This window comes from Chrysoperla carnea, chromosome 3 (genome assembly GCF_905475395.1).
Source record: "Chrysoperla carnea chromosome 3, inChrCarn1.1, whole genome shotgun sequence".
In the NCBI taxonomy this organism is placed as follows: Eukaryota; Metazoa; Arthropoda; class Insecta; order Neuroptera; family Chrysopidae; genus Chrysoperla; species Chrysoperla carnea.
The window spans coordinates 93,708,143-93,777,868 of NC_058339.1; the positions used below are offsets into that span (position 1 = coordinate 93,708,143).

At 27.1% G+C, this 69,726-nt stretch overlaps 3 protein-coding genes across 3 annotated transcripts in view; all 3 read left to right on the forward strand.

Moving 5' to 3' along the window:
- Positions 1 to 381: 381 nt before the first annotated feature.
- On the forward strand, positions 382 to 9,694 carry LOC123296371 (the record flags this gene model as incomplete). Its single annotated transcript, XM_044877833.1, is given in 12 exon segments — positions 382 to 1,130; positions 1,356 to 2,147; positions 2,499 to 2,786; positions 2,904 to 2,937; positions 4,615 to 5,396; positions 5,786 to 6,015; positions 6,159 to 6,502; positions 6,573 to 6,869; positions 7,044 to 7,286; positions 8,121 to 8,400; positions 8,489 to 8,577; positions 8,653 to 9,694. Coding segments are annotated over 12 exon segments (4,923 nt in total), but the record flags the coding sequence as incomplete, so codon positions are not given.
- An 8,225-nt stretch (positions 9,695 to 17,919) lies between these two features.
- Positions 17,920 to 36,130, forward strand: LOC123296372. Its single transcript, XM_044877834.1, has 6 exons — positions 17,920 to 18,277; positions 20,568 to 20,731; positions 20,777 to 20,900; positions 22,909 to 23,135; positions 24,195 to 24,221; positions 34,778 to 36,130. Exons 1-6 carry the CDS (start codon positions 18,088 to 18,090, stop codon positions 35,978 to 35,980), a joined length of 1,935 nt encoding a protein of 644 aa, XP_044733769.1. The 5' UTR covers positions 17,920 to 18,087; the 3' UTR covers positions 35,981 to 36,130.
- Positions 36,131 to 63,155: 27,025 nt separating this feature from the next.
- LOC123296373 (facilitated trehalose transporter Tret1-2 homolog) overlaps positions 63,156 to 69,726 on the forward strand; it is a 14,261-nt gene continuing 7,690 nt past the window's right edge. The window contains exons 1-2 of the mRNA XM_044877835.1: positions 63,156 to 63,341; positions 64,970 to 65,340. Coding sequence (XP_044733770.1) covers positions 63,340 to 63,341; positions 64,970 to 65,340 — 373 coding nt within the window. The 5' untranslated portion in view covers positions 63,156 to 63,339. The remainder of the gene's footprint in view (positions 63,342 to 64,969; positions 65,341 to 69,726) is intronic.

Below are 69,726 nucleotides of genomic sequence, written 5' to 3' on the forward strand. Positions count from 1 at the left end.
GCAATCAGATGATAACTACACGCAAAGAAGATTACTTCAACAATACCATCAACAACAACAATCATTATCATCATCAAATCATAATAAAAATGCAACAATACAACAACAACAACAACAATTATTATCAACATTATCATCTCAAGTACCTGCACCATCATCTTTTGTTGATAATAATATTAGTATTCCTAGTACCAATGAGGTTGTTGATCGATCAAATAATACTAGCCATGATAATAATACAAAAATTACATCAATGGTTAATTTGTATAAACAACAACAACAACAAAATAATGATTATCATCGATATTATTATTTATCAAATCATCATCGTTATACAACAACAACAACAACAACAACCACAACAACACCACCATTATCATTATCATCATCGCAAACAACCACAAATATTACAAATATTATTACAAATAGTACTACTACGATTACAACAACAGCCACCACTAATCAACCACAACAACCGTATTATCAACAAAATAAAACACCATCAACATTATCACTATCTTTATCATTATCAACGACCAGCGTTACAACAACAACAACAGCAACAGCATCATCTTCATTATCATCAACAAATAATGATAAAGTTACATTATCAACAAAAACAAATAACATGTATCTTGTTGGATGTATATCATCATCAAAACAACAACAACAACAACAAGATGGTGGTGGTACAATAGCACCACCATCACCAGCACCATGTGATGATAGATTTATACCACCACCACCATTATCACCAACATTATTATTAGATGATCAACAATTATCATCTAAACATGTTGAATCATCATTTACACGCCATCATCACAATCATCATAATCATCATCAACATCATCAGTTCGATGATTGTTATTCAACAAATGCTTTTCCATCACCATCACCTAAATCAGAACATTGTTGTTATACAACAACATTATCAGGTGATAATGATGATCATCAACAAGTTGAACAAGAACAATTTATACCACCACCACCATTATTATTATCATTATCACCAACATTAGAACAACAACAACAACATGAACAAAATCAATTGCATTATCATCAATGTAACAGTCCTAAGAAATATAATAAATATGTGAATAGTAGTAATAATGTTGATAATCATTATCGTAATATGTTATCATCATCATCAAAACAACAACAACAACAACAACAACAACAACAACAACATTATCATCATCTTAATAATCATGAAAGGGTTTATCAATTTAATGATCGTAAATCATTATCTATACATAATTATAATTCACAAACATTACCACATAATAACAGATATTCAAATAAATATCATAATTATCAACAACAACAACAACAACAACAACAACAACAACAAGATAGATATTTAAATATTGATCATCGATCATATAATCAACAACAACAGCAACAACAACAACATTATCATACATTAGATAGATACAATAACAGTACAAGTGGTACAACTAAAACAATTGAACAACAACAACAACAATTGAGTAATTATTATCAACGTTTATCATTATCATCTGTTGATTCAACAGCATCGAGTAATAATCATCATAGATCATCATCGTATTATTATTCAACTTTACCAAATCCAAATAATACGATTATAATCAATGAACAACAACAACAACAACGTAATCATCATCATCGTGATCGTGATCGTGATCGTGATCGATATAATACAATTGTACCATCAAGTGCACACATACCTGTTGAACGTTATGTACCACAACCTTCACAACTGATAAATGATAGTGATAATCAACAACAACAACAACAACTATTACAACATTATCAACAATATCATCAGCATTATCATCATGATAATAATCGATTGTATAATTGTACAGTTGGTATATCACCATCTGAACAACAACAACAACAACGTTTTAATAATATATTATCAACTGGAAATACAACAGTTAATAATGGTGGGGATCCATATATGAGACGTGATTTAGGTTATCATCATCATTATCGACCACAACAACAACAACAACAACAACAACAATATTATCATCATCAACGTGGTGTATTATCAACAGCAACATCAGTAACATCAAGATATCCAAGGCATACATCATCATCATCATCATCATCATCAACATCGTCATCACGATGTTGTAATGTAACATCATCACCAAGTCCAAATCATCATCATTATTATCAACAACAACAACCACAACAACAACAACATAATTATCATGATAATTATTCAAGTCCTGGTGGTGGTTCAACAAGTTCATCAAATTCAAATAATTGTGGTGTATTAATGATAACATCATCATCATCAATTATCAATAATGATAATAATACTTTATCATCATCATCATCATTATTAAATAATGGTGATTTATCAATAAAATCATCATCAAAATGTATTAAACATCATCATCATCATCATCATCACCCACATCAATGTAATTCAACAACAACAACAACAACAATTGTAACACCTGAATATGTGGGTGCTTCGGGTGGTCGATTAATATCAGCAACATCAGTGACTTTATCATCAATACAACAACAACAACAACAACAACATGATACTAGTGATAATGCATTGTTAATAAGTGATAATGCAGTAGTGACTACTATACCAACAACAACATTTATTGATAAATGTTTATTAAATCATTGTGATATTATTGAATGTGGTGGTGGTGGGGGTAGACAACAACAACAAACAAGTACTGCTTTATTTAATAAAAGTATAATGTGTTGTAATAATAGTGGTAGTACGGTTGTAAATAGTGCAATAAGTGCTGTCAATAATATAACAAGTGCAACTAAAAGAACACAACAACAAACTAAATTAAATAAATTACAAAATACTGTTCATATAAAATGTAATAATAATGTTAATAATACAACATTATCATCATCAATACAACAACAACAACAACAACAACAACAACACAATACTAATTCATGGTAAGTAATTAATAATTACCTTTTTTCAAACAAATGAACGGTTAAAGTGGTTTGGTTGTTTAAGTTAATTATAAATTTTTTTTACATTTACGTCATACAAATTGCCTAATTTACTAGTTTTTTAGTCACATGACAGCCGAACCACTTTAAGAAGTACATCATAATATGTTACTCTTAGTAGCTATTGAATATTAAAGTCTGTGCTTGCCATATTATAACTATTACACTGTCTATATTACTTAATAATAGTCAGTGATAGTTTGTGTTTTTAAGTTTTTATCTACTAAGTACAAGTGTCACAACTGTCATAACTCACTGTACAACTATTTTTAATTTATGGATATATTTTACATTAAATCAATTTTATTTGATTTTTATTCAATTTTATTATTATTTATTTGTTAATTTTATTCATTATTAGAAAGTAGGTTTTAATTATTTAACAGGGCGGGCGTTAGATACATGATAGGTATGTTAAGTAGATATCTATTTATAATGTAATGCTTTTTGTGATTATTTTATTCTATTTTAATTAAAAATCCGCCAGATGTCGGATGCTAAGGCGCTTATCTACCGGCCTTTGCTAATGCCTTGATTTACTTCAAATTTTCAGAGAATATTTCATACCTAACCCCTTTATAATCATAAAATTTAATACAGTATAGCTTCACTTACGCTATCCCGATGTATGGGTAACGGGTAACAGGTATCACGTACCCATATTTGTTTATGTATATCAATAAATTGATAAGATTAAATATAAAAAAGTTATTTATTATTTATTTGGTTTAGATATCATATTTTTATCTGTTTGCTGAACTTACTTGAATCAATCAATTAAATTTAATAGTTTAATTTTATAAATTAATCAGCATTACAATTAGTTGTTAGTGGTTAGTAGTTGGTACATTTAAAATCAGTTCTTATTTATTAATTAAAGGTACCTTTAACCATTAAATTAACTATTATCTATTGAAAATGATATTTTTAACCTGCACTATCAATTAATTTATAGCGATCTGAGTAAACAGCCATATTAGTGGAACCTTAAACCATTAAATACCTTGACTGAGCGTCGCCTATCTTTTCGTACACTGAGAGGTGTCCCAACAACTGAGGTAATTGCTTAAGTCAGCTAGGGACATTTATTAAAAAAATACATTATCAAAAGAATAAAGTGACATTTATCAAATAAACATACATTGAATTCTTAAAAATCTGCAATGACAAGTATGACAACAAAACTTTGTTTTGACATTTCCACACCGCCGCCATGATGGATTTGACCTAAGCAATTACCTCAAATGTTGGCATACTTTAAATCGTTTGACGCTCAGATCATCATCAATTTAATGGTCTAAGAGTGGAGCAAATGTATATTTAGTGTTGCCTAATTCAAAAATGATTTTCTAATGCCCGTTTATATGATTTTCTAATGTCCGCATAAATAACTTTTATTTTTCAAATAATAGGTATATGTGCTTGAAATTCTCCATCTTCATATAATTTTATATATTTTCGAATTATGAAATTTTCAGGACAAAATAAAGTATATTAGCGGAACATTCACGTCGGTGTAAATGTAGAGACATTTTAAATGGTTCTTGTCTCATAGTTCTTTAAATGGCTCGGGCATCCAGATACTATTGTTTAACTGATTCCTTTTTTATATTTTAGGAAAGCAACTGGACGACGTAGTTTAACAACAACAACAACATTATCATTAACAACAATAACAACAACAACATCATCATCATTATTAACAACAACAACATCATCATCATCATTATCATCATCAATACAACAACATCAGCATCAACAACAACAACAACAAGATAATGATGAATCAACAATGTCATCATTAACAACTAATATTGTTGATTCATTATCACAACAACAACAACAGCAACAACAACAACAAGCATTGCTAGCGCCATCATCAGTGTATTTAGCACAAGATGCATCATCACAAACCATCAATGTTCTACAACCTCATCATCAAACAACTCCATCAACAGTTCAACATCGTACCAACATCATTGGTGCAACAACATCATCAATACCATTATCAGCAGAAGCATCATCATCACTTGTACAGGATACTGCAAGGGCTGATGTCTCATTACGACGTTTAGATTATTTACAACATCACCATCAACATCGTGCACTGAGTAGTGATGCTGTTGTTGTAAGTGATGAACAAAGACAACAACAACAGCAACAGCAACAACATAGACCACGATTTACACGATCACAATCAACGAAGGAGGTGATCAAGAATTATATAAAAAAAGAGACTGCAAATTTTTTTGGTGTTAGTTTAGAAACCGAAGAAGAACAAGCACAAGTATGGCGTGAACGTAGATTACGTTTAGCATCACGTGCATATGGTGAATTAAAAGATGAATATACTGTACCATATGGTAGACAAACACGACGACCACGAACCTTTGGTGGAGGTACTTAAAATCAATCAATTCATTTTAAATTTAAAGGGTGTTCAAAATGATTCCTTCAAGGTTGCAGAAGTGAGATCGCCATCACCTGGCAAGATCTATCTATCTATTATAACTTTGCGCAGGGCATGCGACAGGCCCAACTGTGTATAATTACAGCTAGGTCATTCATTTGTGGCACCCCTCTTTGTTTTATTATTATTATTACACGGGAGGGAGGGAAATTGACCATTTACATTGAGCGTTGAACTGGCGCGATATCTAGATTTGCGTAAAAATAGTGACATTACTTGGAATTCTTGAATTTGGTTTTTTTTTTGAGCACCCTGTATATTATATTTTGTAGGTTAGAATTAAATTGAAGACTTATTCCGTTCTGTTCTGTTTGGTAGGTTATTCTGCATCTGGTGCTGTCCCTAGAGAACCAAGAGAACAACATCGTCCTGACGTGTTGCCTGATGTGAATGTTGTAGATCATGTTGACAACTTTAATGTTGTAGATCAAGATCAAGATGTGAGTGGCGCAGATGATGCCACCACTGTACTGGGTACTGATCGAGCATTAAGAAGAAAGGATTCAGTTGCACGATTAACTTGGACTGGTTTATCATATGTAATAACGGTAAGTGAAATATAAGGTTAAGTTAGAGTGGCTGTCCTGGGGTGGGAATAGAAAGAGGGTTATTCCATTGGGTTGGAAGCAGCAGACTCATTGACATGTATGATTATTTGAATGTAATTGAGTCACTTGATTTTTTTGTATAGACATTAGCCAGACATAGATCACATGTGGGTGACGGTGGCAGCGGTAGAACGCCTAGTTCACGGTCATTCCCACCAGAACAAGTTGAACTAGCACCAAATGAAATACAACCACAACAATTGTTAGCTGACGAAGTGTTCTTTGAACAACCAAGTACACCTGGTACAGCAGCAGCAACAGCATCAACCCCATCAGCGTCATCATCATCAATACCATCCACACCAGTACCAGTGCCAGTGATAGCTGCAGCTGCATCTGTTGATCATACTGACACTGCTACAGATCTACCAGATCATGGCTCATCAAACAACTTACAAAAACAGCATGACGATGCTACAATTAGGAGGTAAAAATCAATACACAAACCTCGGGGTATTTTTGAGGTTTTTAATAATTATGAATTACTTATTAAATAGATATTCACAACATTTATCACCATTACGACAAAGACAAACACACCAACAACAACAACATTATCGACAGGCGAGATCAGCATCAACACCAGGTCCAGCATCAGCACCAGGTCAAGCACCAGCTGCATGGAGACGACGTCATGATTCACAAATACATGATGATAGTACGAACGACGACAGTCATAATAGTGGACCAACACCTGTGGGAGGTTCAAGAGTTTGGAATCATTTATTGGATGGTGCTCTAGATAACTCAGACAGACGACAATATGGAATGGGATGGATTGGACGTATGTTTGGGTAAGTCAATCCAAATATCACTGACAATCAGAAAAGTGTCAACCTCAGGATCTAACGGAATTCCTTGCGCGTCCTTAGGTATTCAAAGTTATTCCGTTAGATTCGGAAGTGAAACTCTAAGATGATTGGAATATGTTGTAAATAATTAAATAATGAATGTTTATGTTGATTTAGACGTACGATACGTAAATCAGTGGCACATGAAGAACATATTCGTAAACAATTAGATGATCTAGAGGATCATCGACCATTCTTCACGTGGTGGGTGACCACCGTTCAAATATTAATATTAATAATATCATTGGTGTGTTATGGTGTTGGTCCTTTTGGTTTTGATTTGGCTAATCGTTCTGGTCAAGTGTTAGTCACGTCATTATCATTACAACAAGTTGATTATCAAGAACCAGCTAACTTTTGGTAAGTATCACTACTTCTTTAACTCTTTCAAGTGATTCGGCTGTCACAGCGACTAGTCAACTAGTTTACTAGTTTAAAAATCTCGAAAAAGCGTCAAAAACCAAAGCTTTTTTATGTTTTCTTTTTGGAAAGCGCTGTAAGGTAAGTTCAAGAAATCACTTTCGAGATATGTAGAAGTGTATTTAAAGAATTTTGTAAAAGAACAATTACTTGTATCGAACACAAAAATGGATACTTTGAGGCAAAAACAAACTGATAAACTACATTTATTAAATATCGAGTTTGTAGGGGCAAAGCCCGAACAAAAATGAGACGGACGAACTTAATAGACTGTAAAAAAGAAATGAAATGAAATTTGTACTCACGTGTTTTTGATGGCTAAATGATTTAGTACGATGAGGTTTGGTTAGGAAAATAAGTTGGACAAAGGGAGAAATTTAGGGTGAATCAAAGATCATGCTTCGTGCAACGTCATACACGGCACCACGTTCATAACTTCGACCATACAAAAAAGCATGCAATCAAAATTTGTCAATAAAATCCAAAAGCACATTACATTAATATTGTTACATTGATTATTTTAAATTGAGTTTACATGTGCCTCAAGTCAGAGCGAAAACAGAACAGAAAAGAATGATTGATGAACTAGTAGCACGTACTTTTTTACAGTTATAAATTGTAATAATTTTAAATTGTAGGCGCTACCAACTGTCAATCATTTAATTGTCAAATGGCAAAACTTTAGGGAGCGTTCAACAGGTTCATGGTTGAACGGCATAAAAATAATTGATGTATTTGAATCGATAAAAATTAATAAAATTTAATTTTAAACAGGCTTGGACCTAGAGCAGCTGATTTAATACATTTAGGTGCTAAGTTTGCACCATGCATGAGACGTGACGCGAAAATACAAAAACAAATCGATCAAGTGCGAGAGAAGGAGCGTGAAACTGCTTGTTGCATTCGAAATGATGATTCTGGGTGTGTTCAATCGTCAAGAGCGGATTGTTCTGTAAGTATTAATTAATTAATTGATTTATTTATATTAATTATTTATATTTAATTAATTTTAATTATTAATGCAATGCATAAGATACGTGGATTACGAGCAACGGTAAATTATTTAAACAATAATTTATTTTTAATAATTATATTATTAATTTTAATTAATTAAAATTATATGTTTTTTAATTGATTTATAGAGAATCATTTCAACTTGGAAGAAATGGTCAGCAGGAGATTCAGGACCTGGTGGTCGTATATCTGGTTCTGTGTGTGGTTTAGATCCAAAGTAAGTTTTTCATCCTGGGAATGCCAGAAAAAAATATAAATTGGGCTAAAATATAAAAGACTGTTTTCATTACAGATACTGTGATGCGCCAGCTTCCGTTGCACCGTACGAATGGCCCGATGACATCACAAAATGGCCAATCTGTCGTAAAACATCAAATGGTTTAATGGAACAAATGACCAGCAACAGTGGTACCAACAACGGTGGTAAAAATATGATTGTAAGCAAAACAAAAGACAAAATGGCTGAACATATGATCTGTGAAGTGATCGGTCATCCATGTTGTATCGGGATCCACGGGGATTGTAGGATCACAACACGTGAATATTGTGATTTTGTACGTGGCTACTTCCATGAAGAAGCCTCGCTCTGTTCACAAGTTACGTGCATGGATGACGTGTGCGGTATGATCCCGTTCTATTTTAACGATACACCCGATCAAGTGTATCGTTTATGGACCTCTTTATTTTTGCATGCCGGTTGCATACAATTATTAATAACAATTATCATACAATATACGTTAATGCGTGACCTCGAGAAGTTAACGGGTTCGTTACGTATTGCGATCATTTATTTGGGCAGTGGTATTGGTGGGAACTTAGCTAGTAGTATTTTTGTACCTTATCGAGCAGAAGTAGGTCCTGCAGGATCACAATTTGGTCTGTTGGCTTGTTTATTTGTTGAAATCATAAATATTTGGCCAATGTTAAAGAAACCCATTCATGCATTTATAAAATTAACAACAATCACGTTATTATTATTTATAATTGGTCTTTTACCATGGATCGATAATTACGCTCATTTATTTGGTTTCTTATTTGGTTTTCTATTATCATATGCTTTAATGCCATTCTTATCATTTAATAATAATGCAGTTAATCCAAATAATAGAAGATTTGATCGTGATAAAAAGATAATATTAATATGGATATGTTTGTTATCATCAATATTTTTATTAATATTATTAATTATTTTATTTTATATAATACCTATTTATGATTGTGAATTATGTACATTATTTAATTGTATACCATTAACAAATAATTTTTGTGCATCACAAAATATTAATTTTAAATCACATCATCAATTGAATAATGAATTCAATGAATTTAATTCAATTATTAATTTTAATTATAATAAAATTAATAATAATAATAATCATTATAATAATAATTATCAATATTATTTTAATAATATTAATAATAATATTAATAATCATGTATGACATCTATTGTTACGGTTATTATTTATATTTAAAAGAATGATGACCGTTATTATTTATTATTATTATTATTATTATTATTATTTATTTATTTTTATTTTTATTATTCAATGTGATATATTATTATTCTATTATTCTTATTCTTCTTTTATTATTAATAATAATATAAAAAAAATTTGCCAAATTAATAATCAAATAATTAAATACATAAAAATTACATAAATTATATTTAATTCATATTTTGTACATAAAATTATTAATTTTTTTTTTTTAATATAATTACATTTAATTCAATTTAAACATAATTTAACATAACAACATACCTAAATGGATTTGGACACCCCAAAAAAACCCCTGCTTACTAATTTTCATGAAAATTGTTGAAGCCGTTTCCGAGATATACAAAAATTGCTTCTTAAGGAAGTAATGGTGTTTTTTTTAACGGAAAAAAAAATTTATGATAAAAATAAACATTTTTGTAATGCACTCGTGAATTTTAACACATTCGCGACTACAGTTATCGCTAAAAATAATTTTCGCAGTTAGTACCGACTGACATTTTCAAAAAGGTTTGTTTCCATAATGCCCCACAAGTCACAAGTGCACTTGTTGAAAGTGAACTAGTTGGTTTTATATTTGTGGGTAGACACTTTTAAAAAAAAAGCTATTGAGACATTCAGGCTTCCGTAATAAACAGTAGCAGTGGTACCAACTTGACATTTGCCGTGGTTTTATATTACAGTGTTGCAATCATAAAAAGGACTTCAAGAAAATCAAATAAAATAAATATAAATCAATTATTATCACACAATATATTAATTAACTTTTACTCGATGAAATTTTTTTTCTTAAAGATGGTAATGGCAAAGAAGTTCCATACATTTAGCATTGAATGTTTCCCCTCGACCCACCTTCCTCAAGTGCATAATCTTACTTCCTTAAATAAGATTGTTATGTTAACTTATGTTATGTAATTAAACAAAACAACAATTCTTGATAATGAATTGATAATGCATTGATGATGATGACGATTTATGTTAGATAAAAATATATATTTATTATCAAATGATAATACTAATATGATATGATGATGATTTAATTATTGTAAAAAATTAAAAAAAAATGTTTAAAATTAATTAAAAAAAATATAAAAAATTATTTATGTATTTTAATAAAAAACAAAAATAAATAAAAAATGATGTTAATGGTGATTGGTGATCGATGGTGATTGATTTGTTTGTTTATTGTGAACATAAAAATAAAACATAATTAAAATAAATATTTAAACAATTATATTTATTTATTATATTTAAAAAAAAAATAATAAAAGACATTGAACAAATTAAATTAAATAAAAAAATAAAAAATAAAACAGTGTACATAATAAATATATTATATTATTATATGACTTTATTAAAAACAACAAAACAATATTATTAATAATTAATTATAATAAATAAATAAATAAACTTATATTTTACATTTATTAATCAAATTAAATCAAATCAAATCCAACATATAACAACATAAACAATTATTAATTAATTAATTATTAATTTTTATTTATATGACATGTTTAAATTAATTATTATTTAATTAATTAATTAAATTCTAGGCTGGAAAGTGCTTCTCTCTGAGTTCTGGTAACTTTCAGACGAGCACAGTCGAATATCCTAGCTGTGGTTATACACAGTTTGGCATGTCACATGCCTTGCGCAAAGTCCCAGTAATCAAGATGGGCTTGTCGTAATCAGTCTATGATTCGGTAAATTACAAAGCATCTTGCTATAGACTCAGGTGTTGAAAAAGGTTTACTCACCGGTGGTTAGGTAATCAATTCGTTCATCAGTCTATGCGACGTCTAAATGTCTGTTTGTCTTTTGAGCTGGGGATAAGTTTGTCTGGCCAGGATGTAGTTGTGGTCTTGTGGTACTTGTTGTAGGAGCAGTTCCTCTTTCCACACTATGAAGAATTCGATGTCGTTGAATGTTATGCTACCATTAATTAATTAATTAAGTAATTTATTAATTATTTTTATTATTTAATTCAAAATCGAAAAACAAAAGAATTGTTGTATAATTATATATAAATAAATATATATATATACAGGATGTTCTATAATTGACTGCAGAACTCTTCACTTCCTAAATAAGCTTATAAAGACAAACGAAAAAGTTATTTACCAAATTTCGATCTGAAGCGTAAATTACGAGTAAATTAACCAAATCACTTAGAAATAGAAGGATGTCTTTTTTTCAAATTGTAAAAAGTGAAATAGATAATATAATAAATAAATGCAACGATAGAGACATCCTTATATTTTTAAGTGCTCTGTTATTATATAACTTTATTAATTGATTTGGTTAATTATCTCAGAAATTAGGCTTCAGATTCGAAATTAGTTTATTCAAGAAATGAAGAGTTCTACAGTCAATTATAGAACACCCTTTATATATATATAATATAGGTAGAGATGATCTATATGAAACCACAATCATTATTCAATAAATCACTCTCTTTATTTACAACCTATGTTCCATTTTGAATTTGCTACCATTTTGGTGTTTTGTATTAGAATGTCTTGTATGTATTTAAAACATATGGATGACAAGTAGAACGTTCTGGTTAACACAGAACATCCTTTTATTTACACAGGTTCATCACAGGAATATTTCATCATTTAGTGATTAGTAAACTGGAATATTTTCACTTCACACTAAAATGGCGATTTAAGAGTAACATTCAAAATGGAACTAATTATTTATTTTAATAGAGAAGTTGTTTAAAAAAAAAATTTCTCGCTTTCATAACGCCATCGCATGGAGAAATTATAAATTGTTTGTCTTTTAGATGGCTTTTAATATATTAAACCGCAAATTTCCATAGATACCGATTGGGTCACAGCCTCAACGGAGGTTAATACGTCACTACCGTTTTATTTATTCAAAAATATAATATGAATAGTTAATAAAAAAATTATTAATTAAAAAAAAAAAAAAATTACTTAAATATACTTTAAATGAATTATTCTTTCATGAATTTGTGGCAAAACAAAATTAAAGCAACTTCTCTATTGAATATTACTTTTTATTTTTATAATATTTTGTATTTATTTCATTTTATTAATTTATATTACATTATTATTAACATTAATAAGGCCTAAATTATAATGATTATCATAATTAAAATTAAATTAATTAAATTTTAATTAATTAATTTAATTTAAATTAAAAGAGAATGATTTATATTAATATGTAATTGTAGGTGTATGAAGACCTGAAGTTTTTTTCTTTTTTTTTAACAAAAATTGAAAATTGTTTTTATTTTTTCATGATAATTTTAAAGTTACAGACAGTTTTAAAAGAACTTTTCAAAAAAGAAACGAAAACACCCCACAAAAAAAATGTTCATAAAAGATAATATAACGTCATAATGTTAATTAATTATTGTATACAGTGTATACTATTCAATTAACATTATGACGTCACAACGATGTTTTACGAACATTCTTTTGTCGGGCATTTTCGTTTCTCTTTTGAACAGTTCATTTAAAACTGTCTGTAACTTATAAAAATAAAAACAAATGTTTCCATTTTTGTCAAAAAAAGAAATCTAAATCCCAATTGATTGATTGATTGATTGAATTCATTATAAATAGACATTAAACATGCCACAAACAACCAAACAGAGCAACACTTTATTAACAATTAAAAGTAAATAAATACATGACAGACATATGCAAATGTAAGTACGTGACGTGACCTATGATGTATGTATTGATAAGTTGATTGATAAGTACTAAAAACTTAAGTATAATGTATAATTAATTAAGTATTACATATTAAGATTTAATAAAATTAACAAATAAAATAATATAATATAAATATAAAAAGATATAATTTCCATATAATAATTATTAATTATTATTATTGTATAATTATAATTAATTATGTGACCTGACTTTGTGAGATCTGTAAAACGTAAAGATCAGGCATCATAACCATTAAGACCAAGCCTTAAAAATCATTATATTAATTATTAATATTAATATATTTAAAACAATATATTATATATTATATTCATTAATAAATCCTGCATTCATGCAGGTCTAAATTAATTATTTATTCATTTCTCTTGTACTTTATTTATTTATTTACCTACCGCAGTCATTCATTCATTCATCCAATCATCCATTCATCTATTGACGTTTGATCTTTATATCCTTCCTTTTAATTAACCACAAATTTTCAGCTTCCTATCTTTTTACCCGACTGAGAAACGCAAAAGAGTAGTTATGTGGCATACTAGAGACCAAACGCGTGGACCGATTTTGATGACTTTGACGTCAATCGATTTGTCTTAACCTTGCAAGTGCTACTGAAGATATGGCATTAATGCAAATTCAACATGGTGACCACCAGACGCCATATTGTGGAAAAGAATGTATGTGTGCAAAATTTGAAAGACGTAATTGTTTATTTATTTTAATTTATATAAAAAATTGTTTCCCCTACAACCACTGAAATAGGTAAATTTTGAAATTTTCAAATAGGTACCTGGAGTAAGGTACCTTAGAACTAAAAATAGTAAGAATTTGTCAGGGAGTTGCACATCTGTTTTAAATTTAAAATTATAATCTATGAAATAAACTAAAAGTGATTTGTTTAAAATGACTTGAATTATTTTAACTTGTTTATGATAATGTAGAAATCTACTATTATTAAATGTAGGCAATCTTGTACCAACACACAGATGGCGTTTACTAAATAAAACTAACTGGTACTAATGCTAGTGATTTTCATTTTTTAGTTCAATATTATTTTAAAAGATTACTTTTTAAAGCCGTGACTAGGGAAATCTATTTTTCATTAGCGACACCTACATACATTTATATAAAGATAAATAAAATAAAATAATTAGCTGACTAAATAGAATCCATGGCGAATCATAGAGGACGCTCAAATTTAAAATTTAAGCTCATCGATAGAACATCCAATTATCCAAAGTTTTACACCAATTTGTCTATGCCCAACTAAAAATTTGTTTGAGTTTTTAGCTGAACAACTTTTTAAAAATTGAACTATGAGATGGCTCGAAGGTCGATGCCAAAAATGTTTTACTAGCGCACATGAGAAGGGCTTGGAAAGTTTTCTTTTTCTAGAGCTGGAGAGTTCTCTTTTTCTAGAGATTAGGAAATTGCAATTTTCCTTTAAGTGTTGGATAAAATTATTAAAATTGAAAATCGGTGCCTGTCCTATCGCGTTGTTTAGAAACTTGAAAATTTCAACTTTGAGAAGGCTTTGGGTAATGGATATTTCGTTGTTTGTTCGAGTGTCAATTATCTTCTGAGAAGTCCAACAAAATTTCAGCCGTGCAATTAAACAATTTCCAACTCCCTTCGACAGAAAGAAACTTGCTAACCATGAAAATTGTCGCATTTTAAAACAGGCGTTAGGCTGGCTTTTAGCTACAAATACTACAATTGGCTCTAGACTATATTTATACGTTAAATTATACTAACGTCGCGTCGGTATTGTATATAACGTGTATAACGTTCAAACTGCTAGTACTCTGTAGGTACTACGTTCTACGTATTCGGTTTTCGGTTTACAGTTGTCGGTTGTCGGTTGTTTAACATGCACGTCTTTACTCCATCACTCAAGTTATTACGTTCAAATATTAATATAAATGTTTTTAATATTATAAACAACAATAATTATTATTTTAAATTTATTTGTTATAAATAAATAAATTTAATAATTTTAACATTTCAATTAATTAATTATTATTTAATTAAACAAATACAATGTGAATAATATAAACAAATTAAATTAAATTAAATAATATTAAATTTAATAAAGTGAATAAAATCTTTTATAAATTTGTTTAATTAAATTTAACTATATTTAATTAATTACTTAATTGTTTTTTTAGTGTTTTTAGTTTGTACGTAAATGATGCTAAATGTTTTGTGTATCTAATTAAGCACGTTTAAATAATTTATTTGAAATTTAAATTTAAGGGTAAATATTTAATTATTAATTTATTTTATATTAAAATTTAATTCATTTAATTTTCCGTGTTTTCAACGGGATTTTCTTTATTCGGATGCAAGAAATGACCTAAAAAAAGTTCATTGTAAAATCATGTGCGCAAAAAATTCAAAGTCAAAGGTCACGAAAATAGGTTTTTTTTTTTAAATACCTCGTAAACGATTAAATTCATCGCAGTTTTAGTTATTATAAAATTTGTTTGTGAGTTAATTTTACATAAAAAAGGATCTGCGCAAAATATCCATAGAAGCAATAGTTTTCAAGATATTAGGCTGAAAAAAATATCTAGAAAATATTTTAAAAAAAGAATTAAAAAAAAAATATTTAAAAAAAATATTTATAATATTTAAAAGAATTAAAAAAAATTATTTTTAATATTTTGACTTTATAAAATATTTTTATGTAAAGCATGCGACTTATTCTTACGTTTCTCAGTTAAATATTTCCAAAAATATTGTTTCTACGGAAATTCGTACAAAACCTTTTGTATGTAAAATTAACTTGCAAACATATTTTGTATTTGCTAAAAATTGTTATTAACTTAATAGTTTACGAGATATTTGAAAAAAATTTTTTATTAAGTAATTAATTCTGTTTATCCACTTACTAGTCACTCTGTACTGTAGGTGCAAAATGTCAATGATTTTAGGGATTTTTAATTTTTATTTGTTTATTTTTTTAAATAATTTTAATTCACAATATTATATAATAAATAATTTTATACCTTATAGGGTAAACTGTCCCAATGGAGTATTTGTACCAAATTTCCGGACAAAATATAATGAAGAGATTTTAATTCTAAAAATTGATTCAAAAGACTTTTTAGGTGCAAAAGTATCATATTCGTCTTCAAGCCCAATTATTTCATTTTCTTTTTCAATTCTTTTAATTGTTTTTTTCTTCTGAGCCACATTTTGTCTTGTCTATGTTTGCTTATATTTCCACGTAAGGTGATTTTGGAATTATAAGTTACAAATTTTCATTGGAAAACTGCTTGCTCTTTTTTTAGTTTTGACTTAATCTATCTTAATCTCTATCCTTATCTTAGTCTTAAAAGAAAAGGCGTAAGCTCGTGCAAGTTTTTTTTCATAAATGTATTATAGAATACTTGAGTTTGATAAATTTAATAAAAAAAGTTAACTTTTTTAACAGCAAATAGGAATCATAAATATTTAATTATATTAATAGAAACATTAACATTAAATACTAGTAAATAAAGCACAAATCTTCGTCTTCAATATTTAAAAAATCCTTAATTAATAGCGCTAATAAGAACAGTGAACGTAAAATGAATGACACGGTAAATCGACAGCAACACAATAACATTCATTCGTAAGAGTCGGTAGATTGCGGCTTACAAAACACACAGGGGCGAGGTTAAGGTAACTCAAGTGACGGGTTTGTGATGAAGTGGTTATCCTACTACACCGAAAAACTATTTTAATGCAAAAGAAAAGAGTTGAGTTTTCTGACTTTTGTCCGGAAATTTGTTATAAATACTCCAGTGTGATACGATTTAGCCTGCAATAAATACGTTCTACGTGTATACTTGTTATTAATTCATTGTGTTTAGATGTATTATTGTACAGTTTACCCTACTAATATAAAATACATAAACCAAAAATACATATTTTTATTAATCATTAAACAAAACTAAACTAAAGTTATAAAAGTTAAATAGTTTATAAATATATAAATTATTATCTAATAAATATATATTAATATTAAATTATTTAACATTATTTAATTGTATATAATTAAACTATAAATTAATTAATTAAATTTAATTTTATATTTTTATAGTTGATACGTGGATATTTATTCATCAATCATACAACAAGATTGTTTATTTGATTGATTGATTTAAACAAATGTACATTTTTAAATTAATTGATTGATTAATTGATTTAAAATAATATCAAACTGGAGCGAATATTAGCTGTTTTATCAACACCTGTTGCACGCCGTGGACGTTCTAAACATCATTTTATATTAAATAATAATAATAATAATTATGGATCTAAATCAATTATTGATAATAAATCATCATCATCAACAACAATTGATAATACAACAACAATATATAATACAACAACAATTATTTATAACAAGAACAATAGTGAAAGTGATGATAAAAAGATAACACATCATACAAGAAGTGTTAATGATAATGATAATGATAATGAGAATAGTGATAATTATACATTTATCACTGGTACACCACCATCATCACAGATGATTGATAATAGATCATCAATTATTATCAATGATAATGATAATGATAATATAATAACAACAACAACAACAAGAACAAGTATACTTGAACAACAAGAGTCATATCCATCACATACATATGATGATACTGGAAGTGCAACTGGAATTGTAACTGGTACAAGTCATACACAGTATAATGGAGTTTATGTTGGTGAGTTTATTAAACAATCTATAATACTATTATTATAAACGTTGAACAGTTTGTTTGTTTGTTTGAACACGTTAATCTATGCAATATTACTAATTGGATTCGAAAAATTCTTTTTGTATATGAAAGCTTCATTAAAAAATGAAAAGGGACCCATTTTATGAAACGTAAGAGATAGAACAAAAGTTTAAATATAAAAGAATTTCCAATAGCTTTTGTTTGAAACATTTTTTCGTAAATATCACTGTTTACCTGTGAGAACGCCCAGAAAATATTCTTCGAAAATTCCTCTCCTCTGAGGTAATTTGCTTAGTTAACGCAGCTCCTACGCTACGAATTTTGTTTCTAATTTCTGTGAAAGTCTTTATGGTCAGTAATCAATTTAGTTTTTTTGTAAACGAAACTACATACATATTTTTTTGTCCAGATTCTTGATCTTTGACGCAAAAGAAAAACTTTTGAATGAAGATATTTTCAATTTTAGAAAACTGAATTTAGATTTTCAATCTAATAACTTTTCTTATCTAAAAATTTTCGGACAAAAATGCAAATGTAGATTTCAATAGTACCTACCTATAATACTTATGGTTTCTACCATAAAATACAATAAATATAAATATAATAATAATACCTACAATAATATAAATATAATAATAATATAATGTCTTTTGTATTATATATTGTATTGTATTGTGTTGTATTTGATATATATTTAAAAGTTAGTTTGTACAACTTCCTTCCTTCTCCATGTTTGTTTTTATACATTTAGTTTATACAGAGTTGTTCAAATATATATTACCACTTTAACATGACTTCACCATGTATTGAAAAGGCATAAAATAAGAGTAATAATTTCGTAAAATGCCAGTTGATTTAGTGCTAACAAATTTTGGGATAACATGTTTGTTGTCGTATTTACATGGTAACATCTGATTGTACAACCCTGTATTATAATATTTAGATATATTATGAAAGTACTTTATTATTATTACACTATAGGGGAGAGTTGGCATGAAACAGCTAACCATGTCTTGACGGCATTTAATTTTTACGTACTGGGTTTTCTTAGAGGACTGTAAACATCGCTTGTCATTAGGTTTCTATTAAAAAATTATGAGAGAAATGTTCATAAAAAGTGATATGTTCTTTTTAAAATATTAGATTCTTTCATGACCACTCTCCCTTACAATCATGACAGTGATGACAGTCATGACTGTGTACGTATAAGTGTACTCTTGCTGCACTAATATTTTATATCAAAACTAAAATAAAACTTATTACTTTAATAATAAATTTTACAGCAATGCAATGCCATATGTTATATATACTTTACAATGGCAGGCAAGTAGAGTCACAATGATCCAAGTATCAGTTTCTTTAAAGTCAAAATTTAATCAAACTTTTACTTCATAAACAATTTACTTTTTTTTAATACAAACAATTAAAGGGATATTTCGCTATCGTTATTTGTTTGTGATAAATGATAGTTGAAAGTCCCTTGATCACAATAAACACAGCACAAAACAAAAAAATATTACCTTACGTCGCTTTCCAAACAGAAAACATAAAAAAATTTTGGTTTTTGATGCTTTTTCGATATTTTTAGAGCATTATTTTACATTAACGTCATACAAATTGCCTAGTTTACGATATATTAGTAGACTAGTCACATGACAGTCGAACCACTTTAACTTGGATCACTATAGTTCTACCGTCTCTAATTATTTATTATTAAAATAAATATAACATATGAGTTTTGATGGCATTGTTGTGTAGTCTTGTTTCTGTTTGTTTATTGTTTACTGTTGTTTAATGATTGTTATTGTTGTCATTATTGGTTTGTTTGTATTTATAATAATAAAATATTTATATACAGAATGTCCTACAAATTCTTAGCAAACCTTTAATGGGATCTTTTTTTCAAAATAATTAAATACAGAAGAATGTTTAAACCATTTCAAATAATTCAAAAAATGTATTTTTAACCCCCGAACTAAAAAAGGGATGTTATAAGTTTGAACGTTATGTGGCTGTCTGTCTGTGGCATCGTAACACCTAAACGGATGAACCGATTTAAATTTTTTTGGTTTCGTTTGATAGGCTCCAACGATTTTCATGACATTTAGTATGCAAGGGATTTCTTAGGTGAAAAACCCATCTAGCCAGGTTTCATTTAAAATTAATAACGACCAAAGCTCGATCATCCAGGTACTATTAAATAAAATAATGACTTGAATTAATTTTAGCATTCCGTAGCATATAATTTATTGAATTTTGATTTTATTTGTTATAGAATGGGAACAAACATCAAACAACCACAATTTAAATGATTTTGGAGGGACCAACAATAATAATAATAATAATAATAATATGAAAACAGAAGTGATTCTTCGTGAAGATTTAACTGGTCATAATAGTGTGGGGGGTGTAAGTGTAGGTGGCAGTGGAAGTGGAAGTGTTAGTGGTGGTGGTGGTGGTGCTATTGTGAATATAAATAATGTTAATAATGGTGGTGTATTTGTGCCTTCATCGTCAGCAGCTAAAACTTCATTATCAACATTAATTACAACTAATAATAATAATAATAATAATAATACAATAACACCAGTATTTACAACATTACAAGGTATGTTAAGTTTAGTTTTAATATCTATTAAGTACAATTACTTCAATCAACGACCAGAAAAAATGATGAAATCTCTAAATAATTCGATGAAAATTATGTATTAAGTTTTTGTTAAATCTGTAGATCAAACGTTATATGGTGCCTAGTGGTGCTTTTTGTCCAGGGGGTAGTAACCATAAATACTTGATTATAATCATCACTACATATTATAAAACAAAGTAGCTTTTTCTGTCCCTATGTTCCTATGTCCCTATGTACGCTTAAATCTTTGAAACTACGCAACGGATTTTGATGCGGTTTTTTTAATAGATAGAGTGATTCAAGAGGAAGGTTTTTATGTATAATACATCCATATTATAGTAGAGTAAGGGGTTGAAATAGGGGTTGAAAGGGATATGCTTCAAAAACTAAAAAAGGTGTGCATCGATTAAGCTAAAATATTGACACGATATACAACCAGCTTCAAAGATCTATTGTTTTTATCTACTTTTAACCTTCGGAGGGTAGAAAGGGGTAGCGAGAAAGTGGGAAGGAATTATTGAATATTTACAAATATACCTAAGTGGGGTATCAAATAAAAGAGCATGACGTGTACATTACAAAACTGTTATCCCACGCAAGGAAATGTGGAGGGAGGGGTACAAGTGGGAATGTTGCCCAGCAAAGCGGGTAGTTCACAGCTAGTAATATAAATAGTAATACTTACATCTATAAAAATAAGTTACATTTTATTAAATTTATATAGTTCTCTGTGTTCATGATTCAATCAATCAGTCATGCCAATCAAAATAAATAGTTGATAAACATGCAACACGCGTATGAAGCTACATAAGTTTATAATAAAACTATATGCACATGTAGGTTAATATAATAATAAATATAAAAATATGTATTTATTGATTTTTTTTAATAGTTTGTAATAAATTCTTTTTAAATATATGTACAAACATTATAATAGATACATACTTATATAATATTTTGGCAACAATTACTTGATATTAACAATATTATTACTATTATTATTATTATTATTTATGATTAGGTTATTGTTGTAAAATAAGTCCAAAATAAACAATAATATATCAATTTTAAAATCATATTTAATTTTTTGGCTACAGTTGAAAAATAAAATGTAAATGGAACAAAACAATTCAAGTTTAAATTATAAAACTCTTTTTTCCATTGAGTAAAATCACTCTTTACAGTCGTTGTCAAGCATTTTAAAATTCTAGTTAGAAAGACATCTTTTGATCATTTAACATCTCCAATAGCCTCAATCTGTATAATAAAAAATTTTATCAATCAAAATTTGTGTTTTCTATCAAAATTACATCATACGTTTTAATTTTCAAACATCTGGTAGAAATTGATATCTAAACATAGAGGTCATGTGAGAGCTTCAGATAATTTTTTGTTCATGATTTGAAAATATTGTTACGATTATTAAAATTTTAATAAATTATTAATATTTAAAAATGAATTTTTTCTGAATTATAAATATGCATATTGTTTTATTATTATATGGTATTTATACAATTAGTTCTTGTAACTAATATTGATATTTAATTCTTTATTTTATTAAATAATTTGAATAGTTTTGGCACCTTTGTGAAGATGTAAAATTTTATTTATTTTGATAAAAATATGAATTACATAATTATTAAAATTAGTTTTTACAAGTTCAAATTATTTTGATATCAAAATTATTTACATTCAAACAAAAATATCAATTTTAAGGAAATAAAAATTTGAAGGTCATTTATTTAAAATAATATATTTTATTTTATAAATTAAAATAACAACTAACTGAATTAAATGTCTAAATATTCTTGTGTATGTTTTAATTATTTATTATAAAATGAATTACTTTTTTTATATTTTAAAAGCACAAATTAAAATAATGAACACAGTTTGACATAAGAACTTCATATTAAATTCTATTTTGTTAGAAACATTAATCAACTAATCAACTTATCAAATAAGTAATCTTAGTGTTAATTATTTGTAGAACACCCTGTAATCATAGTACGTGCTGAAGAAGTATTATTAGTGGTATTGGTGTTAATGATATGGGTGGCTGCTATTGCATTGTTCTTTAATCGTTGGGGTAAAATACGAATGTTAGAACCATATCAACCAAAGTTTGAACAACAAGCGGCTGCTGGTGGACCTGGAGGTGCTGGTCATCGTTCTAGTTGTCCAATTGGAACAGGCATTGATTCAGCTGTTAATACGGTAAGTATTTTAACCATCATAATTGTTAAATTGTTGCACACTTTTTTGGTTTTACCTTCTATGATCAGCGGTTTAGAGTGTGCGTTGATCTGTACGTCAGTCAGTCAGTCATTCAAGACAAAGCATTTTATATGTATAGATATAGATAGTAAGATGGTATAAAACTCAATGTGTATGTATGTTTGATCCCAACCATTTATTAATTCTATTCTAGAATGTTCTAAATCTGTTCTATTTGATTCTATTCAATTGAATTCTATGTAAATAATGATTGTTGTGGTTTATAATTTGATCCAATTTCGGTACAACAATACAAAACCCAAACTAAACTAAATTATAAATCATTTATTTTACTTAGTTATCTTCTATCTTGTGTGCTATCATCTCAACTAAATAGACTTAGTTTAGTAGTTATCTATAATTTAATGTTGACTTTGTAGTTTTAGTAAATTCCTATACAGGCTGTCAACTTAAGTTGGCTACATATGGAAATCTTTTTTATTATAAGGTTTATGGGAAAAAGTTATTTTTTATAAAAAGCTTTCGAAAATATTAACATTCAGCTATTCATTTTTGACATCAAATGTTCACAAATTGAGAAAATTTGATAGAAATGTTAATGGTCGCTTAGAACTATTGACCATTTCGAGCAGATAAAATAGGAAACTGTTCAAGAAATAACTCTAATAAATATATATAAGAGTATATGTAAAGAATTTTGTAAAAGAAGAATTACATTTATGGAAATCGAAAGTGGATTCGTTGAGTTTCCCTTATTCAATATTTTTTTGTTTAGAATTAGTATTCATTTCGAACTTTCTCAATTTTTGAACATGCTGTATATTCGATGTCAAAAGTGATTAGCTGAATGTTTATATTTTTGAAAGCAGAGCTTTTTTTAAACAATAAATTCTTATCGTAAACCTTATAACAAAAAAGTTTTTCATATGTAACCAACCTAGCGAATATAAGTTTGTTGATGTGATGCTTATTATATTATTGATAATAATTATAAAATAAATATTAATTTGTAATTGATTTTTATTTTATTATTTACAGGGTTGTTCAATATCTGATTTACGGAAGGTAAGATTTTAATTAATTTAATATTAATTAATTAATTATTAATATTTATAAATTGTAAATAAATTGGATGAATGATATTGGTTTGTATACAATTATAATATCTATTTATAACAACTTTAAGGATGTATGAGCATGGTAGTGGGGGCACAAATTTAAAAATAGATATTTTCAATTTTGATGATAAATTTATATTATTACTTGACGATATAAGACGAAAAGTAAGAATAAAATTTTTCGATATCTGGCTTAATTTTCAAAATATCGAAAATTGAAAATTTTGTTTAATTATTTAGCTTTCGATATTTCGAAAACCAAGACACATATCGAAAAATTTTATTCTTATTTTTCGTTTACATTCATGAAGTTATAACAAAATTCATCATCAAAGTTGAAAATAAGATAAAAATAATTTCAACCCTTAATCTACCCTGTTCTTACATCCCTTATATGGACGGTGACACTTAGTTTTTTTCTTTTCTAATTCATTTCTAATATGTTTACTTTCTATTAAAAAGTTTTTTTTTAATTTGTTTTCATTCATTCCAAATGAAAATTATCAAAAACTTCCAAAATATGTCGTTTTTTGAGATTCCTCCATAAGAGCCAATGTATTTTATATCGATTTTTAATGACTTTTTTCTTAAAAATTTGCACGGATACCTAAGCTGAAATTTTAACCACATATTCTTTGAGTAAAAGACTACCTACAAACAAATTTTGAGCTTTAAATCAAACATTGTTGTCATGCTCATACATCCTTAAGGCAATAAAGTAATAAATATATAAAGTTAAAGAGGGAGACCTCTTTTCCGTTTTGTGGAAAACTGTTTAATCTTGACGACGATTTTACATAATCATAACAATTTCAAATGAAAATATTTTCTTGTTTTCATACTTTAAAGAGCACGATTTTATAACTGATTCGGGGTTTTAGTTTCCGAACTTTATTTTTAGTATAAATTGAACATTCAAAAGTTTATTTGGAAATAGAATGAGGATAGCATAATGTACTTTCTTCAAAATACAAAAAACCGAATTTTAAAAATAATAAAATCCCTACTTAAATATCTCTTAAAAACCTTATTTATATGTTTGACAAAAATAATCGAATAAAAAGAAAATTGAACAACTGTAAATATTCTTAGATATGGGTTTCGATGTAATGAGTTTTGTGTATAAAATTTTATTAAAATTACTGTCAAAGTAAAATAATGCGATTATAAAGTACATATCGAATTGAAGAAGAAAGAAAATAGGTTTTTTTTTACGAGTAGTTTGACGTTTTAAAGGAAAAATATTGAATTTTGTTTCCTTTTACAAATAGCGTTGAGTTTCCCATTGTCACAACAGCATATCAAGACTTAAAATATGGATATTGAAGTAACAGTACCATATCTTTCCCATAACTTTTTACAAAATATTTGACGCCCTGACCAAGATAATAAACTTGTAAAATGTTAGTTTTTTTGCTCACAAAAATTACACAAGCAAATGTGTTTGTTTACACATGACAGTGTCACATTTAGACTCCTGAACTACTGAACCAATTTTGATGAAATTTTTACAACTACAAATTAAATTAAACGCCATGCCAGTATATATATTACATTAAATAATTTTATTTAGATTCTTTACTTAAATAACTTAAATAACAAGCTTTTATCGTGGTCACATTAAATTAGTACCTACTGCAAATAAAATGGTCCCACCTGAAGAATCAAAAATAATTAAAACAATAAACTGTGAATATTTAATGTTGTTTGTAAAACTTTTGTTATGTCTGTGTGTGTACCTTCTTTTGATAAAATAAGGTCAAGGAAATAAATGACAAAATAAATTGAGTTGAAGTCATCAGTGTGTTTGTGCTTGTGCTTTAATTCAAGTCAGTTCAGTTCAGTGGACTCACTGGAACTTGAAATTAAATGAAAATCAAGATGAACAACTACGACCACATATATTCTATGTAGTCCTACGGCCACACCTAATATTTGCTGAATCGATTACAAAAAGTTTTAGTTTCCTAGATAACACATCGTCGGATTTTGGGTTCGTTTTGAACTATTGCACATTTTTTGTTTACCTGCCAATCAACAAACAAATTATAACGTACGATAAGGAACATAGTTGCAATTAAATAAGTAATGGTGATGATGATGGTGATGGTTCTAGATCTATTGAAGACACAAGTGATTTATTATTTTAAGAAGAACAAAGACATCAAACAACAAACAACAAATAAACTTTTGAAGACTGACTTGTAAAATAAAACAAACTGCTTATATAAACATGATCTTTACGATTCACACCATTAACTTCCTGAATAATACTGATAACTGGTATAGGACTTAAAAGAAGGCAGTATCATTTCAGTGCAATGATTATTTTAAATAATACAGGATTTTAAATCCAAAAGGGTCAATTTTGCTAAGAAATTTTTCCTTAAAACATTTCCAAATTGAGCCGATTTGATGATTATCGCCATTTTTTTAGTTTTATTTGGGAACGGAATTTTAAATTTACAATTGAAACATAGCTAAGAACAGTCGGCAAAAAAATGAAAATCGGTTCATCCGTTTAAGCGCTATGAAGCTACAAACAGACACACATAGCGGTCAAACTTATAAGACCCTTTCTTTTAGTTCGGGGGTTAAAAATGGGGACAAACGAACTCACATACAGATATTAAATCAAAAGTTGTGCTTCTACTATTGCTCTGATAATGAAACATAAAGATAGATTTGAATATGAGTTTTCGGAGTGATTACAAGAACTCGCCTATGATGATGAATAAAGTTGAGTTGAATGATGAATGAATAGAATTAGTTAAATAAATGAAATGTTTGGTAGAAAACGAAGCATACATAAAATAGAAAATTAAAACAAATGTTTGGTGACATTTTATAAGATTTATTTTATAAAATTTAATTATAATTTAATTTAATTTTAATTTAAATTAAATTTAATTAAATTAATACAATAAATATATTTTACTAAAATAATTAATATAGACAATATAATATCATACAATAGCGTACTTGTATTGCAGATGTCTACATGTCTACATGTCCTATAATCATGTTGCTTTCATTTCGAAACATTCATTTGGAGTGGAGTCCTTACCTATCGAACGTTTGCTTGTTGAGAATTAAAAAGTTATGTGATGTGAACATGAACTACTGAAGGATACAACAAAATAAAAATAATTTATAAAATTAAATAATTTTGTAACAGTCATGTAAAAATTTATATCATTTTAAATAGAGAAGTTACATGTTTTTTTATTTTACTTTTTTTCGAAAGTTTACTAAAAATTACTAAAACAAAACTAAAAAAAAAAATTTTTTTTTAAATTACCTTTTCATATTTTACAAATGGTTTTTCTAAATATAAATTCAAACGACAGTGACGTCAACACATCGCATTTTGTAACTCCATCTCACGGAGAAATGATAAAATAATATAAATAATGATAAATGGTTTGTTTCTCATCTGATTTTCATTATATTATAACGCATATTTCCATAGAAACCGATCGACTCATAGCTTCAACTGTTGTAAATACGTCACTACCGGTTTCTTTTTATTCATAAATCAAACTATTTCAACTATTTTTCAACTATTTATTTCAACTATTATTTATTAATAATTTACAAAAAAAGTTAATTAAATACACTTAGGGATGAAATATTCTTTTTTTTATTTATGAATTTGTAATCTATATTTAAACTTTAAATTGATGTAATTCAAAATTGTAATTTAATTTTCTGTTGTTGTTATTTCAAATAAGGAAGTAAACAGCATCGAATACCAAAAATAAATTGGATACAAAAATATAACATTTGTTTATTTAGAAGAACAAATAAATGTATGCAAATGTACGTGCGTTCATAACACATATGCTACTGAAAAACAAATTTAATTTAAAATTATATAGAAATTTATAAAAAAAATATACAAAAATTATTATAGAACTACAAACAAAAGGAAAAATAATACAAAACTTTTTATTTAATTAATATTTAATTTAATTTTGAGTGAAATTTATTCGACTTTCATCCATTTTATTAAATTAAACCCTCAAGTCAGAATACAATTTTCTTTAATTTTCCCCAAAATTAAATAATTTTATAAATAAGAGATTAGATAGTCAATATATTATAACTTACCTGCCTGCATAAGTGCCAAATTTCAAGTTTGTTCGTCAGTTAGATTCGAAGAAAATGGGTGATATCAGTTTGACAGACATGTGTGCACACACAACACAACAATACATTTGTAGGATAAACATATCTTAAAAGGATTTATATAAGACAGGCAATAGTTAAAAGGATTATTGTTTAAATATACAGGATGTTCAAGAAATTAGATTAAGATTATTTTAAGAACAGTCAGAAATTTAGGGTATAATGAAGCCATGTGATCTTGTGTAACGATTTGATAACTAACGTAACTTTTACCTTCAAAGATGTAGATACTTATGTAGTTGTCTTAGAATCTGAACTAAGATGTGTATCTCTAAGCTTCCATTTTAAACTTTAAAGTTAATTTAATGTTGGTACACTATGATGTAATACACTCACCCCAATTATATAATTGACTCTCTGTATAATAATATAAAAGAACAACAAATACATTTAGTAGACACAGAATACAGCTAGAGAGTCTAGAAAGATATTTATTTGTTTGTGATGTGACAACTATACATAAGATTTGTATGTCATAAGATTATTATGTTATGTCAGTGATAAATTACATAAACATAATAAATAATTACATAAATATAAAATATTATGTTATCACATATTCATTCATGTACAGCTAGCTCACCAGTCATCACTGATAGCTATTATTTATTACAACTAAATTATTAAATAAGAAGTACTTTTAATTTCTTTACTCTATTTTATGTTGAAAATTACATATGAGCAGCACACCTCTATCACTAAAGTCATATTCTACCCACAGATTATACTTTATTACATAAATAACTAGGCAACTCTATTGAACATGAATGTTTGTTCAAAAGCTCCTTGGACTTAGCCACTTACAGTGAACTATTAAAATAATGACAGCAATTAGGTATTATTTGAATTATTTCTATTCAGTTTATCATTTTTTTTTTCAGAATACACACAAAAGAAATTTTACCTTACAATTAGATACATATCGATAGATACAATATTTATATTATTTATTGATATAGATATAGATTTGAATTATATTATTTGTATCTATATTTAGATAATAAATATCCATCCATTCATGTGGTTTATTTTATACAGGGTGTCCTAAAAGTACCGCGCGCTTTTGTTGCATCAAGTACAAAATAAAATTCTAAGAAGAAAAATCCTCTTCCTTTTTTTGGATCCAATGCACGGATAGTTAGCTATTAATTAAAATAGGCAACCAATCCGAAGCATTGTAACTAAAAATTATAACCACTAGACTGACTAATTAATGATTTTCGATAGATTAAAAATAAATAAATAAGTAATTATTATTGATATTAAAACAAAAATCTTTTTTAAAAGCATTGAATAATTAATTTTAAACAGTAATAAATTAAAAACTCTCAATTTTTTTATAACAATAATAGTTATTTAAAATTTATGTTTCTAACAGATGTAACAAAAGCGTACGATACCTACAGGAGGACACTCTGTATAATGTAGTGTAGTGTATAAAACATTAATTACAATGTTTAATTATAAAGTAATAACTATAACATTTATCTTATCATTTATTACATGAATGCACTGACCAACAACACCATTACCACCATTACCATGTTACCATGTTACCATGCTACCATGGTAACAAACTCTTGGCAACTATTTATTTTATATTGTTTGGTGCAATGTTATATAATTTATTACTACCCTAATCTCTAAAGTGCAATGGAATGCAATGGAATGCAATGCAATGTGATGCGGTGCGGTGCGGTCAACTCTATTTTATTTTATTTATCATTCAGTGTTTTATATTAAAGTAGTCCGGTTGTTTGAGCCATCAAGTACGATGGATGTTCATTCTTTTGCGATAGAATTAGCCTTTTGATCACAATAAACATAGGCGGCAAAATTTTTGTTTTGGCTTCTCTTTAACTATGGCCATATTTTGGTTGTACGAGACCGAACAGTTCTTAATAGGTACTTATTCAAAAAACACAAGATTCAATGATTTCCCCAAATCAAGTATGACTTGCATACGAATTTTACAAACAGAAACTTTGTTTTTTTCTTTTTTTGAATATATAATTTATTATTCCTGATAGATGGTGAAATAAAGCAAAAGAAGGTCGCATATGTGATCTATAACATTTGTAGGTGAGTTTGTGTATTAAACCAACCCAACCTTACCCTACTCTGTATGTTTTATAAAAAATATGATATTGGTTTTGACTTTAGTTCAAACTTATAGAAAGGTTTTATACAATATACAGAGTGGTGTGTAAGTGGATATATATTTTGCTATAATAAAAGCTTATTCATGTAAAACTAAATTTATTTTGAACAGCTATAAAAACAACTAAGATAGAAGTCATCAAACATTGGTGAACCATTCTAAAATTAGCTCAAAGCGTACCCAAAAATATTATATTGAAAGAAAAAACTTAATATAAAAACAATTAAAAAAGCAGGAAAAAATTAGAAATATTTACAAAAGAAAATAAAACAACACTGATTATGGCACACTCTGTAGGTATATATATATACAGTGTGTCCACGCATAGAGGTAACTATACTTGTAAATTTTCATATTTTGCATTTTAAGAAAAAAAGTCTTTCTTTATGAAAAAAATTTGCTTTTTCTGTAAAGTAAGTAGGCATATTTAAAACTAAATAATTTACAGCGTAGCCAAAAATTTGGAATCACTATTTTTCTTTTCGGTGAACTACCTTTCCTTTCTATAAGTTGCTTGCAATTAACAATTATCTGTATATATAAAAATGAATTGCTGTGCGTTAGTCTCGCTAAAACTCAAAAACGGCTGGACCGATTTTCAAATTTTTTTTTTGTTTTGTTCGCTATAGTTCAGGGATGGTTTAGAAAAAAACTTATTACTGTGTGTCCGAAACAGTAATGAATCGTAATTGAAATGAAAAGGACAATTTCGGAATAATTAGATTCAATGCGGAATAATTTGAGACTGAACGGAATGAAAATGTTGGCTCTACAGTCAGATTCATAAAATATCTCGAAAATTATTCATTTAATGATCAAATAAACACGATTTTTGTAATTTTCGGGTCAAAATTACCTTATAAACTTAGTTTTATCGAAATCGGAAACAAAAACTTTTTTTACACTTTTTGCAATTTGTAAAAATCGAAAAAATCATAAAAAATTCAAAAAAACACAATTTTTGTAATTTTTGGTTGGGTTGGGTTGGGTTGGGTTGGGTTGGGTTGGGTTGGGTTGGGTTAGGCTGGGTTAGGCTGGGTTAGGTTGGGTTGGGTTGGGTTGGGTTGGGTTGGGTTGGGTTGAGTGTGGGTGTGGGTGTGGGTGCCGGTGCCGGTGGTGGTGGTGGTGGTGGTGGTGGTGGTGGTGGTGGTGGTGGTGGTGGTGGTGGTGGTGGTGGTGGTGGTGGTGGTGGTGGTGGTGGTGGTGGTGGTGGTGGTGGTGGTGGTGGTGGTGGTGGTGGTGGTGGTGGTGGTGGTGGTGGTGGTGGTGGTGGTGGTGGTGGTGGTGGTGGTGGTGGTGGTGGTGGTGGTGGTGGTGGTGGTGGTGGTGGTGGTGCTAGTGGTGGTGGTGGTGGTGGTGGTGCTGCTGCTGCTGGTGGTGCTGGTGGTGGTGGTGGGTCTGGGTCTGGGTCTGGGTCTGGGTCTGGGTCTGGGTTGAGTTGGGTTTTTTTTTTCAATTTTATTGATCTGTATATATAATAACAAATTGCTGTGCGTTAGTCTCGCTAAAACTCAAACGGATGGACCGATTTTCAAATTTTTTTGTTTTGTTTTGTTCGTTATAGTTCAGGGATGGTTTAGAAAAAAAAACTAAACAGAGCTGATATTAGAGTCATCGTAGAGTTACTCACAGAGCATGATAACCTGAACAAGTTCCAACATCAGATTGGAACTCTTGGTTCTCCCGCGTGTGATAGATGCGGAGATAATTCAGAAGAAACATCGATCCACTTTCTCTGTTACTGCCCGGCGCTCATACAGCAGCGAAGGAAATGGTTTGGTTCGGCCATAGTCGAACCAGAAGAAATTAAGAAACTCAGCGCTAGGCAAATCCTGGGTTTCAGTACATCAGTTGGTTTATAGTAGCCACTGAAAAGCGTAGCGGGGATTAATTGCAAGGGTCTATTTGGCGATGCTAGAGCATGGTCCGCTAACTTCCATACCCATACCCCATAGATGGAATTTGCCAATCACATTATTTTTCATAAACATTGGTTTGGCTGTTGATTTAGGGGCTTGCTCCAAGACTGCCAGATGGAATAATTGGATACAAAAAGGGAATAATTTTGTAATTCTCTGTATTCAGCTAGTAACTCTATACAAAATATTAAGAAGATCCGTGTACTTAAAACATAATTTTTTAAGTATAGTTACCTCTATCTGTGAACACCCTGTATATAGGTATACGATTCAAATTCAATATGATAACTATAAAACTAGTAACGTAACTACTGCTGGTATGTAAAATGAAACTAAGTAGATAAGAATGTTATATTTTTTATTTGGTTGAATTTGAATACTGGTACATATTTTGAATATAAATTGTAGATTTAAGTGGGTAGGTTGTTATATGTTATATGTTATATGTTATATATCTTATATTATATATGGGTACAATATTATATTTAACTAAAATATATACAGTTATAACGATCAAATGGAAATGTACCAACTGAATCCTTATATAAACATATACATTATAATATATCAATGAATTGGTTTTAATAACATATGAGACGTTCAATGCACTATAAAGTCCAATATTTATTAAAATTAGGAGCCAACATATAAAATCATATATATTATAAATACAATATTTCTGGAATTATTTTTATTTTAATTGTATATATTCAATATTATAATAAAGTTATTGATCTCATTCATAAAGATCATATCTATCATAATAATAAGTTTATAAATATAATAATATCTATGATTATATTGTATTATATTTATAATTGATCTTGATCATACATTACTTTATAAAACAATTTCAACATAAAATTTAATGTATTGTAAACATAAACATAAACATTATATATTATTAAAATTTAATGTACCTATAATACATTCATTATGACTCATATAATGCATCTATAATTATAAATATTATTCAGGTTGTTAGTTGGGAAATGATGTGGAAATTTAAATATTACAAATAATATTAATATTTAATTTTATTTTAATTTAATTTAACATAAACATGAGAGATTAACGCTTATAAAATAATAATTGAGATTTTGAAAAACTAATTACATTAAATATGAATAATTTTATTAGCAAACACAAATAGTTAAATACTAATTAAGTTACCTACACAAAAAATAAATTACAATGACTTGAAGCTAAATTGTTACTTGAATAGAACAGATTAAAAATAAATTTTATATAAATATTATTGTATTAATTTATTGAAAATCAATTTATAATATTTATATTAAATAATATAAATATTTAATTATTACAACTAACTATAACTATAAATAAATGTAAATGTTATAATAATAAACAAGTCAACTAAAATTATTTAAAAAATTAATAAAAACAATGGATAAAAAATGAAATATCATGCATTTTGGTTTATTTTAAAAGATTAATATAAACAAAGTATTAAAATTTTTGAAAGTTTTTTTGCTAGAACTGTTGAGGTTTACTAAGTACTAGATACATAATAAATCATACAACAACATATTTATATTTTTAGCTATTCTATCTATATTGTTACACAATTCTATTCTATTCTATTCTAAAGCTTCATTGTAAAGCTTGTGCTTGTGCAACTAGAACTGTTGATGTATACTCAGCTTACGTTGTTTCTTTATAAATATTTTACAAAGAATTTATGTTCATATTGTTGACAAGTGTTATTATGGACTACATTATTATATAAACAATGTTCTGTTCTGTTGTTCATTCTGGATGTTATAATAATTGACGTATTTTAAACAACATGAGAGAGCACGCGATATTTTAGAGGGAGAAAAAAGGTGGCTGTTTAAATAGCAGTTAAGCTGGCTTTGATTGTTTTATGTATACCTTACATAGCCAAGCTGTTATAATATCGGCTTATTATCCTGAAGATATCTGGTTCAAATCTTAGCTGCACCATCCAGATTTTTTTTAAATGACATCATCAAAGTGTTGACGACGACCAAAAAATGTCTATTGATGTACGTACGTACACACACACACGCAAACACACATGAAACGTAAGCATATGTCGAAAATTTCGAAAATCGTACCCATTACAATAACTTGTTATAGTGGGAAATTAAAAATTCATCCAATTTATTTGCAATAATAAAATTTAATTAAACGTCATTGATTTAATAATGAATATAATTTAATTTAGTTTTCTGCTTTTGATTCCAGCAACGAATGTCATTTTCAAAATTCAATGTGAACTGCCTTGGTGACCCATTGTATACTGGATTAGTATCACCCCGTCCAACACAACGCTTACGTCAGAATTCAGTATTTGTGGGTAGTCCAACGATGACCTTTTTGAATCCACCGCCACGGCGTGTTAAATCCGCAACGGACATACATCAATTAATTATTGGTGGTGGGGCGTTAGCCTCACGAGGTGGGGCGAGTGTAAGTGCTAGACTACCACGAAAATCATTAAGCGGCTTTAGTTCAATTGCACTTGAGACATCACCAAGTAAGGAATTCATATTAAAAGATCGTCGACCATCGATAACAATTGAACGACCCCCGTTATTTAATACACCATCATCAGCGAGCACTGGTACAACAACTGGATCTGGAACAGCAGCAGCTGCAACGCGACGTAGACCCTCCACATACCACGAGTTCTCGTGTTACTTCCCGATACCACGTCGACGTCCCTCTTGTTTTAGTGATTATAAGCCAACCATAGCATACGGTAGAGTAAGTAAATTTAAAAGTTTTGATCAACCATCGTGCAGTTGGGAGCGTTCAGATCGTCGTCTCTCAACAGCCTTTGAACGATCCCCAACGAACGTGAGTAAACGAAGCCGTCCATCAATAAGTTTAGAACGACCAATATCTTGGGATCGACGTCCATCCGTAACTATAGAACCCCCACCCACTAGTACAGATCATATCAACTCCAATTCCACATCAACTCCATTGACCACAAAAACCAATACTGTTGTCATAGCAACAACAGATGACCAAAAACCAAAATTACAAAAACAAACAACCATTAATTTTGAAAATATTAATCCTGCACATATTTCATTAAATAAGAATTCAATTAGTTTGGATCAGGCAACCAGTCAGGCACGTGTTAGTTATGATCGTAGACCGTCCTTTACATTGGAGCAACAGACATCGGGTACACCATCTAGTGCTGCTCACTTAATGAGTGAAGCAACAACAGGTCAGTTAAGTGTTACAGGTGGTAAACATCGTTTATCTGTTAGTTTGGATCAAGCTGCATCCAAATGGATTGGTACAACACCCACATTCATGATTGAACGTGCCACACCAGTCAGTCCACACCCTCCCACTACTATTCTGTCTTCGTCCATTGAATTGCAATTATTTGAAAGTGAAACTGAAAGTAAACAAATTACAAATGTTTAATTTAATTGATTAATTAATTAATTATTTATTAGTTTTGTGTGTAGTTAAACTTTAAATATCTTTTATCTGATCTCAATCTTCGTTCTTGAAATTTTATACTTAACAAACTTCTATTCAAAGTAGTTTTCTCTAAAACTACGTTTAATGAGTTTGATTCCCATAATAATATCTCCCGAATCAGGCCTCAGATCGAAATTTGGTTCAGAGCTTTTACATTTTTCTTGACAAGCTTAATTTACTGGTATAATTTTCTGCTATCACTAATAGAACACCCTGTATAGATTTTAATAATCATTTATAGTGTAATAGTCATTTGTAGTTGCATTTTCACAAGTATTGTTCAGATTAAAGCATACAAAGTTGTTTGTTTTATGATTGTAGGATGTTTAAATGAATTTTGAAGTTGATTAAAGAAGGTATTATAAGTTTTTTATTTTAATTTTAACATATCATACATTACATTACAATATAAATTACATATCATTAGATATCTATCATATTTGATATCAATCATTATTGAATGTCAAACAGATTTTAATGGTTTTAAATAATATGCTGGTCCTGTCCTTCATACCCACACTTCACTACATTACATTACATTATATTACAGATGATTAGTTTGACTGAATTGAATTGAAATATAATAACAATGTTTGGTTGGTTGCATAACAATAATAGACTATAATAATAATAATAATAGTAATAATAATAGATTTGATGACCAAATACATTATCTTTGTTGTAATAATTATTATTAGTATTGGATTTCTATCAAATAATAATTGTTATTGTCGAAAACTTTATATTTATCATGTACTAGCAGCTATCCGTCCACTTCTCTAAAAGTACCACATTATAGCCTATACAGAGTGTCTACTTAGGTATCGAATTTTTCAATTTGTGGACATCCTGTAAATTTAATGACAAAAGTTAATAGCTGAATGTTAATATTTTTGAAAGCAGAGATTTTGATACAAAATAACTTTTCTTCGTAAACCTTATAAGAAAAATAATTGTTCATATGCAGCTAACTTAGACACAATGTATTTGGAAATATACCTAAATACAAAAACGATTAAAAATTCGAACTTTATTTGATAAATAAAATGTTGGTAAGAATTGTTTATAAGTATTTACTTATTATAGAATACAAGTACTTGAGTACAAAATATAAGAATAAGTACTTGATGAATAATTAATTTATAAAATCTATAAAAAAGTAATTATTTAATTGAATTATTAATAATTATATACATAGCTACCTTGTAGGTATTTACTATATTTACTGATTATTGATTATTTTTAAAATCAATTTATATTTTTAAAATTAATGATATACATTCTTACATACCTAATAGCTATTATTTATTATCACAATTAAATTAATTTAATTTAATTTATAATTATTATAATTAGTTTTATTACTTTATTTTAAATTTTATAAATAAAATATTCATCATAAGTAAGAATTAGTTCTTTTTAACAAAAATGATACAATTCTCTTTTTTATAATGACAAATATACTTTTCTTATCTCCATGCAGAAAGTGTCGGCAACTTTCTGCACGCTGTGCAAAACGCAGTTGCAGCTTTCTGCCTCTGCCAAGTAGAAAAATAGTATACACAGCACGTGAGGAAGTGAAGAATGTCTCAAATCTCATGTTTTACAAGGAACTTTTGCCCCTTATATATGTAATATACTGTTAAAGATTTGTACCAGACCAGACCAGTACCACCAAGATAAACCATAATGAGTAGCTATAACTAGCTAGCTAGTTCACCATGAAGGTAGTGTGAGGTTCTCAAATAAAATAATATTAAGATTGGATCCAGGAATAGATATTATTAAATTTAACTACACACAGCATGGCCAACATTAAATAAATAAATATAATAAATATTTAGTTATTTTAGTGTTTTTATGTTGGTCATAAATCATTTACTTTTATATGTATGCATGATGGATGATGGATGACTGATGTATTATTGGTTGCAGATCAACAACTTTATTATTAAAGTGGTTCGTCTGTTTGAGCAAGTACGGTGAATGTTCATTTTTTTGCCGTAAATGATAGTTCAAAGTCCCTTGATCACAATAAACACAAATTGTTTCAAATGATGATTTTTAACATACAGTAATTTATGGAAGAACTCAAAAATTAATCGATGAATGAGCTTCAAAAAAGTTTTCACCATGAAGAAAGTATCACAGATTCTGTTTATGCAACAAAAAAAAACATTACCTTACGGCGGTTTTCAAAAAAAAAAACATAAAAAAACTTTGGTTTTTGACGCTTTTTCGATATTTTTAGAACATTTTTTTACATTTACGTCATACAAATTGCCTAGTTGACTAGTGACAGCCGAACCATTTTAATATAATAAAATTATTTTTACATACTTACTTTTAAAAGCTGTTGTTGTAAAATTAACAATAACTAATTAAATGCATACCAAACTTTAAATTAATAACTAATAATTCATTTTTACTTAAAAAGCAAACAAAGAAAAAAACCAACTATAAAGCTTTAAATAAAAATACATTTTTTGTATATTTAAATATATTAAAACTTGTTAAAATTATAAATAAATAAAATATATGAATTAATTAATTAATATATAAAACAATTAAAATGAATTATATTTAATTAAAAAACAATTTTGACCAATAGATTAGAAATTAAAAAACAAAAATTAAAATTAAAACTGTAACAGTATTAAAATTATATTAATAATTAATTAAATTAGTGCAATTATAAATGTTTAAATGAAACAATTTAAAATAAAAATAATAATTAAATTATGTTTTTATTTAAGTAGACGTACCTACATAAAAATTAATTAAATTATAGATGCCAAAAAAATTAAAATTAATCAGAAACATGTCATTTTTATTTATATTGTGGAAACGGTTCAGATATGCCCAGAAAACAAAAAAAAGAGAGGTGTCCTGGGACACCCGGTTGGAACTATGGTTCTATCGTATGTTAGTATATTATAAATGAAACGCTTTCTTTTTTACTAAGATTTGCTTTGATTTTTTTGCTGGTTTGAATGATTGATTATGCACATGGTCAATTTTGTAAGATCATTTTGTGCTTTTTTTTCTGTCTATTTTTAAAATATTCAGTGTGACTTGTAGTCAATTTGCTTTAAAAAAAAAAAAAAAAAAATCCAAAAAATGAATACAACTAACTGAATGAGTAATAGAAACTGACAAACTTGTAATAAATAAATAAAAACATAGTTAAATTGATGAATTAATAAAATTAAATTTGTACAAATTAAAAATTAATAATAAATTTTCCATAATTAAATATTAATAAAAAAAATTTAAAAAAAAAAACCAATTAATATTTATTACTTACAACAATTTACAATTTACCTACTAATATTAATTAATAATTCTAAATCTAATAATTCTAAATGATATACAAAACATAAAACTGATGGATAGCTTTAAATTTAAAAAAATATATAAAGTAAAATATAAACAAACAAATAAAATATATTTATAATAATTATATAAATATATTATCAACGAATATCTAAAAATAAAATAAATATATTTCAAATTAATTAATATCTAATACTTACTATATTTATGTATCTATAGATCTCTAAATTCAAAAAAACTCAATTGATTCAAATTTAAATATAATTTTTAGAATTATATAAATAAATAATTTATTAATATTATAAATGTATGTATTTTTTAGTATTTAAATAAAAATGTTTTTGTATATTTAAAAAAAAAAAATATTTATTGTAATTTATTAAATAATTATATTATTTACAAATAAATTATTAAATATGAATTAATTAACTATTGTCTATTATTACTTTATTATAAATCAATTATAGGTATACTCCAATTAAATTAGGGTTTCGCCTAGAAATCTAGCGGAATAAGCTGAATCGTGTGATTCCGGGGTTGACTACTTTTTGGACTAAGATCATTGGCTTATATAATAATTATTAAATCCTAAACAAAATAAACCATTTATTTAAAATTAATTTCAGTAAAATACAAAGTTAAATAAAGTGAATGAAGGTAAGTAAAATTAATTAATTTAGGTGATTTCTTAAGTAATGTTTTTAACTTGCTGTCCGTCCATTGCACCTGTCTCTTAAGGTATATATACTATAAGGTATTGTAATGACGCAGCAACTACCTTAAAAGCGAGAAACACAAAGTTATTAATTAAAATGAATAATAAATGAAAAAAAATTTTTACTAATATTTTAATGTTTAAAGTTAGAATAACATACTATTATATTTCTACAAATATAATTATATATCAATTATTTATAAGACCATTAATATTTTATTTTAATACAGCGTGTACCATTTTAAATGTGCTACCATTTTGATGTTTTGTACTAGAAATAAAAAACTACTAATAACTTTGAGTGTAGACCGAAATAATGTAAAACATTAGAAGTCTGTTAATAAATAACGATTATATGAGAGTGTGTTCATCATAAATGAAACACCTTGTATAAACATACATTAGATAATTGTAACTATTTAACAAGTTGTTGCTATGTAATTAATTATAATTATTATTAAAAACGTTTTACTTAAATTCTAGCTTTTAATAGTTCACATTTATTATTTAAAAATGACATTTAGTAATTATTTATCTAATGTAGTCTACTAATACTGTGCTGTATGACGTCATCAAATATCTATATTATTAAATATTTTATTTTATTTTATTTCACTGAAATAAATATAGTTTTATTTAAATGAAACTAAATATTTCTATCCGAAATATCCACAATAATACACTTTTTCAATAGTTTAGGAACTATAGCCGTATAAACAATTAATTTGTTTATAACAAATTTCTCCCCAATCTGAGCTATGAGCTAAATTCGGATTCAGCATGTCAAAATACGTCGACATACATTCCTTGTTCAGTAGGACCTGTAAATGCACATGAAACTCACTCAGCGCCTACACTAAGGATAATGGAAGGTTGAATGTTTGGACTATAAAAGATCACACTCCCATACTCACAATATTTGGATTTGATTCGCTTTGTTGGTTTTACGTTTTATACAAAACATTTTACAAGTAGTATTACGTTGATAGCAGTGCAGTGGTTGGTAATACTTTAACTAGAACATTATGAAGACGATGCGATGGTTTTGGTCAGCCAAGAAAGATAAATGTTTTTGAAATGTTCACTTTTATTTGAATAAATTCACATAAATTGTGAATGGAATTTAATTTATATTTAACTATATAGTTTAGTTTAGTTTAGTATTTATTTATGAATGTGATTTAATTTAAATAATAATGGTTTGTTTGGTTTGATTCAATTTAATCAAATAAATGTTTATATTGAAATAAATTATTGTTAGAATTTGGATGTTTTTAACTAGTGTAGAATATTTATATATAGGGTGTTCTATTATTGATAGCTATAAAGTATACTAGTAAATTAAGCTTATCAAGACAAATGGAAAAGCTCCTTACGAAATTTCGATCTGAGGCCTAATTCGGGAGATGTGACTATGGGAAAAATAGAAGGATTTATGCATTCGCAGACTTATTAAACGAAGTAGGTATCGCTTTAGAATATAATGAGGACTATCATAAAACAAAAATTGTTTGTAAATTGATTTAATTGGATAGGCAATACTAAAAGAACTATTTTGTTATAAATAAAGACAAAAAAAATTAAATGTTAATCAAATTATTTTAAAAATACAGAGACTCTGATGGAGCATTGTGTTATCATAAGAAATTATGTAATACTTATCTGCAGTGTATTGTACTAATATTAATTCACAATTTAATCCCCTCCGTGTATTGATACCTCCCACATCTAAGTTTCTCTTGTAATTCATTTATTCTCTAAACCAAAATTTAAACTATCATGTACCGCTATTAGAATTAAATGGATTATTTTAGTTATTTAGTGTTATGTGTAAATCAAACTTAAATAATATTGATATTGGTAAAAGTTAATATTTGAAATGAATTCAAATCAATTAATAACCAATATTTACATAATATGCAATTTAATATTCTGTAAACAGATTATAAATATTATTTACTTAAATAAATATAGATTATACCCAGATTATTAAAATAACAATACATAGAGCAGCTACCTTCACTAATGAACAAAATCAATTGATGATAGGTACATACGTTTAATTAATAGTGGAGAATATAGGTATTATGAAAACTTATTATTGAAAATGTTCAATATCAATCAATATCTATAAATTATAATCAATGTATTCAATTATTATTTACCACCAGTCAAATATCTATACAAATGTTATGTGAATAATTATTATTAATTCTAATTAGAATTAATTTTATTTACCACAAATTCATATTTAATAAATGAAAGAAAAATTCATCTAAAGAATCTTTAAATAATTTTTTTTGAAACTAAAAAATGGAATTATTTTTTCATTAATTATTAATAAAAAATAGTTTTTTCTTTTTGAATAAAAAAACCAGTAGTGACGTATTTACAATCGTTGAGGCTGTGAGTCAATCGGTTTCTATGGAACTAAGCGGTATAATATAGTGAAACTTTACGAAAGCGAAATGTTGACGTTCTCTGCCGTTTGAATTTATAGTTTAGAAAAACCATTTTCAATTGTAAAATTACATGAATAATAAATTAAAAAAATTTTTTTTTAAAATTTTTCTCAATAATTTTAAACTTATGTAAAAAAAATAAAACGGAATCCTAAAAATGAACACTATAAGCATTAAATTATTGATTGCAAATAAAGAAGCATTAAATGTTTTGTGTCCCAAGTGTAGCCAACAGTTTATTATAGAAAGTATAAGTACATCTATATCTATCTAGTATGGACATAAAACTAAATGTTTGAACAAATGAAGCATTAAGCATGAAGCATAAAGCATGATAGAGCATTATAAGTTTTTATTTATTTTTTTTTTCACTTTTAAAACTTTTTGATTATATTTTACAATATACCACGAGCCAAATCGACAAGATTTCATTTCTACACAAGGTAAGAAATGCAATCTTGTCATGTCATGGCGTTTATTACAATGCTGGTATGGTATAAAGACAGATACTACAAAAGTAGTATCAGTTTACAATACTGTATGATATAAAAACTTGGCGCGTTTATCAATAAGCAATAAACGCTATGTTTGTTGTCACATTGCTCGTCACTCTAAAATTATTAACCTATTTTGCAATTTTAATAAATATTTCTGGTATGAAATTAATAGAATCAGTAACATTACAGTGTTAAATAGTACTATTTGCCAGAAGTGTTGTGGATATCACCAGTCAGTATGAGCCTAACACCCATATTAAAATCGCCCTAATTTTTGCTAATGTTTCGATACATTTCACAGTAAAATTATCTATAAGTATCGATAATTATAAAGAAATCCTCTGTAATAGTCTGGCTCTTAGAATACATAAATATTTGATTACAGCCACCATTCCATGCCCCAAGCATCTATTTGATTTGATTGGATCCATAATGGATTGGATCCAAACCTAAAACTAGAGCTGTATTATCTGATAATATATATATATATATATATATATATATATACAATTTTTATTATATTTTATTAAGTGTACCAAATAAAACGAATCGTGAAACATATAAACAATTGGTAAAAATGTAGAAACATTCCTAACATACTACTTGTGAGAAGAGTAAATAAAATTATCTTTTGTAAATAATATAAACCGTATGAAGTTAAGAAACCTTTAGTAACATTGACATTTTAGAAAATATTGATTCATATTTAATATTTGCCCGAGTTTATGATTGTGTTATAATGTGTGCGACAAGGAATCTAGTCATAGACAAGAACAAACACATACATGATGATTGTGCGTATGATCTACAAATTGTAATTTTTAAAGGGAACACACAACAAATCTATATCTATATAACTATATAAGTAAGTATAATAAGAATGATGTGGGAGAACAGAACAGAACAGAACAGAACAATCAAACAGATAGACAGATAGTCAGATAGATAGATAGACACAGTTGGTTGAATGGATGGACAAATAAATGGTTTTGGTTTGTTATTATCATCACAATACTTTTACCCACATGGGAAAAATTGACAAAATGAGTTTTTTGTTACACAACACAACCAATACTAACTCTAACTACATCGAGAACATCGAGAACATCGAGAAATGACAAATATATAAAGGATCATCACACTTTTACTAACTATAACTACCTATCTATAAAGGCTAAGGCTTGCAGCCTTATACTTACAGGTTCAAATTGAAAAAGGATATCTATTATATTCTATATTATTGTATTTCTATATGTTATATCATATCGTACATATCTAGTTCGATTCTATCTAGAATATAGATTGGTTTAGAATAAACTATATATGATTGATAATTAGATTATCTAGCTATCAATTGTTTTAATAAAAATATTTCGTTTTTTGTTTTGTTTTTTTTTTTTTTTTACATATAAATCACTTTTTAGAAAATGATTTGGAACAAGAATTTGAGTTTGGTTTCAATACAATTATTGATTTTAACGTCTTAAGTCTACCGCTAAACCAACTACACTACCGATGCTTGTTGTATATAAACCAAAATATATAGTATATTATAAAAATAATCAATAAGTTTATTTCAAACTTTCTGTAGGTTAGTAACAACAATCTTCATGTAGTTGACACAATCACATATGAACTAGAGACATGATAAATATGTGTTCATAATAACCAAATACTCTATTTACACGATTATATATTTCAACTAAGTACAATTTTATTTTCCATCAATAATATGACTGATTTCAAACTAAAATCAATACTTTCATAGAAGTAATAATTTTTATTTATTTTACTTCAGTGATTTTGTATCAATGAATTCATATTTTAAATTCAATCCCATTCTATTTAAATGAATTGAATCCGTTGTAATGGTTCAACCTATATGTATATATGTATGTACGTATGTATGTATGTTTGTTATGTTAGATACGAACATTGCAATCCCAAAGAGAAACACACTTCTATTCTACAATATACAAACAAACATATATTAGATTATGTTTTATACATTTATGTTTATCTGTTCAGTACCTAACGTTATGAAGGAGCTTCAACCTTTTTTGTAAGGTTTTTGTAGGTGATTTTTTTTGTAGAACCAGAGTTGTACTATAGTTGTACATACAACATTTTATATTTAGTTGTTTAGAGTTGTTTTAAATAATAAAATGATTGTAAATTAAAAATAAATGTTTCAATAAAACTATTCGACTTGCTACTATTATTATATAAACTTATTGCTAGAGTACAAACATATAGCTATGTGACGAATTCTAGAACAGGGACTCAATTTATAATTCTTTTATATCCGTTTTTACATAAAAGAATACAAAGCACTTCACAAGCTATTCCTTGAATCTAATTTGCTTGAATGACTTCCGTAATGTATAATTTGTAATGGTTTTGTTAGTCCAATCAAATCTAATCCAGTCCTGTTCTGTCCTGTTCTGTTCAGTTTGTTTTAGTAATCCCTATATATAATAAATGTGAAAGTAATGTTGTTTGTTTGTTTGTTTGTTTGTCACGCAAAAACTACTGAATGGGTTTGAATGAAACTCTTCAATAATATAGCTTATACATCAGAATAACACATGAGCTATAATTAATAAAAAAAATATTTAAAAAAAATTAATTCACTGAGGAGGTTAACACTATAACACGATGGTGTTTACTTTTAAACCCAGCGGGTATCAAGCTAGTTTAATATAAAATGAATGCTTTATAAAATAGATAAAACTTATAAAAATAATAAAATACAAACATACATACTTTGTACAAAACAATGTTTTAGACGGGCCATGGACCATGGACCACATATCACACTCTAGCATAATAATGTTATAAATCCATTTAGATAAGACCACCACTCATAAAAATTTATTAAAATCATAAATAATATCAGTCAGCTTCAGATACAGCTTACATCTATTTAATGTTAACTTTAATGTTAATTAGTACCTACTGTTAACGTGATGCATGGCGGGGGGAGGAACTCAAGAAGAGGTCCAAACACTAAATGTAGATGTTGTAGGGGTAAAAATGATGATGAATATTAATAATTTTGTAAAAGTTGAGTTAAAAAGATTTTAAAATGAAAACAGAATGAATTGATGCGTTTATAATTCGATAAAATCATTTTAATTTTTAATAATAAACTTTTAAGTTTAAAGTTTAAAGTTTAATGTTGAATTGGATTGAGTTGCTTGTTTATTCCAACAAAAACTAAACTAAATATGCTACACTGTCTCAGTCTGTAACTTTAAAACTGTAATTGTTCAAATAAATATAGTTAGCTGCCTACAGGATGATCTACGATCTTTTAAAAAACACATATTTGATTTTTATGTAATTATTTTTTGTAATTTTCTAATAAGATTTCCAACTTTCTGTTTATATTTTGAACAACTTATAATTGTATAATAAATAATTGAATAAACTACGGTACGGTATCCTAAAATCGTAAATATAATATAAAAACGTCATAATATTTTTTTTTTATCGTTTTTCATAACGATAACGATAACGATAACGATATAACTGATTGCTAACTAAAATAAAGATGTAAAAAGGGGGTGGGTGGAGGTTTGGTCCACGCACTCATTTACCAGACGTTTGTTTGATTGAAGTAAAAAAAGTGTTTGCTCAACAAATAATAAAAAAAAAAACATAAATATCAAACGATTATTATAAAAATAATGAGACAGATAACCAGTTGAAAACTTGATGTTGAGTTGTATTTGTAGTAAACTGAGAAGTACAAACTAAAAGAACAATTTTATAATTTCTTGTAAAAGTTTTAGATTTTAATAGATTTTAAATCATTCTAATATGATTACTTAATCAAATAACAGTTATGAAAGTTTAAACTTTTGATAAAAATGAATTTAAACTTATCAGAAGTTATTTGTAAGTGTTATTTTTGTATAAATAAAGATTTGAAAAAGTTTTTTATGAGTTTGATTTTATTAATAAATATAATTAGAGGTAGGTATTAAAACATTACACATTGAACATTAAATATAATTATATAAAATTAATTTATTTGTAATTATTAATAGTTAGATAAATATAATAAATTTTATAGTTTTTTTTAAGAACATTTATGATTGATTTAATGATAGTTTAGAACCAACACACAGTAGGTCTGCTCTAATGGTCTAGTCTGGTCTTATAGTCATTAAATATTAATTTTATTACAGCTTTAGCAGCTTTACTTTTATAGCTTCAGATTTATATAAGTTTGGTGGTATTTGTGTGTGTTGTATAAATACAATTAATTATTAAAATATTACATTTATATTGATTTATGTTGTGTTGACCTTATTAAAATATATGTAATTTTAATGTTTAATTCATAAATTGTACAATTATATATCATACAATTTATATATAACTAAAATTTTAACCAAGATATTCTTTTAGTAAAATATTAAAAATTTGTAAGGATTTTTGTACAGTGCAAATATTATAAATGAGACACAGAGTACAAATATTCCTAGTATTGTATTGTAAAGTTATATGAAATGAAATGAATGACATGATAAGTAGCTAAGTATTATTAGTATTAGATTGGTTTGTGCTGTTGTAGGATTAAAATAGGAATCAAAATTCCATTAATAATAAATATAAACAATAAGTTCATTGTACTCATTTTACAACAATCAATCCTACTACAACTAAACAATATTCATTACTTACTTACTTACTACTCATTCATCATTAACTAGTAGCTATTTATTACTATATAAGGTGGACCATTTTAATCCGTTATGGCTAATAGCTTGTTTTGTAGTTAATCAATTCAAAAAATAAACTCCAATAAAAGTTTGATAGGGGATATGATATTCTCACATCAGTTCTCCAGATTGATTTAATAGTCAGTTCAGATACTAAAAGATAAGAGACAGAATCACACTTTAAATTAGAAAGTTGATCCTTGTAAAAAAAAACTAACATTTTTTATTTAAAATTTTTTTCGAAAATTGTTAGCTTTCGAAGGATGTTAGAATTGTATTTAAGCGAAATAAAATACGCTGAATTTATAAGTCCAATCTTGTAAACTAATTTAATTTAAAGTGTAATAACTTCAATAAAAATTGTAATTTTATAACTTTTGTTAAAGTTATTTTTTGATTGGTTAACTACAAAACAAACTAGTAACCATACTAAATTAAAATGGTACACCCTGTAATACAGTGACATTAAGTGTAGTGAGTATAGTAAATACCTCTAATTAAACAATATGTATAACTATTATAGTAATAATAATGAAAGCGAACCAAGATCAACCATCACTGAATTCTGCATACATAGACAGACAGTACAGTACAATACAGTACAGATCAATGATTTAAAACTTTAAACAGCGCAGCAATGCAAATTAAATAATAATAAATATAGATATTAGCTAATTTACTTAACTTAGGTCATTCACACATTATTCAAAAACAAAATATTACTCTTTAGTAATGTTTTGTATTATACATAGGATGCTAGTTTAGTTGAGTTATTCTTTATAAAAATGTCTGCTTTCGAACTATTCACTCTTTTGAGTCGTTCATGTATGCACTCTTGATATCGAATATATTGGGTGTCCACAAATTGAAAAAGTTCAATAAGAATGTTAATGATCGTTTAGAAATGTAGACCATCATTCTCGAGTTAAACAATTTTGTAAAAAAAACAATTACATTTATGGAACACGAAGCTGGATATGTTCAGACAAAAACGAGCTGAAGATAACTATTTACGAATCAATTGTTAACGATGAGAAGGTTTTGAGCACAAAATGATTCTTTAAACTTGTGTCACAAACATAATTAAATTAATAATAATGTATCTGTAACTCTGTCAGTAATAAATAATCAATAATTGAATGCTTTTAAAGCTCTTTGTAGCAGCATACAATACAAAATAAAATGTTCTATGCTATATGTAAAGAAGTATAAACTATAATAATTATTCATTTAATATTTATAATAATTTTATTGATTTATTGATTTAAAAATAAAATTCATAAATAAATGAAATATTTAATAATACATAACCATTATAGCTAGGTGTACCGATGTATTAGTATTTAGTATTTAATAATAATTTTATTATTACAACTTTATTTAATTTATTATAAATGATCAACGAATATCAAAATATGTAGCTATCGTTTATTATTATTGACACTTTAACCTGTCAACATTCACGTTATGAGCATTTTACTAACGCTCGATTTAAAACATAAATCATTTTTATATTTCAAATCATGTATGTGCTTGAAACTTTTTCTATCTACATTTAATTTTATCCATTTTCAAATGATCAATTTTTCTGATTTTTTCCACCTATCTGCAGTTTTGTAAGACATATTTTTTCCTTAAATTTATGTAAAATTGGGTTAATCCATCTTGGGCTAATGGGTTAATCTGACTACTAAAAAGTCAGCCTTATTTTTAATGCATTCCTATTTCAAGTAAATTTTAATTTATTTAAATCCTTACAAAAAAGGATTTTAATTAAATTTCCTGATGCTTCTAAAAAATTGTGTTATTCATAAAAATGGGTTCTTAAAAGATTGGCAATTAAGTAAAATATAATTTAACAATTTAAAATTTTATTGAGTAAAATTCGCTAAGTTTACGTAGTTACTGTTTGATAAATTTTAATTATACAAACTGAAGGTCGTTAGCTCGTTAAATGTTTTTAATAACATGTTAAAAATAGTTTTTGTGTACCAAAAATGATAAAATGATGTTTTTATAATTATTGAATAAAAAAATTAAATTTTATTGAATTTTCACTTGAATTCGATTCGTGATTCGATAACTTAGATTCGATAACAACATTCAACAATCAAGCAAGTTCTTAATAAAAACACATGTATCTACGCAGTAGTTTTAGTCATAAATTAAAGTACTTAGAATTATTATTGAATTGTAAATAAAGTTTACTAATATTAAAATCAATAAAACATATAATTTTGATTAAACCTTTTAGTTTTTTGAACCTTTATAAACTTATTTTACCAACCTGAACGAACCTCTCTAAGTGTTGGTAAGAATCTGTTTTTGACATCAAATATTTATCAACCTATTCAATTTTTTTTTTTTGTATAAAAAACTTTGATAGTTTTATTTATTGTGAGAATTAAATTGAAGATTCAGTATTCTGTATTCTGTTGAGTTTATTAACACTTCACTTATTTAATCAATAAAAACGAATTTAAGGTATTTCCATCGACATTATGCGACAAAAAATAGTTTTGCATCAAAAATTCTAAAAGTATAGTTTTGTAATTTTTTTTATTCTAGCATTTATTCACAAATTCATCTTCAAACATAAAACGTAATCAAAAAATAATGAAATAATTTGAATATCGATCCAATATTATCAACTATAAACTTAACTAAATAACATAGCTGTATTTAAAAATCCAATTCTTTTTGTAATTAATTCCCAAGGGATATCAATAATTAGGACTAGGACTGTGACCTAAATAAATAGAACGCATATTTACTTAAAAAAACACGCCGTGATTGAATGTGACTTAATTTAAACAGTTCCATTTAAAATTTTGATTTTGTATAATTTTGTTGGTAAGTGTAGGTATCTAAGTAAAATGTACAAAAGTGTTGAATTTGAATAAAATTGTAATTTGTATGTAAAATACCCAAATTTAAAAAGATTTTATACATTTAATAAAATAATAAACCTTCATGATCATCTCTTTAGAAGTATACAGGCATGGATTTACTTTAAACAGTGACGTAGAAAGCTTAACACGAGCCTGGGGCACAATACCTTTTTACCTTCTAAAACCATATAATATTATATGTAAAATATACTTACAATATATTATACATATTAATAAAGTCATAGGCTAAAGTTATATTAGGCTTTAAATTTGAGACAAAAATATGATCATCTAGAATTAATTTAAAAGATACCTTTATTATTCATTTGAAACCAATTTTCCAGGTATGCGGCATCTTCTTCCACGTATTGTTGTATCAATATCCCATTTTTTCATAAAGAGATTTCGATTTTTCTATTGCCTCTTCACAGATCTTGTCTCAAATTTCTTAGCTTTTAGAAATTAAATTAACTAGTAGAACAACTCGCCGAATTACGTCAACCTAATGTTAGAACAGGATGTCTTCCATCAAAGTCTCGTACTTTTGAGTAAGTTATTTTTAATTGGTTAGTTACAAAACAAGCTATTAGACAGAAATTGATTTCTACTAAATATATGTATGCGTGTTAAAGGTAATGTACTTACTCCCAAACCTTCAGTAGAATGTTCGAACATATCCAAAGACTAAAGTAGAATATTGTAAGCAAAGCATCTCCAAGGAACACAGAAGACAGAAGACAGAACTAACATAGAATTACATGCAAGTGATGCTTGGGAAATTAACATGTGGTGTGTGTTCAGTTCATATTGAATCTTATGTTACCTAACTAATACCCTAATACAGTTTATTAATGTATAGGTTGATCGAAAAGTATCAATCTCATTAGTGGGACGGCATTAAAATGAAACATATGTGAAGGCCTAAAATTTACACAGTTGTTCTTTAACTTTTAAAAAATTTTTCAATTTTATAGACTGTGAGAGAGTGGCAGAAGGAAATAGACAATTTTTTACAGTCCGCGAATTATGAAAATTTATTGGCAGACGATTTTCTCGTGTACAAATTTTAACTTAACAATATTTGAGTAAATTGAACAATCTTGCATTTTAATCAAATGAATGGCAGACTGTAAAAAGTAGTAACCAAAGTAATTTTGCATTTAGGTTACTTCTCCACTCTTTGGTAAAACACAATCCTTTGTTTAAGTAGTGTTTTATTGGATGAATTTTATTTCCATGAATGTATTTTTTTAATTAATTGATTAATATAAGAGTAGACTAATAATCTCGTAAATAAGGCCTCAGATCTAAATTTGATAAAGAACATTTTCTTCTTTATTTTGTCAGTTTATTCAGAAAGCGAAAGTTCTTCAAACAATTATAGTACATCCTGTATAATATTACCTATATTACGTAATAAAGAGAGGTGTGGTGTACTGCAAGAGTAGGACACAAGGACCAAAAATGATATATAAAAGGACTTGCTTATCAATCATTTATTATAAAATTTCTTTCATTCATTCATTCAACTTTATACAAGTAAGGCTGGCTTGGCTATTCACAAATAAAATTACTTACTTTACCGATATTTTTTTAAATTATTTTTTTATTAACATCTATATACAGATAGATTATGACAATGTGGAACCGTTGTACCCTATCAACATATAATATAAATTTATGTATAAAGAAGAAATGAAATCATATTATATGTTGATTTTAAGTATAATAAAGAATCGTTTCTTTTAGAATTATTTTTAAGGTTCTGTCAGCAAAGATGAACAAACAGAAGCCTTATGACCTATAAAAATGTAGAAATCCTTACAGCATCCCGTTGGATTGTTTTTTTAAAAGAAGAATAAAAAGTTTTAAAGTAAATTAACATACAACACATACAGATACAAATATAAAATAAAATTCGAAGCGCAAGAGCTGCGTTAGGTAAGCGAATTCCCTCAAATATTGAAGAAAAAAAACACATTTTTCTTAAAAACGAATATTGCATTTTACAGACACATAAACGTGTAAATTAAATTTTAACGATGGTCATATTTTACATCTAGTAGGTAGGGTCGATGAAGATTTGAACTTTTTCTAAAATTTACCATCAGTACAAAAGCAATAGCTTCATTGCTTTCAGCAATTCGCTAATAACTTTTAACTTTAATTTTTGTACAAATAAAAGTTTTAATTTAATAACTTTTAAATTAAATTAAATAAATTTATTTTGTATTGATTACCAAACAATTATATTTTGATTGATGATGAGTTTTGAATACACACAAATCAATTCAATTCAATTCAAACAAATCAATTATTATTACCATTATCATATCAATCAATCAATCAACTTTTTAATATGAGTATAGGCAACACTATTTCTTTTATATACAAAGTGTTATTAAGAAAATCTATTAAAGCTCAATTTTTTTAAACTTTTATTAAATATATTAAATCATTTTTAGTGGTTCGTTTCTCCGTCTAAACTCAATATTATTACAACTGAATTTACTTTTTTTAATAAACCATTTTGAATTAATATTTGATATCGATATTGTAACAAAATAAATGGTAGCTGGTAGCAGATGTTAACTTTTAATATAATTAATTAATTTATTTGGAGTATATATAAAGTTACTCATAACATATACAATTACAATTCAAAGTTTATAAGTATCAAATTTAATTATCGTATTTTTCAAACTTTTCATTCAAATTGAAAATGTTAATATCAGAATATATGGTAACGTGTAGTGCCTTGACTTATTTGTTTGAAAAAAACATGCATAGTGTGTATAAATATCAGTGTTATACAAGCTATACACTTTCTCTTCCCATACTATACATAGATAGATAGACTAAGAAACGATTTGATATGAAATGGAATGGAAATTGATACGGATACCGTTACGGATATCGTTACGGATACGGATGTAGATTTAATGTTATAATAAAATATTATTATTTATATCTTTATTTTTATTTATCAAAACAATACGTTTACGATCAATTGTTAAAAACAATGTACAACAATCAAATCAAACCACTGTGAATAATATACATACATACATACCTACATACATACCTACGTACATCACAATATCAGACTATTATTGAATGAACAGACAAGACTGTTAAGTCTACAAAGAGTATGGTAAGGAAGTCTTTCAAGTTCTAATCATCTTTTTATTTTTCCAATAAAATACAGTAAAAAACTGCAAAATATTTCAAGTCATTTATCACATCATGGCAACCGTCCCTTACAAGTTAATTTCTTTTAACTAATCATTTCCATTTTGACTTTTTCAACGCCTCTAAATAGCACTCATACCATTGTAAATTCGACATACTTGCATCGTTTCAACGGCTCTTAACAATTCATGGAAGAGAGAGACATCATTTTTGTTATTAACAGTAACAAAATGATAATTTATTAATTTATAAGAAATTAATATAAACAAACTTTTCTTTAACATTAAAACTTATCTTTGAATCATCAAAAATTTTGATACGGATCACTTTCATAAAAATAAAAACTATGTAATAAATTTTCATTGAATTTATTCTATTTGTTAGGTTACGTTCTATAATGCTACCTTTCTTTGGTCCTTCGAGCCAAATATAAAAAAAAAAAATCATAAAAAAATTATTTTATATATATATTTTTTGTTTTTCAAACACAAAAGATATAAAAACACGGTTCAAACAAAATAATACACGAACAGACGAGCAGACGGACAGATGGATGGATGGATGGATGGATGGATGGACGGGCTGGTTACACGGTCACGCTAGAATATGATTGAAGTTGACCTAATTTTATCCAACACAAAACAATTGAAATTGCTTTTCAGTTTATCATTTATTGGCTTGCTTTAGGTGTTCGTTCGTGTTCATCCAGAAAGGGGGAGGCAGTGTGTGAGGGGGTGGGTGATAAGTTGTTAGGTACTTTTAAAGGTGAGGTGGTCACATGTGTAATTTTATAGCATACATCAGACACAATCTACCTACAATCCTTTTTTTCTTTAGAAAATAAAAAAAAATTTATATTTATAATATACACAATAAACTTTGATGTGTTTGTTGAAATGATTCTAGGTTTGTTCGAGATAGATATGGGTGAGAGAGGCCCCTCCGGTGGTCGCTGGTTGCTGATTTGATCAACCAATGATGGTTTTTCATCCATAACAATTCGTTTATGATCATTAATCCGAATCATTGAATTTAGTTTAGGGTTGTTCGTATTATACAATCACAAAATAAAGTAAAAAACCTTTAAAACAATTTAATAATGATTGGAACAAGTACAGCTAAATATTTATATTTACAATAAAATGGGATTGAATTTAAAATATGAGTTCATTGATACAAAATCAATGAAGTTAAATAAACAAAATCATTACTTTTATGAAAGAGATTAATTTTAGTTTGAAATCATGCACTTTATTGATGGAAAATAAAATTGTACTTAATTGGAATTATATAATCGTGTAAATAAAGTGAATCAATGAATTAAAAGTGATTCTGTAGTCATATCGGTGTTATAGTTTTTGAACTTTATTTTAGTACAAAACCACAATCAATTCATTCTTATTCATACTTAACAGTTTATTATTATTTTGATAGTATTTTAATTTAATTTTGAATTCAATTTATAAAATTTTAAATCATATTTATTATTTGATGCTTTTTATTTAATGTGTAAAAATAAAGAAAGCTAATCTAATAAGTTTGGTTTGAAAGTTCACATCAACTTGTAATAAACTATTAAAGTTTTGTTTTGTATTTCATTTTACATTAAACTCAAATAAATAAATAGAAAAATTATTTCTTTTTTTTGTGACAAGTTTTTTATACGCGGCTGTCAAATATTAAAAAGCTCATAAAAAACAAAATTTAGAATTCTTTTAATGTGAGTTAGTTTTCTTCAGTCGTTTACAGTAAAACATCTTTATTAAATTTGCATGACATTAAGATAAATTTTGCATAGAATTAATGAAGTTGCAGAGTTCGATGAAATACATCACGTTAAGTCTACTTTTTTAATAATTTAATAGTCAATTTCGATCCTTAAAAACTAAGAGATCGAAGTATGCTTAATTTAGAAAAATTTGTTGACAAAACATATCAAGGACAATAAAGATCATTCATTCGTCTGTGTTCATAACTTTTAAGACCATTGAAATTTTAAGATCAGAGAAAGTTAGTTTAAAGATCAAAATCAATTAAACTCCATAACGTTTGTTTAAGTTTTTATTTTATTTTTAGTTACAAAATGAGCTATTAATCATATTAGATTAAAATACATCACCCTGTATATATAGTTTGTATATAGAGGATATTTGATGTTTTATAACTGAATCTCGAACATAGTTAAATATTATAGTTAAGAAGTAGATGTACGGACGATTCATTACGATTTTATCAAGATTAACGTTAAAAGAATGTTGACGATTCAATTTAGAATGATGTATGTATGTGTTTAAAATTGTGAAGTGAAGTTGGTTTGCTTGTAAATAAAATCGATATTTTACAAAAGCTACCGTTGTTTAACATTACAACAACATACAATGTTTACATTGTTTACATTAGATTGTTGTTTTAAGTTAATAAAAATAAAATGTATAAGGAGGAATATAATATACATACATACATACATACATACATAACTGATCGTATCTGGTGCCTCAAGCTATTTAACAATCTCAAACATTTTATAAAATAAAAAAATAAATTTAAAAAATATAAAAACCCGACCACCATCCCATCTAATATTTAAAAAACTGACTATGGACCAGAGTTATTTATCAATATTTGTTTTGTGAACTTTTACTAACAATACAATCAATCTGAAGTGCTTGGAACCCAATTCTAGGTTACCAACGAACCAACCTTACTTACATACATAACGTTTAGTTAAATTTTATGATTTTTATGATTTTGTGGTTTTAATAAAAATATGAAAAAATCATAAAAAAATGACAACACTTAGTCTTCGAATTCATTACTTTTATTACACTCACTCACAACCACGAGTCAAGTCAACTCACAACTTTTTGTTATTTTAAATAATGAAAATACAGTTTGGTACAGTATGATCCAGAATGTGTGTGTTCTTAACCTTAACTTATATAGTTTTTGTATGAAACCTATCTTTCATTGATTAAGCTATCGGTAAAAGAGATTGGTTTCAAGAACAAATGAAAGTAATTTTATAAGGAACGACTTTCTTTTAAACATTTTACATTCTATTAAAACAATGCTTCTAGCACACATTGTACATGTATGTATACGTATTGTAACATTGTGCGTTTATAAACATAAAACATAAACATATAAAACATAATACATACATAATATTATATTTTAATAATAATAATAATAATTTTTAATATTTACAAATGGAAGGCGTTCTCCATTAAAATTCATTTTCTTTTATGAATTCTATTACTTTCATTTTTATTACATTACACACACTGTATATATAAATATAGGGTGGACCATTTTAATCTATTACAGCTAATAGTATATTCTTAACTCGCTTTTCCTTCGAAAGCTAGCGATTATATTTAATGATTTAAAAGGATAAATGACACCCTGTACTATATAATATTTTGAATAAAATTAAAATAAAGAGTAATGTTGAATGTAAGATGTGTTATAATGACCTAAATATTAAAATGATAATAAAAAGTGTAAAAATAATAAATATGTAATTCATTCATTCATTCATTACAAACAATATCATCTTAGTATTACATTGTTTGTAATGCGATCATCAAGATCGTAACTAGGACCATAAATATGAATAAATTAAGAAGAGAAGAGCGTTATAAAATTTATAAATTTACTATAAAAAAAGAGAAGTGTTGTGGGGCACCCGCTTGGAACTATTTGTTCAGCACATTCATTGGGCTTGATCAAGATATTTATTATAACACAACACTTAAATTTTCTTTGTTCTTACTTTAAAGTATCTCTGCTATGTTTAACTTCTTCTGATAATTCATAACTCGTTTTTTTGAATGAAGAAGATAAACTTCGGACAAAAAATATTAATCGATTTAGTTTCCTAGGTAATACATCGTTCTAGGATCCAGCAAATAAATTATAATGTACGATCAGGAACATAGTTTTAAAAATCGCGTCGCGATCTATCTTAATTTAGAAATTTTCGCGATTTTTATTATTTTGTGTGTTAAATTTCCTTGTCTATATAGATAGTTCCGTTTGTAATAAATGTTACATTTTTGTAACATTTATTACAAACGGATGTTCACTAACAAAGTAAACTAAGCCATTATCAACATCTCTCTTTTTAAAAAGCATCGCATTGCATATACATTGTATGTAAAGCACAAGTTGAAGCTTTTTTCTTTTTTTTTAACAACGCAAACAAAAAAATTACCCATCAATTTTAATGATACTTTTTTTATATAACAAAAAATATATACACAAAATTATACTGCACTAGATTTATAACTGCTACGGAAGAACGAATGTGCTACGAGTGTACTGGTTTAGTTGACGCATACAAATGGCTACGAATTACTTTATACTGACATTCACATCCACCCACATCACCTCACAAAAGTATGCCATCCTGTTCATATACCTATAATGTTGAAAGGTCCCTTCAAAAGTTTTTAGTTATTTTTATTATCTCTTTTTTAAAGATGAATCCAATTTTGTGAATAAAATTTTAGTAATTTATTTTTAAATCGAATAAAATAACAGAAAGGTGTATTTTAGGTAAATAGGTTATAGGTTCATGTAGGTAAATAGTTTGTAGATCACCAAGGTTTGTTTTTAGGTTTTTGTAGGTGTATTATATTTGATGTGAATTCATTTGAATATCAAATATATTCCATAATTTATACATTTTAATAATTTAAATTTTATAATATTTATATAACTTTATATACAGTGCGTTTATTTTAAAAGTATCCATCATTAATAACTCTTTACCTGATGCGATTAATGTTTTTAATGAAAACACGTCCATTTAGATATCGACGAGTAAATTTCAAAATGGTACCTACAAAATTTTGGATATTATGCCTTCACCACCACCCACCCTAATTATGAACTTTCAACCATCACAGTGTACAGTGTGTACTTACTCTATTTATAAAAATTAATTAAACTCTTAGTATTGATTTATATTCATCCTGTAGATAGAACATTCTATACTTGAATGTTCTTGTCTATTAACGCATGTTTAATTAATAAAAACTTGTAAAAATTGATCTAAATTTTAAAATTACCTTTAAAGCTAAAAAAATGTCTGTGAGTTTGTGAGTGTATTATGATGTATGTATATATTCTACATAGTTCTAAGTAATTCTAAGTAGATAGTTCTAGTTCTAGTTCTATTATATATACCTATGTATGTGTAGGTATATTAAATGTATTTCTTGGGACAAACTAATATAACTTATAAATTGAGAAATACAAATAGAATAGCAAATTATATATTATCATATCTACCTATCTATCTATCTACTACATATAGTTATATACAGGGTGTTTAGCTAAGGGTTGGTTACAAATGAAAAACTTTTTTATTATAAGGGTTACGAAATAAATTTATTCTTTATATAAAGTTCTACTTTCAAAAATATTAACATTCAGATATACACTTGGGACATCAAATATACAGATTGTTCACAAATTGAGAAAATTCGATAGGAATGATAATGGTTGTTTAGAAATGTTGACCATTGAGAACAGATAATAAGGGAAACGATTCAAGAAATGATTCCCGAGTGTATTTAAACAATTTTGTAAAAGAACAATAACTTAGATGGAACATGAAAGTGGATACGTTTAGGCAAAAACGTACTGAAGATAGACAATTTTGTATATGAGGCTTACTTTGCGAGCTAATCCTGTAGACCTACGTTCTGCAATCAATAACAGAACACCCTATATATACATACATTTACTTAATAGTTTCTTGGTGTTCATATAAACATAATGCACATAGATATGATATATAATTTTAAATATCTACGTGATTTAATTATATTTAGTTGTACAAGAACATTCATATATATTATATATCATATCACTACCAACAGACTTATACACTTATAAAATAGACTTCTATACTTAATATTAGTTATTTAATAAGATATATATATATATATATACTTACTTACAAAGTTATGATTATATAACGTAATATAACTTTATATACATATATATAAAACAATGCTATATAACGTAATGGAATGTATAAAACATAATATTATATAATATATGTTATATAATAAGTAATATAATAAATAATTATCATGAATATACAATGTGAATGTATTTGTATCTGGATTTGTATCTTATATGCTTTATATCTAATATATAAAATTCACGTGTCACAGTTTTCGTTGCCATACTCCTCCGAAACGGCTTGACCGATTTTGATGAAATTTTGTGTGCATATTGGGTAGGCCTGAGAATCGGCCAACATCTATTTTTCATCCCCCTAAATGTTAGGGGTAGTCCACCCCTAAATTTTTTTTTTTATTTTTTAGACAAAATTTTTAATTTCTCTTTTTTTATGATACAACATACAAAAATACATACAATCCTCAATTTTCACCCTTCTACGATCAACCCTTATTTTTTAATAGCCATTTTAGTAATTTAATCATTTTTCCTCTCCGGTCGAAAACTGATCAATCGTCATTTAATTAGTTATCCCCGCCAGATGTCTACAGGTGTCACTTCTGACCCAGTAAACAGCAAGGAGTAGGGATGAAAACGAAGCCGGTCCCCTTTCTTTCTTACTCCCTACACAGTTGTCGGCCATCATTATTGTTTATGCATCAGGATGGACTAGATGGTTAGCTAAGGATGGACTAACAAAAAATATTGTTCACGCTATAGCATTAAGAGATTGATATTGTTTAATAGTGTTACTGTCGTAATTGTTTAATTATTAATGATATATAATTTTAAGGAATAAATTATAATACCTTAAAAATAATGTTTGCCTTTTGTTATTTTTATATTCCCTCATCGTTCACAGCGCTTCATGCTTATTTCACGCATATACCACATTCTTACATACATACAATATACACATTCTAACATACATACATACTTACAATAAGTAAGCTATTTTTTGTCTACACTAGAAATTACTAGGAAATTATTTATATGGCAAAACAACGTTTGCCGGGTCAGCTAGTATTTTATGTAAATAAGTACCAATCAATACATTTAATATACTTTTAGATATATCAAATACAATTAAAAAAGTGAAAATAAACAATTGACTGATTGAAATACTCTGTATAGAAAATGTTCAATGTTCAGTGCTTCATTATTTTTTACAATTTGTGCAAGATTTTTACACCAACTCACCGCTTTATTAATTTTAATAATCGATCAATCATAATATTATTTATTAATTTTTCAACAGGTTCTCGTTTTTGTATTGTATAATAAATGTACAATATTATTATTTATAATAAAATTATATAAATGTCTTGTGTATTAGAGTTTAATTAAAGTCAGTTGGGTTTGAACGCAAGGCAATACAAGTGAAATAAAATTATTTTATATCCTATCTAAATGTAAGAACGAGCACAGAAATTAACCTAATTTTTCCCATTTATGCCAACGAAAAATTTCGCAATGTACGCACATAAAAATAATCAATATTTTAACATCAGGAACTTCAATCATGTCTAGGTTTGATGAAATATAAATATTTCAACACTCATCTACGAAATTTGTTGATTGTTGTTTTTAGCCATGGGTACAGAGTACCCACGGATTACTATAACTATAGAAGCAGAATTCCGCACAGGTCGAGCTAGTCCATATAATTATTTCAAATCATTTGTTCCTAGTAAATCCTATTTGTTTAACGTCATCAATATTTCAATTAATTTTTTGTTTTGGTGATACATAAAATATTCCTAGAATTAATTAATTTGATTTATGAGTTGAGATTTATAAAATTTAAACATTGAAAAACTTAAATAAAGGTTGAATAATAATAATTTAAGTATTTTAAGGTCCTTATTTAATAATGTCCTGCTATCGTAGCAGTTAAAATGATTTTGTTTTTAAATCTCAAGAACTTCTTAACCTTCATTATTTTCATACAACATAAATTAAATTAATTTGTATATATAATTAAATTGTAGATATTTAACCTTTACACTTAAATTTAATTCAACTAAATTAAACTAAACATACTTATTTAAATTATTTAACTAACTTAGTAAGTAGATATACAGGATGTCCTTGTTTTAAATTGCCATATGGTTGAAACTCGAAAAATAAGTTTTATCGATAAAAATTGATGGGTATATAGGCGCAAATCTAACGCAGGCATTAAACTTGATCTAGGTTTTCAATGCCAATTAAAAGCTCACACTACTCTATAATTGGTAGTTCTTAGATGATCACTTTATACTTTTTAGAAAGTTATTTTTGATTAAAAAAATAACATTTTTTGTTCGAAACATTTTTACACAAACCGTACAGTTGTTTTTGGAACTATGTTCCTTATCGCACGGAATTTAAATAACTAACGCAGCTCCTACGCTATGAATTTGATTGTCACATGGTTACGTGACGATTTCTACCAGTTGTTGGTTCCTCAAACTCTATTAAAACTAAATGTATAATGTAGTAATAATATTGTATGGTAACCTTTATAATAAATAAACATATTTAATATTTATTTATTAAAGTGTTAATGTTATTGTCAAGTTTAATTGAATATTAAAATGTTAATGTTAATATGTTAATGTTAATGTTAATATTATAGATATTTATTGTTTTTAAAAACTTAATACAACACAACCAACATAACACATCTCTCTATTTATTACATTCATTTTAGTGATGTGTCGAATGTTGAATTTTATACAATCGCGAATGCAATGTTTGTCGTTTGTTTTTTTAGTCGCAAGTACAAGGAAGCCATGGGTTACGGCGGCCACAGGAGTGGAATTCCTCACGAGTCGAGCTAGTACATTTAATTTTTCATTCATAATTCTTCGTCCATCGTATAAGCCCATTAAAAACAAATCATTAAAAGCAAAATTCAGTTTGTTTTTTAATTGCCCAACATTTCAATTTAACAGTGATTCAAATTTGAGTAAAGTACATATAAGGGAAGTTTTAGGTTATTTGGAATTTATGATACAAAATAATGATAATTTTTTGTCAAAAACATTCGCAAAACACTCGAATCGTTTTTTTGGGAATACAAATGCAAATGTTAAAAATTACGTGAATATTCGCAAATGCGAATGCGAATATTCGTGGCATCACTAAGTGATTCATCCATTATATTCATTGATTCACAGAATTATTTACTATTAAATGCAGTCAAACACGCAGCCAAGCATTGTGATCAAATAAGAACAAAACTTAAAACAATATATTTGTATTATAAGATCAATTATTATTATTATATTTATTAAATCACTGGTGTTTGTATTTGTTCTTAAATCACTATCATAGCTATCTTACAAGCAGCACTATTACTGGTCACTGTCACAGTCACTATCTATACATTGGTGACAATCAATTCAATATTATAAGTAGTAACAATCAGAATCAGTGTAACATAACGCGAATCAAATATTGATTGATTATTATAAGTGATTTATTTTATTTTATTGTGCGTTTTAAAAATGTAAGTTCAATTTAAATTTATTATTTTATTAAAATAATGTAAAATATAACTTGAATTGAGAACTGTTGACTAATAGCCTTCTTCAATATTGTAATATTACTTCTACTTGCTAACAGTTACTATATTTATCTATCTCTATACCATACCAGCATTGTAGTAAACGCTATATATTTCTTGTCGTGTATATGAAGAGATATATTTAATATCACTTGATTCAAATCAGGTATAAAAAGTTAATTTTACAAATATTAGTTGATTTAATAAAAATTCTGTACTCAACTAAAAAAACCCGCTCACTTTGCTAGGCAATTTCAACTTTAAAAACAAAGACTACCGTGTCTTTTGTTCATAATTTTATGGATTTTAAGTTTTTAGTACGAAACTCTTAATTTTTTTGAAAATAAAGTAATTAGCTCATGATATTTGCTGATAATGTAACTTTCTATAAGTGAAATAATATTTAAAATCAGTTAAGTATTTAATTCAAAAATCACTGATATCAACTTCGATGCAAATCATACCCAAAATAACTTTCTACCCCTTTTTAAACTCGTTAAGCGATGAGTTTCAATAAAATACGAAACATGTTTTCGATCAATGAATGTTTCTGCAAAATTTGAATTATATTGGACTAAAATCGGCAAATCCTTTCTTATCGAATATTTACTTCATTAAAAGAACACATCCTAAAAGTTTCAGGTTTCTACGATCAGCGATTAAGGCTGTGCGTTGATTCGTCAGTCAGTCAGTCAATCAATAGTTCAGAACAAAGCATTTTATATGTATAGATATGGAGTATTTTTGAGAACTAACACATTAATTTTCCAGTCAAAATAGTTTGATTTCTCTTAGTTATAATTTTTTTTTTTTTTTTTTGGTAATGACTTAATAAAACATTTTCAATAGAACTAACTAGAGATAGAATCTTTGCTTCTCATAACAAATCCCTTTAATCTTTACTTGTAATAATATAATTATTATTTCTATCATAAAATGAAAAAAAACTCTAACTACTTAGTTTTTTCAATAAAATTTACTTTTAATTTCATTTATTTGAATGTAAATGTATATTTATTATAAATAATTATGTAAAACAAATTAATAAATCAATAATAATAATGTTTTTGTATAATAAGAGAGTGGGTTACAGCCACAAATATGATTTGTATTGCAAATAAAATGTGACTAAACTTGTTTTTTAAAATAAATAAATATATTGGTCAAGTTTATATACCATCAACATGACATACCTAAATGACTATTATAAATTTATTAATATCTGACCTAGGTCATTTATTATTTTTTAACAAATCTATCCATGATCTGTCAACATGATCGTTGTCCTCTTCTTACGACCTACACAATCACCTAGTCTAGTAGGTATTTATTTAAAACAACTTAAGACGATGCATGCTATTATCAACGCTTTTGCGAAAAAAAAAACGAAAGCTTGAATTTGTTATTTAAGTAAAGAACCTAAATAAAATTATGTAATATAAAATGTATACTAGCGTTTCATTTAATTTGAAAAAGTTAAAATTTCATCATAGTTTTGAGTATAAATATGACACTGTGATGTGTATAATATAAAATTTATAGATATTTAATAATAATTTGTGATTTTTTAGGAATTGTAATCATGAATATAATGAGACAACAATACCATTAAATTCAAACAATACAACAAATTTACAAAAACAACATTATTGTACAAATAACACATTAGATGAACACATAGATCATCCAAAGTATTGTTGTTGTTCTAAGAGTGCTGGAGATGTAACAGGATCTATTAGTGGTGTTACAGCACAATGTTTAATTACATTATCAATAATATTAGCAATTACATCATGTGCATTACCAATTGGTTATTCAGCAATATTATTACCACAATTAGAAATGGAACGATTAGAACAACTCGAAGCCACAACTGGAACTGGAACTGAAAGTACTAATAGTACTTTGTTTAACATAACGGATAATATGGGTTCATGGATTGGTAAGTTTATTATTTTGTCAATTATTACATATTAGCCTAGCAAAATAAAGGTTTTTCTTCTTAAAAAATCCAAGTGAAGGATTATTAGCGAATTGTCGAAAGAAATGGAGCTATTGCTTTTGTACTAATGGTGATGTTACGTTCAAGCCCTCAATTTCCCATCTAGTTTAAAATGAGTTACCAGAAATCATACAAATATAAAAGTATATTAAAGTCATGAATGTTGCTTGTACATGTATGGACTACTTTAAGAAGCGTAACATAACGTAATTGTAGCCATTGTGATAAGTTTAATGTGTATAGTGAAGTATAAAATTAAAATTTAGGTTGTTTAGTTGATGGATGGTCCTTATTTATACATGTCTTTAGTCTTTAGTGCCCCATTATTAAGTAAGTAGGCATAGTCATCCATCAATTTAAATAATAACTTGTTTCAATTAAAATAAAATATCAAATGACTGACTGACTGGTACAACCAAATCTTGCATTACATGACCATTTGTTATTATTTTAGTTTTAAATTTGGCAATAAAATTAGGTCAGTTGCCAATTTGATTTTATTGATTCTGATCTAAATTAAATTTATTTAGGTACCTATCTATCTATAAGTATGTGTATAATATCCTGTATTTACATCCATCCATCCACCCACTAAAATATTATCCATTTAATTTTGTAGATGTAAATCATTAAAATATTCATTTATTTCAATAAATGTTCATAAAAATAAATCCAATTTGATTTATTTCAATCAAATTCATTAAAATATCATTTTATGGATACTTATTTAAAAGATAACTTGCATTAACTTTTTTTTTTTTTATCACAAATTCATATATAAATAAATAAATGGAAGAATAATTTATCTAAAGTATGTTTAAGTAATTTTTTTTAAATTAATAATTCCATTTTGTTGTTAATTATTACTAAATAAGAGTTATATTTTTGAATAAAAAAAAAAATCGGTAGTGACGCATTTTACATACGGTGAAGCTAACTGTGAGCCAATCAGAATCACGCTTAATGTCATTTTACAGCATGTTTCTATGGAAAATTACGTCTAATTAGACAAACCATTCATCATTCTGCTAAAACGATGTGTTGACGTCACTGGCGTTTGAATTTATAGTTTAGAAAAACCATTCTCAAGTATAAAATTACCTGAAAATAAATTTTAAAAAAATTGGTAATTATTTAATGATTTATTTTTAATCTACCAAAAATCATTAATTAGTCAGAGTCGAATGTTTTTAATTTTTAGTTACAATATTTCTGATTTTGTTTGCCTGTCTATTTTAATTAATAGCTAGTTATCCGTCCATCGGATCAAAAAATGGAAAAGGACTTTTCGTTTTAGAATTTTATTTTCTACCTGATGCAACAAAAGCGTGCGGTACTTTTAGGACACACTGTATAATACAAATGAATGAAGTTCATTACTCCCAATATAATATAATTAATAAGTGGGTTCTTGATTCAGTACCTACCACCTAATTTGATTAAAATCATAGATATACTATAAATAGATAAATAGATAGATAATAAGTAGCTAGCAGTTATTAATAACAGTGTACCTACCTACACTGTTATTAATTATTTGAGGGTGAATTAAATACAATAATGCAATCTAATTTAATTTAATTTAAATAATAATATTAATAATAAATTAAATATTAGTTAGTTAGTCACTATAATACAATCACAGTCACTATACAATAATCACTGTATATAGTCACTCACTTCACTTCATTTCCTGATTACATAATTAATATTGACATACACACAGTATTTATACAGGGTGTTTAAATTATTTAATTCAGAATTTGATTTTAGAACTCAATTTTCAAAAAGATATTGTCAGTATCGTGGTATTAATAAACTTTATCAACTATCAGTGGCGTAGCGAGCTTAACTCACGCCAGGAACACAATACCTTATACCTTAGCGCTCCCCCTCCCCCCTCCTATTTGAAATTAATAAATAAATAAAAGAAAATAGATAGCTAGTTATGCATCAAAAAGTTTAAAAAGTTTAATTTTAGAATCTTAACAATTTTTATCAAAAAATTACCAGTTATGTACATGTTATTTAAACATCCTGTATATATAAAATAAATAAAGTAGATTGATTGTGATTTAGATGTGACAAGGATTACAAATAGGAAGGACCAGATCAACATAGACAGACTTAAGTATGGCTGGCTACCAACTGTCTGTCATGTCTGATGTTCTAATGTCAATGACATTTGATTTAAAATGGCTTTATCAACCAAAGTGTTGTAGAGTCACACTAAGTCTGATAGCTATTTTATATAAAATTTACTAACGTCATTCTATCAAAGTCTAACAAACTCAAATAAATATCAACAAAAGTACATCAACCTTAGGTTACTCACTCCCTGGTACTCTCTGTATCTTTTAGTTCTATAAACTTAGTAATATTGTTCAGAGATTATACTAAGATTGAAATGAGCATCGAACTTAATCCACAGTCCAAAGTATTGAACTGTTTAAAGCTGTTTTATTTATGTTTCATATCGAGTCGTAATTTGCTCAAATCACGCGAGTAAAGATTACCGAAAGGTTGACGGGAGTGCTGACGGCTTGAATATGAGAACCTATGGTTTCTATTCATGTATGTTGTCACTTCCTTCGTAAGAAATAAATTTATACAAGTATAATAAATGAAACGGAAATTTGAATTTTATTAATTTTAATATGATTAACAAGAAAAATATAAATTTTCCACATGATATTTTGGCTATATTGGACCAATTTGATTCGTTCTATATCTATTTTGTTCGATTGGTACCTAATCATTTGTTTGTTTGTAAGTTGACAGTTGTTAAATTAACAGTTCATTTGTACAATGACCGATTACACTTAATAGTAAAGTACTTTCTAAATGTATATATGTTACTATCAAAGTTTTTAACCTTCCAAAAACCTTGTTATTTTATTATTAAAATTAACCAATGTTTATATAAAACCAATGTTTACTTAAATATTAACTTAAATTCAAACTTGATTTGATTGCAATTTTTATTGGTATAGAAAATTAAAATTCATAAAATTGTAAAATAAAGTTTGTTAAGATTATGTATTTTGCTTGTAACATATATATTGAACCGATAACCTACCTACATTGAACCGATTGTATGGTTGGTTGTCTATATCTGTACACGTGTGTACGTGTGCACGTGTACAGATATATGTGTCATACGTGTAATGTACGTGCAGTGTATCAATGTGTGTACGTGACACTTACATCATTAATGGAACAGTTACAGTTATTTACAGTTACACATCCTGATAGCTATTAGCTAGCTACAGTTAATAATGTAAAAAGCTTTGTGATGTACACACTTCTGTTAGATATCAGATCAATAACTTTCTAATTCACTGTTTAATAACATGATTTTTTGAATATTTTATAGACGAAATTGCTAGTTTTTTCAAAAAAGCTCGCAATGGTAAACAGTAAGAAATGCATGGCGTTTATTACAATGCTGATATTTGATAATACTCTAAATAATATTGCTGTAAGATCCATAATTATGGTGTTATTTACGTTACTATATGATATCATAACAGTAGTGCCACTTACATTAGTACATAGTAAGTTCAACTTTACAGTATAGTCTTGAGTCCTATACTACATTGCTAATGTCGCAGTGCTACTTGTTTTTCCCACTTGTAAACGCTATGTTTGTTGTCACACTGCTCATCGCTATATAAGTCTTAACCTGTTTTGTTAATTTAATAACTATTGCTAGGTATGTCATTAGTAGCATCAGTGATATTACAGTGTTAAATAGAACTTTTCGGCAGAAGTGGGGCTGTCACACTTACTGGCATAGGCTCCTGTACCCTCTGAAAAAGACTCGAATAAAATTTTTGCGCGCAGTTTATTGATCTAGAATCAAATTGAATGCAGATAGTGTCCTTCCATTTTTTTGATAATTTCCTATTTTCTGGATAAAGATAATGACTTTCTATTACTGGTAGTGAGTTAGATAGGAAATTGATTGGAATGATGAAAGTTTTTCAACAAATTAGTACTTGAGTCAAAGTTATTAGGTACCTTTTACTTGTACTTGTACTTGTGCTTCTAACACTGAATACAAACTTGAATGTTTCAATCAATAATACTTACTGGATCAATTCCAACTCCAGGTTTGTAATGTAAGGAAATCGTTTTCATGTGAGTGTGTTCACACATGAATATCAAACCAACTTTATGTATTAAATGAACCAAATAAGTTACTATTTATAGACCGTGTGCTCATACATAATCACCCTGAATATACACGGTGCACCATTTCAATTTATTATGGCTTATATCTTTATTATAATAATTAATTTTGATCCTAAAAGGTAGAGAAAT

Bases quoted from the DNA above. Each gene is read 5' to 3' on its own strand.
- LOC123296372 (XM_044877834.1), top strand. From the start codon at position 18,088: ATGATTGATAATAGATCATCAATTATTATCAATGATAATGATAATGAT. The intron at 18,278-20,567 runs GTGAGTTTATTA...TATTTGTTATAG, and splicing joins GTATAATGGAGTTTATGTTG to AATGGGAACAAACATCAAAC. The intron at 20,732-20,776 runs GTTAGTGGTGGT...ATAAATAATGTT, and splicing joins GTGGCAGTGGAAGTGGAAGT to AATAATGGTGGTGTATTTGT.